At 35.6% G+C, this 72089-nt stretch overlaps 2 protein-coding genes across 2 annotated transcripts; both read left to right on the top strand.

The window, feature by feature from the left end:
• The first annotated feature begins 34107 nt into the window (after window positions 1–34107).
• LOC106087081 (uncharacterized) lies at window positions 34108–39916 on the top strand. Its single transcript, XM_013251988.2, has 2 exons — window positions 34108–34689; window positions 38633–39916. The coding sequence occupies exons 1-2, from the start codon at window positions 34648–34650 to the stop codon at window positions 39695–39697; spliced, it is 1107 nt and encodes a 368-aa protein (XP_013107442.2). The 5' UTR covers window positions 34108–34647; the 3' UTR covers window positions 39698–39916.
• Window positions 39917–62167: 22251 nt separating this feature from the next.
• LOC106087077 (hairy/enhancer-of-split related with YRPW motif protein) lies at window positions 62168–67310 on the top strand. The gene is made up of 3 exons (XM_013251984.2): window positions 62168–62349; window positions 64037–64251; window positions 65679–67310. The coding sequence occupies exons 1-3, from the start codon at window positions 62168–62170 to the stop codon at window positions 66659–66661; spliced, it is 1380 nt and encodes a 459-aa protein (XP_013107438.2). The 3' UTR covers window positions 66662–67310.
• Window positions 67311–72089: the final 4779 nt, after the last annotated feature.

The following is a 72089-nucleotide window of genomic DNA, read 5'->3' as shown; positions in this document are numbered from 1 at the left end:
TTTAAAAAGCCCAACAACTTGTGAATGTTCACATCTGCTAAGTCGGAAAAGATCTCAAAGAAATGAGAACCTAAAGTGGACCTCCTTCTTACTGACAGGGCGGGACACATTCTCAGCAGTTGTTCTATGGTTGTTCCATATCGGATAAAAGATATATATGGGAGCTAAATCTAAATTTCAATCGATTTTGTTCAAAATCAATAGGACCAAAAAAGTAAGTTACGAAAATCGAACAACAAATGCGTCCTGTAATTTGATCATAAGAATACATGGACAGACAGACGGGCGGACGGACGGTCATAACTAAATCGAATCAGAAAGCTAACACCTTCTTAACAAATGCACAAACAAATGCACAAAGCTTTAATACCCTGTACCACAGTGATGGTGTAGGGTATAAAAATGGTATAGCAGCTATGTAAAACCTTCCCAAAGGAGGCCCCTTATCATTGAACTTAAACTTTAATCGTACTGCAGTCATTGATATGAGAGAAGTATCCACTGTTCCTTAATGTAATGTTCATGGAAAATTTAGTTTTTAGTATATATCAACCTCCCGATTTAAGTTCTTGGGCTCATAGAACATACATTTATTAATTATTTACTTGCTGACTCGACATCCGTACCTAGTATGATCTCGTACGGTGTACATTTGGAGGTAGCAGCCATTTATACCGATCTCCCGATATAAGTTCTTGGACGATTTCGCTGAAATTTGAGACAAAGAGCTTTGTGAATCCTCTCGACATCCGTGCTCAATATGGTCCAGATCGATTTATATTTGGATATAGCTGTCATTTGTACCATTCTCCCGATATAAGGTCTTGGGGCTTTTTAAAGAAGCATATACTATGCGATTTTGCTGAAATTTATCACAGTGAGTAAAGTTAGGCCATTCGATATCCGTACTTACTGGTTAGTGTGGTTAATATATATACTCGAGGTGGTGGGTATCCAAAGCTTGATCCGACCGAACTAATACGTGTTTAGTTTTCTTTACTTCAATTGGCTATGACAGAACATTTGTTCAACTAGCCGAACGTAGAATAGCGTTCCAAGCGCCTCGATCTTCTGCGCTCATTTTATAATCTCTGGCACCAAGTTTCAAAGTGTCTCCCACCACTTGATCTTTCCATCAGGCTTTTGGTCGTCCCGGTTTGCGTATATTAGCGTGTTTGTTTCGGACTACTTTGCTGGAGCCATATAAGAACACGGGTAGTATCAGTCTTGTATAGTGTTATCTTCGTCTGTCGAGAGGTGGTCTTGTTTCTAAACTGCATACTTAATCATAGTAGCTTCTGTTTATTTATTATTATTCTTCGGTTTATTTCCAAACTGATGTCATTCGTTTCGGTTACAGCGGTGCCGAGGTAGATAAAGTTGCTGACTATCTCAAAGGTGTGGTTCCCAACTTTCTCCATCTTTGAACATAAAGGGGTATCGAAAGCGGCTTTGTAGTCAACAAAGAGATGGTAAAAGTTGACCTGTCCTTCTCAGGTTTTTTTTCCAAGACTTGGCGCAGTGTGAATACCTGGTCGTCAGTGGATTTACCAGGTCTAAAGTCGCATAGATAGGGCTCAATTATCTCATTGACTTTAGGTTTTAATCTTTTACATAATACGCTCTAGAGTATCTTGTATGGGATGACGAGGAGACTTATTCCTCTGTAGTTGGCATATTCCGTCTTGTCTCCTTTCTTGTGTACGGGATATAATATGGCTGGGGTTTCAATTACCGAGTATGCGTTATTCTAGCCAGATTGCGCAGATAAGCTGATGCATACGCCTTATCAGCGTGTCGCCTCCGGTCTTAAATAGTTCAGCGGGCAACCCATCGACTCCAGCTGCCTTATTGTTTTTCAGTCGGGTCACTGCAATTTGGACCTCATTCTGACTAGGTGGTGAACTTTCTATACCATCATCAGGGATTGGTTCTGCGATATCCTCTTCGCCGGCAACGTCGGACACAACTAGTTGAGTAAAATGCTATTTCCATACCCTCAGCATGCTATATGTGTCAGTTACCAGATTGTCATCTTTGTCGGTTTGATGGTTAATCCTTTGGTAGAATTTCCTGACTTCATTCTGATTCCTGTACATCTCAATTCTCTTACATTCACGTCTTTTCATTACCTTTCCTTCTGCGGAATAGACGTTTCTCCTCTCCCCTTTTCTCCCGATAACACTCCTTCATCTGGCGCATTGCTACTGATTGCAAGGTTGCTATGTATACCGCATTCTTGGCTACAGTAGCATCTCAACACTCTTGGTCAAACCATGGGTTTCTTGGGGGAGGCTTCCGGTGCCCAAGTACAGATTTCTCGCCATTTTCCATGGAGTGGGCAATAGTTTGCCACTGCGTCATTATATCATCGAAACAAGGAGTGCTTCCACCAAGCAATTGGGTCAGGCGAGTGGAGTATTCCGTTGGTGTTGTCCAACTTCCGTGCAGTGTCAGATCGTACTTTTCTCGCCATGTTCAAACAGGTGCGAACCTTTGCTGCAACAAGGTTGAATGCCTTTAATTTATGAATGAATGCCTTCCATCTATCACAACGTGATAAAATTGGTATCTCCTGTTTTGTGGCTTTGTGAATATTTTTATTTTCAAGTTTGGTGCTGCAAACTACCACGTTTTTTGCCGCGCGAAATCTGTTAGCCTCAACCCATTATCGGACGTTATGTCGTGAAGGCAAAACCTTCCCGACTGTTGGGTCAAATATGTCTTCCTTACCTATCTTCGCATAAAAACCTCCCAGAACGATTTTAATATCATGGGCGGAGCAGCTGTCATATTCTCTCTCTAGGCGCTCTTAGAAAATATCCTTGGCATGCTCATCCTTGTCTTCCCTCGGGTTATGGAAAAAAGTAAGGCAGATGATGAAGAATTTGGCTTTTATGCGGATTGTGGCTAGCCTCTTATCCACCGGAGTAAAGCTGGAGGCAAGGTGTTTCAATCTCCGACTAACCTCAAATTCACAGCCAAATTCATGCCTCGTGTTTGGCAGCTAAAGTGTAGTTCGTCACCATTTGGTATTGTTGTGACGCCATTCCCGGTCCAACGCACTTTCTGTAATGCGGTAATATCTGCCTTGTACTTATTCAATACCTCTGCCACAACGTTTATTGCACCTTCTCTATAGAGAGTGCAGACATTACAGGTGCAGATCCGCAAATCATGGTCCTTTTTTCGTTTGCGCTGGTCATCAACGTTTTTGTGATTCTCATAGTTTTCCGGGGGCGGGTTACAGGTACAGCGCCGCAACCGCATGGGTTATTTGGGATTGCACATGTATCCCTCGTTTTGGCGAGCCGCTTGCTTCAAGATCCTAAGCTCGCCTCCAGTCGCCCCTAACCTGGGAATAGATGCTGATGTTGACCATTGGTTATTTGAAGGCGGCGAAGTAGCATTGGCACTCAGTATTTAATTAAGAGCAAGTACCACCTGACCCCTCACTGAGGCTCTCTTCTCGAAATCGCTGACTGTTCGCGACCGCATTTGGAGCTACTCCGCATAAAAACTAAGTTTTCCACTATCTGCAACCTGTAGACGCGCCCGGTAGCTTTCAACTAAGCTTCCCGTGATAACGATGAACGAAACCACACAAGTCGGAGCTCAAAGTTCCAGTTTGTGTGGTGCTCATAGTTATCCCATGTCTGCAGTTTTTACTTGTTTTTTTTTTTTTTTTGAGAAAACAAAAAGCGCCTGGGAACGGTGTTATGGTCAGGTTGGCAGAAATAGCACTTGGTTCATAGGTCATTGATTAATTTCCTAGCTTTGAAACCTCCGAGTACATGGCTATTGTACAGAGTTTTGTCAGCCCAGGACAGTATTCCTGGTTTCGAGTCTTCCGAATTCAATCCGGTCTCAATACCTCAGCTTATCCGCAATGATGTGAGCTGCTTTCATTTCCTACTCATTTCCACATTGTCTTAATTCCAAAAGCAGCAATGACCTCCAGGTTCATTATATACTTATATGTCAATCGGTGCAAAAGGGCTAGGTAATATTTTTGTTTTTGAACTCCTACAAATTTGAAACTGTATACAAAATCGACTTGAAAAAATGTTTAGCTTTTACAAAATTCACACCCACCTACATCTCTGATTTGTTTAAATTCATATTACCCAGTTTTCTAATCTGCACTATCGAAACTAAATGCCTTTTGTAGTGTACAATATTGGCAAAAGAATTTGAAAGGGCTACCGTAAAAGGATAGATAGACAAAATTGCAATCAATAATTGCCAGTTCATTCTTTACACGCACCTCAACATTTCATCTTTCGGCCGCAATTCACGCTTGATGACTTATCAAATTATCTATGGCCATTGCCATGACATTGGAAAAAAATCACCACACTATGAAAATGTCAAAAATCAATTGAATGATCACTTTTCTCAATTTGAAATTGCCAAAAGCACTTTACAATTAAGTGGTAAAAATTTTCACGCAGGACTTTATTAATTTCATAGAAATCGTGAAATGTAAAAAAAAAACACTTCGAGAGAAATATAAAATAGACATGAAACCTTAAAATGGCATTAGAAAAAGAAGAAGTACTAAAAAACATTTTACAGCAACATCAACTGCATATAAAACCTTAATGGGCATGTTGTGAGTAGATTTTACGCTTTAATACAAAACATCCCCACCATACCATGTGAGCTATGAGGAGAAGTGAATTTTAAAATAAATGTGAATTGGAATGGCATTTTGAGTCTGTGGTTGATTTTTTTGGTGTTTTTTACGCCGCAGTTTGAGTGATGTGACCAATGTGCGCACAAAACAAAAATTAAACTTCAAATAAAAGGACATTCAAACACGCAATCAGACATTCGTTTTGTGGTTTATTTTTTCCTTTAACACGATTTTTCAATTGAATTTTTCAAATAGCACCACTTGTGCCCATAACATTAGTGTTAATGTCACTTTAATTGTTCATTTGATTCGCGTGAGCAGTTTTTTGCTTCTCACTTTTCATTGTAGGTGTCTAGCAGTTCAAGGATTTGGTTTTTTCTTTTCGATTGGGATGTAAATGATGTTTTGTTGTGATTGTTGGTGACAAAAGGCAGATTTCCTGTTTTTAAAAACCGGATATTTAAATTTGAATTCTTTCAAGTAGATATGCCCTTTTCTTCATCAATTCATTTATCATTTAAAGGGATATTTCCTTTTTTCAGCATTTAATGTAGATGTGGTGCAGATTTATGGTAAACGTTGAATGGCACTTTATGGTTTTTGGTGATCTTTCTAATCAAGCTAGCGTATAATGAATTTGACTTATTTCCATAAATCACTCTAATGATATAAAACTCAATATTGGGAAAAAAGTTGCTGCTAAAAAATAGCGCAGTAAAGAAAAAAAAGTGTCTTTTGAAAGAAATATAAATGTTGAAAATGATCAGTTGAAAACTTTAAATTGGCTGTATCTCCTTAACTATGCGTTCTATGGGGAAATGGGCCAAAGATCATGACTCCATCAAAAAATTCAAAAAATCCAACAAAATTCGATTAAAATCCGAGCTAAGCTATTAGTCTTAGGGCGAAAAGGACCTTAATTCATGACTCCATCAAAAAATTCGATATTTCATCAAAAATGAATCAAAAATCTAAATTTCAGTTTAAAAACTTAAAATTGGCTGAATCACCTAAACTATACGACATAGAGGGAATTGAGCCCAAACTGGTGACTTCACCAAAATATTCGAAAGTTCATCGAAACAGAATTAAAACTCTAAATTCATTGTATCCCCTAAACTACGCGTCCTAGAGGAAAATATGACTTAACTCGTAACTCCACTGAAAAATTCAAAATTTCACTGAAAATCCAATTTTCAAATGAAAATTTAAAATTGGCTGTATCATCTAAACTATGCGTCCTAGAGGGAAATAGCCCTTAATTCACGACTCCATTGAAAAATTAAAAATTTCATTGAAAATCCAATTTTCAGATGAGAATTTTAAATTGGCTGTATCTCCTAAACTATGCGTCCTAGAGGGAAATGGGCCTTAATTCGTGACTCCTTTGAAAAATTCAAAATTTCAGTAAAAATCTAATAAAAATTTAATTTTCAGTTGAAAATTTTAAATTGACTGTGTCTCCTAAACTATGCGTCCTAGAGGAAAATGGGCCTTAATTCGTGACTCCATTGAAAAATCCAAAATTTCATTAAAAATCCAATAAAAATTGAATTTTCAGTTGCAAATTTTAAATTGGCTGTATCTCCTAAACTATGCGTCCTAGAGAGAAATAGCCCTTAATTCATGACTCTATTGAAAAATTAAAAATTTCATTGAAAATCCAATTTTCAGATGAGAATTTTAAATTGGCTGTATCTCCTAAACTATGCGTCCTAGAGGGAAATGGGCCTTAATTCGTGACTCCTTTGAAAAATTCAAAATTTCAGTAAAAATCTAATAAAAATTTAATTTTCAGTTGAAAATTTTAAATTGACTGTATCTCCTAAACTATGCGTCCTAGAGGAAAATGGGCCTTAATTCGTGACTCCTTTGAAAAATTCAAAATTTCAGCAAAAATCTAATAAAAAATACCTTTTCAGTTGAAAATTTTAAATTGGCTGTATCTCCTAAACTATGCGTCCTAGAGGGAAATGGGCCTTAATTCGTGACTCCTTTGAAAAATTCAAAATTTCAGTAAAAATCTAATAAAAATATCCTTTTCAGTTGAAAATTTTAAATTGGCTGTATCTCCTAAACTATGCGTCCTAGAGGAAGATGGGCCTTAATTCGTGACTCCTTTGAAAAATTCAAAATTTTCGGTAAAAGTCCAATAAAAATTGAAGTTTCAGTTGAAAATTTTAAATTGGATGTATCTCCTAAACTATGCGCCCTAGTGAGAAATGACTCCATTGACAATTTCAAAATTTTATTGAAAATCCAATATATATTTAATTTTCACTTAAAAATTTTAAATTGGCTGTATCTCCTAAACTATACGTCCTAGAGAGAAATGGGCCTTAATTCATTACCCCATGAAAAATTCAAAATTTCAGTGAAAATCTAATAAAAATCAAATTTTCAGTTGAAAATTTTAAATTGACTGTATCTCCTTAACTATGCGACCTAGAGGGAAAAGGGCCTTAATTCGTGACTCCATTGAAAAATTGAAAATTTCAAAAATTGACTGTATCTCCTAAACTATGCGTCCTAGTGAGAAATGAGTCCATTGACAATTTCAAAATTTTATTGAAAATCCAATATATATTTAATTTTCACTTGAAAATTTTAAATTGGCTGTATCTCCTAAACTATACGTCCTAGAGAGAAATGGGCCTTAATTCGTGACCCCATGAAAAATTCAAATTCTCACTGAAAATCCATTAAAAATTTAATTTTCAGTTGAAAATTTTAAATTGGCTGTACCTCCTAAACTATGCGTCCTAGAAGGGAAATGGGCCTTAATTCGTGACTCCATTGAAAAATTCAATATTTCATTAAAAATCCAATACAAATCAAATTTTCAGTTGAAAATTTTAAATTGGCTGTATCTTCTAAACTATGCGTCTTAGAGGGAAATGGGCCTTAATTCGTGACTCCATTGAAAAATTCAAAATTCCATTGAAAATCCAATAAAAAGCGAACTTTTAGTCGAAAATTTTAAATTGGCTGTATCTCCTTAATTATGCGTCCTAGAGGGAAATGGGCCTTAATTCGTAACTCCATTGAAAAATCTAATAAAAATTGAATTCTTCGTTGAAAATTTTAAAATGGCTGTTTCTTCTAAACTATGCGTCCTAGATTGAAATGGGCCTTAATTCGTGACACCTTTGAAAAATTCAAAATTTCATTGAAAATCCAATAAAAATCGAATTTTCAGTAGAAAATTTTAAATTGTCTGTATCTCCTAAACTATGCGTCCTAGATTGAAATGGGCCTTAATTCGTGACTCCTTTGAAAAATTCAAAATTTCAGTAAAAATCTAATAAAAATTTCATTTTCAGTTGAAATTTTTAAATTGTCTGTATCTCCTAAACTATGCGTCCTAGAGGGAAATGGGCCTTAATTCGTGACTCCTTTGAAAAATTCAAAATTTCATTGAAAATCAAATAAAAATTTAATTTTCAATTGAAAATTTTAAATTGGCTGTATCTCCTTAATTATGCGTCCTAGAGGGAAATGGACCTTAATTCGTGACTCCATTGAAAAATTCAAAATTTCATTGAAAATCCAAAAAAAATCTAATTTTCAGTTAAAAATTTTAAATTGGATATATCTCCTAAACTATGCGTCCTGGAGGGATATGGGCCTTAATTCGTGACTCCATTGGAAACTTCAAAATTTCATTGAAAATCCAATAAAAATTTTATTTTCAGTTGAAAATTTTAAATTCGCTGTATCTAATAAACTATGCGTCCTAGAGGGAAATGGGCCTTAATTCGTGGCTTCATTAAAAAATTCATATTTTCATTGAAAATCCAATAAAAATCGAATTTTCAGTTGAAAATTTTAAATTGGCTGTATCTCCTAAACTATGCGTCCTAGAGGGAAATGGCCCTTAATTCGTGACTCCTTTGAAAACATTCATAATTTCATTGAAAATCCAATAAAAATCGAATATTCAGTTGAAAATTTTAAATTGGCTGTATCTCCTTAACTATGCGTCCTAGAGGGAAATGGGCCTTAATTCGTGACTCCATTGAAAAATTCAAAATTTCATTGAAAATCCAATAAAAATCTAATTTTCAGTTGAAAATTTTAAATTGGCTATATCTCCTAAACTATGCGTCCTAGAGGAAAATGGGCCTTAATTCGTGACTTCATTAAAAAATTCTTATTTTTATTGAAAATCCAATAAAAATCTAATTTTCAGTTGAAAATTTTAAATTGGCTGAATCTCCTAAACTATGCGTCCTAGATGGTAATAGGCCTTAATTCTTAACATTATTGAAAAATTCAAAATTTCATTGAAAATCCAATAAAAATCGAATTTTCAGTTGAAAATTTTAAATTGGCTGTATCTCATAAACTATGCGTCCTAGAAGAAAATGGGCCTTAATTCGTGACTCCTTTGAAAAATTCAAAATTTCAGTAAAAATCTAATAAAAATTTCCTTTTCAATTGAAAATTTTAAATTGGCTGTATCTCCTAAACTATGCGTCCTAGAGGGAAATGGGCCTTAATTCGTGAAAAATTCAAAATTTAATAAAAAATTAATTTTCAGTTGAAAATTTTAAATTGACTGTATCTCCTAAACTATGCGTCCTAAAGGGAAATGGGCCTTAATTCATCACTCCATTGAAAAATTCAAAATTTCATTGAAAATCTAATAAAAATCGAATTTTCAGTTGAAAATATTAAATTGGATGTATCTCCTAAACTATGCGTCCTAGAGGGAAATGGGCCTTAATTCGTGACTCCTTTGAAATATTCAAAATTTCATTGAAAATCCAATAAAAATCGAATTTTCAGTTGAAAATTTTAAATTGGTTGTATCTTCTAAACTATGCGTCCTAGAAGAAAATGGGCCTTAATTCGTGACTCCTTTGAAAAATTCAAAATTTCAGTAAAAATCTAATAAAAATTTCCTTTTCAATTGAAAATTTTAAATTGGCTGTATCTCCTAAACTATGCGTCCTAGAGGGAAATGGGCCTTAATTCGTGAAAAATTCAAAATTTCAGTAAAAATTTAATAAAAAATTAATTTTCAGTTGAAAATTTTAAATTGACTGTATCTCCTAAACTATGCGTCCTAAAGGGAAATGGGCCTTAATTCATCACTCCATTGAAAAATTCAAAATTTCATTGAAAATCCAATAAAAATCGAATTTTCAGTTGAAAATTTTAAATTGGCTGTATCTCCTAAACTATGCGTCCTAGAGGGAAATGGCCCTTAATTCGTGACTCCTTTGAAAACATTCATAATTTCATTGAAAATCCAATAAAAATCGAATATTCAGTTGAAAATTTTAAATTGACTGTATCTCCTAAACTATGCGTCCTAAAGGGAAATGGGCCTTAATTCATCACTCCATTGAAAAATTCAAAATTTCATTGAAAATCTAATAAAAATTGAATTCTCAGTTGAAAATATTAAATTGGATGTATCTCCTAAACTATGCGTCCTAGAGGGAAATGGGCCTTAATTCGTGACTCCTTTGAAATATTCAAAATTTCATTGAAAATCCAATAAAAATCGAATTTTCAGTTGAAAATTTTAAATTGGTTGTATCTTCTAAACTATGCGTCCTAGAGGGAAATGGGCCTTAATTCGTGACTTCATTAAAAAATTCATATTTTCATTGAAAATCCAATAAAAATCGAATTTTCAGTCGAAAATTTTAAATTGGCTGTATCTCGTTAACTATGCGTCCTAGAGGGTAATGGGCCTTAATTCTTGACATTATTGAAAAATTCAAAATTTCATTGAAAATCCAATAAAAATCGAATTTTCAGTTGAAAATTTTAAATTGGCTGTAGCTCATAAACTATGAGTCCTAGAGGGAAATGGGCCTTAATTCGTGACTCCTTTGAAAAATTAAAAATTTCAGTAAAAATCGAATAAAAATTTATTAATTATTTTTATTAATATTATTAATTCGTGAAAAATTCAAAATTTCAGTAAAAATTTAATAAAAATTCAATTTTCAGTTGAAAATGTTAAATTGGCTGTATCTCCTAAACTATGCGTCCTAGAGGGAAATGGGCCTTATTTCGTGACTATTTTGAAAAATTAAAAATTTCATTAAAAATCCAATAAAAATTTAATTTTCATTTCAAAATTTTAAATTGGCTGTATCTCCTAAGCTATGCGTCCTAGAAAGAAATAGGCCTTAATTCATGACTCCATTGAAAAATTCAAAATTTCATTGAAAATACATTAAAAATTTAATTTTCAGTTGAAAATTTTAAATTGGCTGTATCTCCTAAACTATGCGTCCTAGAGGGAAATGGGCTTTAATTCGTGACTCCATTAAAAAATGCAAAATTTCATTAAAAATCCAATAAAAATTTAATTTTCATTTCAAATTTTAAATTGGCTGTATCTCCTAAGCTATGCGTCCTAGAGAGAAAGAGGCCTTTATTCATGACTCCATTAAAAATTCAAAATTTCATTGAAAATCCATTAAAAATTGTATTTTCAGTTGAAAATTTTAAATTGGCTGTATCTCCTAAACTATGCGTCCTAGAGCGAAATGGGCCTCAATTCGTGACTCCATTGAAAAATTCAAAATTTCATTAAAAATCCAATAAAAATCTAATTTTCGGTTGAAAATTTTAAATTTGCTGTATCTCCTAAACTATGCGTCCTAGAGGGAAATGGACCTTAATTCGTGACTCCATTGAAAAATTTAAAATTTCATTGAAAATTCAATTAAATTTAATTTTCAGTTAAAAATTTTAAATTGGCTGTATCTCCTAAACTATGCGTCTTAGAGCGAAATGGGCCTTAATTCGTGACTTAATTGAAAAATTCAAAATTTCAGTGAAAATCCAATAAAAATTTAATTTTCAGTTGAAAATTTTAAATTGGCTGTATCTCCTTAACTATGCGTCCAAGAGGGAAATGGGCATTAATTCGTGACTCCATTGAAAAATTCAAAATTTCATTGAAAATCCAATAACAATTGCATTTTCAGTTGAAAATTTTTAATTGGCTGTATCTTCTTAACTATGCGTCCTAGAGGGAAATGGGCCTTAATTCGTGACACCATTGAAAAATTCAAAAGTTCATTGAAAATCCAATAAAAATCGAATTTTTAGTTGAACATTTTAAATTGGCTTCTCCTTAACTATGCGTCCTAGAGGGAAATGGGCCATAATTCGTGACTCCATTGAAAAATTCAAAATTTCATTGAAAATCTAATAAAAATCGAATTTTCAGTTGAAAATTTTAAATTGCCTGGGCCTTAATTCGTGACTCCATTGAAAAATTCAAAATTTCTGTGAATATCTAATAAAAAATGAATTTTCAGTTGAAGATATTAAATTGGCTGTATCTCCTAAACTATGCATCCTAGAGGGAAATGGGCCTTAATTCGTGACTCCTTTGAAAAATTGAAAATTTCATTGAAAATTTAATAAAAAATTCCTTTTCAGTTGAAAAATTTAAATTGGCTGTATCTCATAAACTATGCGTCATAGAGGGAAATGGGCCTTAATTCGTGACTCCTTTGAAAAATTCAAAATTTCAGTAAAAATTTAATAAAAATTTAGTTTTCAGTTGAAAATGTTAAATTGGCTGAATCTGCTAAACTATGCGTCCTAGAGGGAAATGGGCCTTAATTCGTGACTCCATTGAAAAATTCAAAATTTCAGTGAAAATCCAATAAAAATCGAATTTTCAGTTGAAAATTTTAAATTGGCTGTATCTCCTTAACGATGCGTCTTAGAGGAAAATGGGCCTTAATTCGTGACTCCATTGAAAAATTCATAATTTCATTGAAAATCCAATTAAAATCGAATATTCAGTTGAAAATTTTAAATTGGATGTATCTCCATAACTAAGCGTCCTAGAGGGAAATGGGCCTTAATTCGTGACTCCATTGAAAAATTCAAAATTTCATTGAAAATCAAATAAAAATTTAATTTTCAGTTGAAATTTTTAAATTGTCTGTATCTTTTAAACTATGCGTCCTAGAGGGAAATGGGCCTTAATTCGTGACTCCATTGGAAATTTTAAAATTTCATTGAAAATCCAATAAAAATTTAATTTTCAGTTGAAAATTTTAAATTGGCTGTATCTTATAAACTATGCGTCCTAAAGGGAAATGGGCCTTAATTCGTGACTCCATTGGAAATTTGAAAATTTCATTGAAAATCCAATAAAAATTTCATTTTCAGTTGATAATTTTAAATTGGCTGTATCTCATAAACTATGCGTCCTAGAGGGAAATGGGCCTTAATTCGTGACTCCATTGGAAATTTCAAAATTTCATTGAAAATCCAATAAAAATTTAATTTTCAGTTGAAAATTTTAAATTGGCTGTATCTCATAAACTATGCGTCCTAGAGAGAAATGGGCCTTAATTCGTGACTTCATTAAAAAATTCATATTTTCATTGAAAATCCAATAAAAATCGAATTTTCGGTTGAAAATTTTAAATTGGCTGTATCTTTTAAACTATGCGTCCTAGAGGGAAATGGGCCTTAATTCGTGACTTCATTAAAAAATTCATATTTTCATTGAAAATCCAATAAAAATCGAATTTTCAGTTGAAAATTTTAAATTGGCTGAATCGCCTAAACTATGCGTCCTAGAGGGAAATTGGCCTTAATTCGTGACTCCTTAAATATTCAAAATTTCATTGAAAATCCAATAAAAATCGAATTTTCAGTTGAAAATTTTAAATTGGCTGTATCTTCTAAACTATTCGTCCTAGAGGGAAATGGGCTTTAATTCGTGACTTCGTTAAAAAATTCATATTTTCAATGAAAATCCAATAAAAATCGAATTTTCGGTTAAAAATTTTAAATTGGCTGTATCTTTTAAACTATGCGTCCTAGAGGGAAATGGGCCTTAATTCGTGACTTCATTAAAAAATTCATATTTTCATTGAAAATCCAATAAAAATCAAATTTTCAGTTGAAAATTTTGAATTGGCTGAATCGCCTAAACTATGCGTCCTAGAGGGAAATTGGCCTTAATTCATGACTCCTTAAATATTCAAAATTTCATTGAAAATCCAATAAAAATCGAATTTTCAGTTGAAAATTTTAAATTGGCTGTATCTTCTAAACTATTCGTCCTAGAGGGAAATGGGCCTTAATTCGTGACTTCATTAAAAAACTCATAATTTCATTGAAAATCCAATAAAAATTTAAGTTTCAGTTGAAAATTTTAAATTGGCTGTATCTCTTTAACTATGCGTCCTAGAGGGAAATGGGCCTTAATTCGTGGCTCCATTGAAAAATTCAAATTATCTGTGAAAATCTAAAATATTAAAATTGCTGTATCTCCTAAACCATGCGTCCTAGAGGGAAATGGGCCTAATTCGTGACTCCATTGAAAAATTCAAAATTTTATTGAAAATCCAATAAAAATCGAATTTTCAGTTGAAAATTTTAAATTGGCTGTATCTCCTAAACTATGCGTCCTAGAGGGAAATGGGCCTTATTTCGTGACTCCTTTGAAAAATTCAAAATTTCATTAAAAATCCAATAAAAATTTAATTTTCAATTCAAAATTTTAAATTGGCTGTATCTCCTAAGCTATGCGTCCTAGAAAGAAAAAGGCCTTAATTCATGACTCCATTGAAAAATTCAAAATTTCATTAAAAATCCATTAAAAATTTAATTTTCGGTTGAAAATTTTAAATTGGCTGCATCTCCTAAACTATGCGTCCTAGAGGGAAATGGGCTTTAATTCGTGACTCCATTAAAAAATGCAAAATTTCATTAAAAATCCAATAAAAATTTAATTTTCATTTCAAATTTTAAATTGGCTGTATCTCCTAAGCTATGCGTCCTAGAGAGAAAGAGGCCTTTATTCATGACTCCATTAAAAATTCAAAATTTCATTGAAAATCCATTAAAAATTGTATTTTCAGTTGAAAATTTTAAATTGGCTGTATCTCCTAAACTATGCGTCCTAGAGCGAAATGGGCCTCAATTCGTGACTCCATTGAAAAATTCAAAATTTCATTAAAAATCCAATAAAAATCTAATTTTCGGTTGAAAATTTTAAATTTGCTGTATCTCCTAAACTATGCGTCCTAGAGGGAAATGGACCTTAATTCGTGACTCCATTGAAAAATTTAAAATTTCATTGAAAATTCAATTGAATTTAATTTTCAGTTGAAAATTTTAAATTGGCTGTATCTCCTTAACTATGCGTCCAAGAGGGAAATGGGCATTAATTCGTGACTTAATTGAAAAATTCAAAATTTCATTGAAAATTCAATAAAAATCCAATAACAATTGCATTTTCAGTTGAAAATTTTTAATTGGCTGTATCTTCTTAACTATGCGTCCTAGAGGGAAATGGGCCTTAATTCGTGACTCCTTTGAAAAATTTAAAAGTTCATTGAAAATCCAATAAAAATCGAATTTTTAGTTGAACATTTTAAAATGGCTTCTCCTTAACTATGCGTCCTAGAGGGAAATGGACCATAATTCGTGACTCCATTGAAAAATTCAAAATTTCATTGAAAATCTAATAAAAATCGAATTTTCAGTTGAAAATTTTAAATTGCCTGGGCCTTAATTCGTGACTCCATTGAAAAATTCAAAATTTCTGTGAATATCTAATAAAAAATGAATTTTCAGTTGAAGATATTAAATTGGCAGTATCTCCTAAACTATGCGTCCTAGAGGGAAATGGGCCTTAATTCGTGACTCCTTTGAAAAATTGAAAATTTCATTGAAAATTTAATAAAAAATTCCTTTTCAGTTGAAAAATTTAAATTGGCTCATAAACTATGCGTCCTAGAGGGAAATGGGCCTTAATTCGTGACTCCTTTAAAAAATTCAAAATTTCAGTAAAAATTTAATAAAAATTTAGTTTTCAGTTGAAAATTTTAAATTGGCTGAATCTGCTAAACTATGCGTCGTAGAGGGAAATGGGCCTTAATTCGTGACTCCTTTAAAAAATTCAAAATTTCAGTAAAAATTTAATAAAAATTTAGTTTTCAGTTGAAAATGTTAAATTGGCTGAATCTGCTAAACTATGCGTCTTAGAGGAAAATTGGCCTTAATTCGTGACTCCATTGAAAAATTCATAATTCCATTGAAAATCCAATTAAAATCGAATATTCAGTTGAAAATTTTAAATTGGCTGTATCTCCATAACTAAGCGTCCTAGAGGGAAATGGGCCTTAATTCGTGACTCCATTGAAAAATTCAAAATTTCATTGAAAATCAAAATTTCTGTGAATACCTAATAAAAAATGAATTTTCAGTTGAAGATATTAAATTGGCTGTATCTCCTAAACTATGCGTCCTAGAGGGAAATGGGCCTTAATTCGTCACTCCTTTGAAAAATTGAAAATTTCATTGAAAATTTAATAAAAAATTCCTTTTCAGTTGAAAAATTTAAATTGGCTGTATCTCATAAACTATGCGTCCTAGAGGGAAATGGGCCTTAATTCGTGACTCCTTTGAAAAATTCAAAATTTCAGTAAAAATTTAATAAAAATTTAGTTTTCAGTTGAAAATGTTAAATTGGCTGAATCTGCTAAACTATGCGTCCTAGAGGAAAATGGGCCTTAATTCGTGACTCCATTGAAAAATTCAAAATTTCAGTGAAAATCCAATAAAAATCGAATTTTCAGTTGAAAAATTTAAATTGGCTGTATCTCCTTAACTATGCGTCTTAGAGGAAAATGGGCCTTAATTCGTGACTCCATTGAAAAATTCATATTTTCATTGAAAATCCAATTAAAATCGAATATTCAGTTGAAAATTTTAAATTGGCTGTATCTCCGTAACTAAGCGTCCTAGAGGGAAATGGGCCTTAATTCGTGACTCCATTGAAAAATTCAAAATTTCATTGAAAATCAAATAAAAATGTAATTTTCAGTTGAAATTTTTAAATTGTCTGTATCTTTTAAACTATGCGTCCTAGAGGGAAATGGGCCTTAATTCGTGACTCCATTGGAAATTTGAAAATGTCATTGAAAATCCAATAAAAATTTCATTTTCAGTTGAAAATTTTAAATTGGCTGTATCTCATAAACTATGCGTCCTAGAGGGAAATGGGCCTTAATTCGTGACTCCATTGGAAATTTCAAAATTTCATTGAAAATCCAATAAAAATTTAATTTTCAGTTGAAAATTTTAAATTGGCTGTATCTCATAAACTATGCGTCCTAGAGGGAAATTGGCCTTAATTCGTGACTCCTTAAATATTCAAAATTTCATTGAAAATCCAATAAAAATCGAATTTTCAGTTGAAAATTTTAAATTGGCTGAATCGCCTAAACTATGCGTCCTAGAGGGAAATTGGCCTTAATTCGTGACTCCTTAGATATTCAAAATTTCATTGAAAATCCAATAAAAATCGAATTTTCAGTTGAAAATTTTAAATTGGCTGTATCTTCTAAACTATTCGTCCTAGAGGGAAATGGGCCTTAATTCGTGACTTCGTTAAAAAATTCATATTTTCATTGAAAATCCAATAAAAATCGAATTTTCGGTTGAAAATTTTAAATTGGCTGTATCTTTTAAACTATGCGTCCTAGAGGGAAATGGGCCTTAATTCGTGACTTCATTAAAAAAATCATATTTTCATTGAAAATCCAATAAAAATCAAATTTTCAGTTGAAAATTTTAAATTGGCTGAATCTCCTAAACTATGCGTCCTAGAGGGAAATTTGCCTTAATTCGTTACTCCTTAAATATTCAAAATTTCATTGAAAATCCAATAAAAATCGAATTTTCAGTTGAAAATTTTAAATTGGCTGTATCTTCTAAACTATTCGTCCTAGAGGGAAATGGGCCTTAATTCGTGACTTCATTAAAAAACTCATAATTTCATTGAAAATCCAATAAAAATTTAAGTTTCAGTTGAAAATTTTAAATTGGCTGTATCTCTTTGACTATGCGTCCTAGAGGGAAATGGGCCTTAATTCGTGACTCCATTGAAAAATTCAAATTATCTGTGAAAATCTAAAATATTAAAATTGCTGTATCTCCTAAACCATGCGTCCTAGAGGGAAATGGGCCTAATTCGTGACTCCATAGAAAAATTCAAAATTTCATTGAAAATCCAATAAAAATCGAATTTTCAGTTGAAAATTTTAAATTGCCTGTATCTCATAAACTATGCGTCCTAGAGGGAAATGGGCCTTAATTCGTGACTCCTTTGAAAAATCCAAATTTCAGTGAAAATCCAATAAAAATTTAAGTTTCAGTTGAAAAATTTAAATTGGCTGTATCTCATAAACTATGCGTCCTAGAGGAGAAAGGGGTTTAATTCGTGACTCCATTGAAAAATTCAATATTTTATTGAAAATCAAATAAAAATTTAATTTTCAGTTGAAAATTTTAAATTGGCTGTATCTCCTAAACTATGCGTCCTAGAGGGAAATTGGCCTTAATTCGAGACTCCTTTGAAAAATTCAAAATTTCATTGAAAATACAATAAAAATCGAATTTTCAGTTGAAAATTTTAAATTGGCTGTATCTCCTAAACTATGCGTCCTAGAGGGAAATGGGCCTTAATTCGTGACTCCTTTGAAAAATTCAAAATTTCAGTAAAAATCTAATAAAAATATCCTTTTCAGTTGAAAATTTTAAATTGGCTGTATCTCCTAAACTATGCGCCCTATTGGGAAACGGGCCTTAATTCGTGACTCCATTGAAAAACTCAAAATTTAATTGAAAATACAATAAAAATCGAATTTTCAGTTGAAAATTTTAAATTGGCTGTATCTCATAAACTTTGCGTACTAGAGGAAAATGGGCCTTAATTCGTGACTCCATTGAAAAATTCAAAACTTCTGTGAAAATCTAATAAAAAATAAATTTTCAGTTGAAAATATTCAATTGGCTGTATCTCCTGAACTATGCGCCCTAGAGGGAAATGGGCCTTAATTCGTGACTCCTTTGAAAAATTCAAAATTTCAGTAAAAATCTAATAAAAAATACCTTTTCAGTTGAAAATATTAAATTGGCTGTATCTCCTAAACTATGCGTCCTAGAGGGAAATGGGCCTTAATTCGTGACTCCATTGAAAAACTCAAAATTTAATTGAAAATACAATAAAAATCGAATTTTCAGTTGAAAATTTTAAATTGGCTGTATCTCATAAACTTTGCGTACTAGATGAAAATGGGCCTTAATTCGTGACTCCATTGAAAAATTCAAAACTTCTGTGAAAATCTAATAAAAAATAAATTTTCAGTTGAAAATATTCAATTGGCTGTATCTCCTGAACTATGCGCCCTAGAGGGAAATGGGCCTTAATTCGTGACTCCTTTGAAAAATTCAAAATTTCAGTAAAAATCTAATAAAAATATCCTTTTCAGTTAAAAATTTTAAATTTGCTGTATCTCCTAAACTATGCGTCCTAGAGGGAAATGGGCCTTAATTCGTGACTCCTTTGAAAAATTCAAAATTTCAGTAAAAATCTAATAAAAATATCCTTTTCAGTTGAAAATATTAAATTGGCTGTATCTCTTAAACTATGCGTCCTAGAGGAAGATGGGCCTTAATTCGTGACTCCATTGAAAAACTCAAAATTTAATTGAAAATACAATAAAAATCGAATTTTCAGTTGAAAATTTTAAATTGGCTGTATCTCATAAACTTTGCGTACTAGATGAAAATGGGCCTTAATTCGTGACTCCATTGAAAAATTCAAAACTTCTGTGAAAATCTAATAAAAAATAAATTTTCAGTTGAAAATATTCAATTGGCTGTATCTCCTGAACTATGCGCCCTAGAGGGAAATGGGCCTTAATTCGTGACTCCTTTGAAAAATTCAAAATTTCAGTAAAAATCTAATAAAAAATCTAATAAAAATATCCTTTTCAGTTGAAAATATTAAATTGGCTGTATCTCCTAAACTATGCGTCCTAGAGGAAGATGGGCCTTAATTCGTGACTCCTTTGAAAAATTCAAAATTTCAGTGAAAATCCAATAAAAATTGAAGTTTCAGTTGAAAATTTTAAATTGGATGTATCTCCTAAACTATGCGCCCTATTGGGAAACGGGCCTTAATTCGTGACTCCATTGAAAAACTCAACATTTAATTGAAAATACAATAAAAATCGAATTTTCAGTTGAAAATTTTAAATTGGATGTATCTCATAAACTTTGCGTACTAGAGGAAAATGGGTCTTAATTCGTGACTCCATTGAAAAATTCAAAACTTCTGTGAAAATCTAATAAAAATTAAATTTTCAGTTGAAAAATCTAATAAAAATTAAATTTTCAGTTGAAAATATTCAATTGGCTGTATCTCATAAACTTTGCGTACTAGATGAAAATGGGCCTTAATTCGTGACTCCATTGAAAAATTCAAAACTTCTGTGAAAATCTAATAAAAAATAAATTTTCAGTTGAAAATATTCAATTGGCTGTATCTCCTGAACTATGCGCCCTAGAGGGAAATGGGCCTTAATTCGTGACTCCTTTGAAAAATTCAAAATTTCAGTAAAAATCTAATAAAAAATACCTTTTCAGTTGAAAATTTTAAATTGGCTGTATCTCCTAAACTATGCGTCCTAGAGGGAAATGGGCCTTAATTCGTGACTCCTTTGAAAAATTCAAAATTTCAGTAAAAATCTAATAAAAATATCCTTTTCAGTTAAAAATTTTAAATTTGCTGTATCTCCTAAACTATGCGTCCTAGAGGGAAATGGGCCTTAATTCGTGACTCCTTTGAAAAATTCAAAATTTCAGTAAAAATCTAATAAAAATATCCTTTTCAGTTGAAAATATTAAATTGGCTGTATCTCCTAAACTATGCGTCCTAGAGGAAGATGGGCCTTAATTCGTGACTCCATTGAAAAACTCAAAATTTAATTGAAAATACAATAAAAATCGAATTTTCAGTTGAAAATTTTAAATTGGCTGTATCTCATAAACTTTGCGTACTAGATGAAAATGGGCCTTAATTCGTGACTCCATTGAAAAATTCAAAACTTCTGTGAAAATCTAATAAAAAATAAATTTTCAGTTGAAAATATTCAATTGGCTGTATCTCCTGAACTATGCGCCCTAGAGGGAAATGGGCCTTAATTCGTGACTCCTTTGAAAAATTCAAAATTTCAGTAAAAATCTAATAAAAAATCTAATAAAAATATCCTTTTCAGTTGAAAATATTAAATTGGCTGTATCTCCTAAACTATGCGTCCTAGAGGAAGATGGGCCTTAATTCGTGACTCCTTTGAAAAATTCAAAATTTCAGTGAAAATCCAATAAAAATTGAAGTTTCAGTTGAAAATTTTAAATTGGATGTATCTCCTAAACTATGCGCCCTATTGGGAAACGGGCCTTAATTCGTGACTCCATTGAAAAACTCAACATTTAATTGAAAATACAATAAAAATCGAATTTTCAGTTGAAAATTTTAAATTGGATGTATCTCATAAACTTTGCGTACTAGAGGAAAATGGGCCTTAATTCGTGACTCCATTGAAAAATTCAAAACTTCTGTGAAAATCTAATAAAAATTAAATTTTCAGTTGAAAAATCTAATAAAAATTAAATTTTCAGTTGAAAATATTCAATTGGCTGTATCTCCTGAACTATGCGTCCTAGAGGGAAATGGGCCTTAATTCGTGACTCCTTTGAAAAATTCAAAATTTCAGTAAAAATTTCATTTTCAGTTGAAAATGTTAAATTGGCTGTATCTCCTAAACTATACATCCTAGAGGGAAATGGCCTTAATTCGTGACTCCATTGAAAAATTCAAAACTTCAGTGAAAATCCAATAAAAATTCAATTTTCAGTTGAAAATTTTAAATTGTCTGTATCTTCTAAACTATGCGTCCTAGAGGGAAATTGGCCTTAATTCGTAACTCCACTGAAAAATTCAATATTTCATTGAAAATCCAATAAAAATCGAATTTTCAGTTGAAAATTTTAAATTGGCTGTATCTCCTAAACTATGCGACCTAGAGGGAAATGGGCCTTAATTCGTGACTCCTTTGAAAAATTCAAAATTTCAGTAAAAATCTAATAACAATTTCCTTTTCAGTTGAAAATTTTAAATTGACTGTATCTCCTAAACTATGCGTCCTAGAGGGAAATGGGCCCTAATTCGTGACTCCATTGAAAAATTAAAAATTTCAGTAAAAATCTAATAAAAATTTAATTTTCAGTTGAAAATTTTAAATTGACTGATCTCCTAAACTATGCGTCCTAGAGGAAAATGGGCCTCAATTCGTGACTCCTTTGAAAAATTCAAAATTTCAGTGAAAATCCAATAAAAATTGAAGTTTCAGTTGAAAATTTTAAATTGGATGTATCTCATAAACTATGCGTCCTAATGGGAAACGGGCCTTAATTTGTGACTCCATTGAAAAATTCAATATTTCATTGAAAATCCAATAAAAATCGAATTTTCAGTTGAAAATTTTAAATTGGCTGTATCTCCTTAACTATGCGTCCTAGAGGAAAATGGGCCTTAATTCGTGACTCCATTGAGAAATTTAAAAGTTCTGTGAAAATCTAATACAAATTGAATTTTCAGTTGAAAATATTATATTGGCTGTATCTCCTTAACTAGAGGAAAATTGGCCTTAATTCGTGACTCCTTTGAAAAATTCAAAATTTCATTGAAAATCCAATAAAAATCGAATTTTTAGTTGAAAATTTTAAATTGGCCGTATCTCCTAAACTATGCATCCTATAGGGAAATGGGCCTTAATTTGTGACTCCTTTGAAAAATTCAAAATTTCAGTAGAAATTTAATTTTCAGTTGAAAATGTTAAATTGGCTGTATCTCCTAAACTATGCATCCTGGAGGGAAATGGGCCTTAATTCGTGACTCCATTGTAAAATTAAAAATTTCAGTGAAAATGCAATAAAAATTTAAGTTTCAGTTGAAAATTTTAAATAGGCTGTATCTCCTAAACTATGCGCCCTAGAGGGAAATGGGCCTTAATTCGTGACTCCTTTGAAAAATTCAAAATTTCAGTAAAAATCTAATAAAAATATCCTTTTCAGTTGAAAATTTTAAATTGGCTGTATCTCCTAAACTATGCGTCCTAGAGGGAAATGGGCCTTAATTCGTGACTCCTTTGAAAAATTCAAAATTTCAGTAAAAATCTAATAAAAATATCCTTTTCAGTTGAAAATATTAAATTGGCTGTACCTCCTAAACTATGCGTCCTAGAGGGAAATGGGCCTTAATTCGTGACTCCTTTGAAAAATTCAAAATTTCAGTAAAAATCTAATAAAAATATCCTTTTCAGTTGAAAATATTAAATTGGCTGTATCTCCTAAACTATGCGTCCTAGAGGAAAATGGGCCTTAATTCGTGACTCCTTTGAAAAATTCAAAATTTCAGTAAAAATCTAATAAAAATTTATTTTTCAGTTGAAAATTTTAAATTGACTGTATCTCCTAAACTATGCGTCCTAGAGGGAAATGGGCCTTAATTCGTGACTCCATTGAAAAATTCGAAATTTTATTGAAAACCCATAAAAATCGAATTTTCAGTTGAAAATTTTAAATTGGCTGCATCTCCTTAACTATGCGTCTTAAAGGGAAATGGGCCTTAGTTCGTGACTCCATTGAAAAATTCAAAATTTCTGTGAAAATCTATTAAAAATTTCCTTTTCAGTTGAAAATATTAAATTGGCTGTATCTCCTAAACTATGCGTCCTAGAGGGAAATTGGCCTTAATTCGTGACTCCTTTGAAGAATTCAAAATTTCATTGAAAATCCAATAAAAATCGAATTTTCAGTTGAAAATTTTAAATTGGCTGTATCTCATAAACTATGCGTCCTAGAGGGAAATGGGCCTTAATTCGTGACTCCTTTAAAAAACTCAAAATTTCAGTAAAAATTTAATAAAAATTTCATTTTCAGTTGAAAATGTTAAATTGGCTGTATCTCCTAAACTATGCATCCCAGAGGGAAATGGGCCTTAATACGTGACTCCATTGTAAAATTAAAAATTTCAGTGAAAATTCAATAAAAATTTAAGTTTCAGTTGAAAATTTTAAATTGGCTGTATCTCATAAACTATGCGTCCTAGAGGGAAATGAGCCTTAATTCGTGACTCCATTGAAAAATTCAAAATTTCATTGAAAATCCAATAAAAATCCAATAACAATTGCATTTTCAGTTGAAAATTTTTAATTGGCTGTATCTCCTTAACTATGCGTCCTAGAGGGAAATGGGCCTTAATTCGTGACACCATTGAAAAATTCAAAAGTTCATTGAAAATCCAATAAAAATCGAATTTTCAGTTAAAAATTTTAAATTGGCTGTATCTCCTAAACTATGCGTCCTAGAGGGAAATGGGCCTTAATTCGTGACTCCTTTGAAAAATTCAAAATTTCAGTAAAAATCTAAAAAAAATTTCCTTTTCAGTTGAAAATTTTAAATTGGCTGTATCTCCTAAACTATGCGTCCTAGAGGGAAATGGGCCTTAATTCGTGACTCCATTGAAAAATTCAATATTTCATTGAAAATCCAATAAAAATTTAAATTTCAGTTGAAAATTTTAAATTGACTGTATCTCCTAAACTATGCGTCCTAGAGGGAAATGGGCCTTAATTCGTGACTCCTTTGAAAAATTCAAAATTTCATTGAAAATCCAATAAAAATCGAATTTTCAGTTGAAAATTTTAAATTGGCTGTATCTCTTTAACTATGCGTCTTAGAGGGAAATTGGCCTTAATTCGTGACTCCATTGAAAAATTTAAAATTTCTGTGAAAATCAAATAAAAATTTAATTTCCAATTGAAAATATTAAATTGGCTGTATCTCCTAAACTATGCGTCCTAGAGGGAAATTGGCCTTAATTCCTGACTCCTTTGAAGAATTCAAAATTTCATTGGAAATCCAATAAAAATCGAATTTACAGTGGAAAATTTTAAATTGGCTGTATCTCATAAACTATACGTCCTAGAGAGAAATGGGCCTCAATTCGTGACTCCTTTAAAAAACTCAAAATTTCAGTAAAAATTTAATGAAAATTTTAAATTGGCTGTATCTCATAAACTATGCGTCCTAGAAGAAAATGGGCCTTAATTCGTGACTCCTTTGAAAAATTCAAAATTTCAGTAAAAATCTAATAAAAATTTCCTTTTCAATTGAAAATTTTAAATTGGCTGTATCTCCTAAACTATGCGTCCTAGAGGGAAATGGGCCTTAATTCGTGAAAAATTCAAAATTTCAGTAAAAATTTAATAAAAAATTAATTTTCAGTTGAAAATTTTAAATTGACTGTATCTCCTAAACTATGCGTCCTAAAGGGAAATGGGCCTTAATTCATCACTCCATTGAAAAATTCAAAATTTCATTGAAAATCTAATAAAAATCGAATTTTCAGTTGAAAATATTAAATTGGATGTATCTCCTAAACTATGCGTCCTAGAGGGAAATGGGCCTTAATTCGTGACTCCTTTGAAATATTCAAAATTTCATTGAAAATCCAATAAAAATCGAATTTTCAGTTAAAAATTTTAAATTGGCTGTATCTCCTAAACTATGCGTCCTAGAGGGTAATGGGCCTTAATTCGTGACTCCTTTGAAAAATTCAAAATTTCACTGAAAATCTAATAAAAATTTCCTTTTCACTTGAAAATGTTAAATTAGCTGTATCTCCTAAACTATGCGTCCTAGAGGGAAATGGGCCTTAATTCGTGACTCCTTTGAATAATTAAAAATTTCAGTAAAAATCTGATAAAAATTGAATTTTTAGTTGAAAATTTTAAATTGGCTGTATCTCATAAACTATGCGTCCTAAAGGGAAATTGGCCTTAATTCGTGACTCCATTGAAAAATTCGAAATTTCATTGAAAATCCAATAAAAATCGAATTTTCAGATGAAAATTTTAAATTGGCTGTATCTCGTTAACTATGCGTCTTAGAGGAAAATGGGCCTTAATTTGTGACTCCTTTGAAAATTCCAAAATTTCTGTGAAAATCTAATAAAAATTGAATTTTTTGAATTTGAAAATATTAAATTGGCTGTATCTCCTAAACTATGCGTCCTAGAGGGAAATGGGCCTTAATTCGTGACTCCATTGAAAAGTTCAAAATGTCATTGAAAATCCAATAAAAATTTAATTTTCAGTTGAAAATTTTAAATTGGCTGTATCTCCTAAACTATGCGTCCTAGAGGGAAATGGGCCTTAATTCGTGACTCCATTGAAAAGTTTAAAATGTCATTGAAAATCCAATAAAAATTTAATTTTCAGTTGAAAATTTTAAATTGGTTGTATCTCCTAAACTATCCGTCCTAGAGGGATGTGGGCGTTAATTCGTGACTCCATCGGAAAATTCATTGAAAATCTAATAGAAATCTTCAGTAGAAAATTTTAGATTGGCTGTATCTCCTAAACTATGCGTCCAAAAATCCAATAAACATTTAGTTTTCAGTTGAAAATTTTAAATTGGCTGTATCTCCTAAACTATGCGTCCTAGAGGGAAATGGGCCTTAATTCGTGACTCCATTGAAAAGTTTAAAATGTCATTGAAAATCCAATAAAAATTTAATTTTCAGTTGAAAATTTTAAATTGGTTGTATCTCCCAAACTATCCGTCCTAGAGGGATGTGGGCGTTAATTCGTGACTCCATCGGAAAATTCATTGAAAATCTAATAGAAATCTTCAGTAGAAAATTTTAGATTGGCTGTATCTCCTAAACTATGCGTCCAAAAATCCAATAAACATTTAGTTTTCAGTTGAAAATTTTAAATTGGCTGTATCTCCTAAACTATGCGTCCTAGAGGGAAATGGGCCTTAATTCGTGACTCCATCGAAAAATTCATTGAAAATCCAATAGAAATCGATAAATTCAAAATTGCATTGAAATTTCCTTTTCAGTTGAAAATTTTAAATTGGCTGTATCTCCTAAACTAATTCGTGACTCCATTGAAAAATTCAAAATTTCATTGAAAATCCAATAAAAATTGAATTTTCAGTTGAAAATTTTAAATTGGCTGCATCGCCGCACACTGTATCAAGAATAACACAGTATCCGTAGCCGCCTCCCTTACCTCATGGCAGTGGTCGCAGCAATTTGTCTAGCGAAAATGTCCTGAGGCACTAGATGTAGCATTAAATTCAGTGTCGTCCTCAGTGCATAAACAAGCTATCCTTTGGATCCGGTCGAGTGTTGAACAAAAGGAGGACTTATGAAGCGCCGTTCACCGGACCACAACACCATATACCATTATAGGTCTGACAACTGCAGTATATACCCAGTGCATGGCGCGCGGTCTAATCCCCCAACTTCTGCTAATGGTTCTCTTGCAGGTGTATAGGGCAAGAGTTACCTTTCATACCCTTTCCAAAATGTTAGATTTGAAGTTAAATTTCCTGTCCAGTAAAAAACCAAGGTATTTTACGCTTTCTGCAAATGGAACATTCTCTCCACCCAAGGAGACAGGTTCCACTGTAGGTAACTTATACCTCCGGTTCAAAACAATTACTTCTGCCTTGCACTGATTTACGCCTAGACCACTTTCGGTAGCCCACTTCGCTGTTGCACGTAGAGCTTCCTGAAGTATATCTCTTAGAGTGCTGGGAATCTTCCCCTAACGAAATGAAAATGACCTTCGTGTCGCTCCATTCCACAGATATATATGACTTGCTGATACAAGCAGAGTATATCTCCCTAAGCCAAGGAATCAGTCCATCAGCATTCTTGTGGTAAGGTTTTCCTGCTTTTAGAATGAAAATGACATTCGTGTCCCTGCATCGCACAGGTATATATGACTTGCTGATACAAGCAGAGTGTATCTCACTAAGCCAAGGAACCAGTCCATCAGACATAGCTTGTAATTCAACCGGCAATACATCATCAGGGCTTGGCGACTTAAAGGAGTCGAAACTTCTTATCGCCCAAAGGATTTTCGGCTCAGGGAAATAGGCCTTTATCGTGGGAAATAGGCCTTTATCGTGGCTTTCTCAAATTCTTGAAGAAAGTTTTGTCAAATATTGCCGCTTTAGAAATTAATTAATCATTAAAAAAAAATAAAGAAAATATATTCTGTTTAATACCTTTAAATTTAGAGCCCCTCTGTTTGAAGTCACCAAATCTTTGGTACTTGAATAAATTTGTTATCTGTGTGTTTTTGTGGTCTAAAAAGAAAAATATATTGAAAACAAGAAATCCATAACTAATGACGTTATTTGAAAATTAAATTTGTCCACCACAGAATTACACAATACAAACAAATAAAGTCGAACAATAAAAATTAATTGCTTAAATGTACTTGAAATTAAATAGACATAAAGCAGGACAATCAACAAGGATCTTTCTTCAGCTCCCTACAATAAAATCCTTGGTCATTATGACGAACATTAGGATAAGATTAATCTTTGAACTTCTTGGCGCTAGGCCGTTAAACGCTTTTTATTCAACCCTCTGCCTCCTTCTCTTCCCTTCGCACATAATAGAATTTCTATACGCTCTCTTTTTCTCTCTTTTGCTCTCCTTTCGATAATTATTGCGTTACCATGAAATATTAACCCATAACACTGAAATATTTATTAGGCAACGCTGAATGACCTATGACACCAGTAACAGTAAATAATACACTTGCAGACATATGTGCCCAAGTAGCCTGTGGCCCTTATGGGCTCTGAAGACCAGCTAAGACAAACACAATAGAATTTCTTATCTCATCTTGTCCATGAATCAAGTGCTGTGCTGTGGGGGCCTTGTCTTGGCATATCCTTTAAATTGAATGAAATTTCCTGCTTGGGCATGATGTCAATCGAAAAAAAAGGAAATTCTTATGAAAGAGGAAACACAAGAAGAGGAAGGAAAACTGTATGAAAATGACTAAATTCTCAATGCGCGTGTGCTGCACCATGAATTTTAATTCTCTATGAAGCATTTGCTTAACAAAAGCTAAATGTACGCGTCAATGTGTTGTTCTCTCAATGGGAGAGAGTATACGTTTTTTGATACCGTAGAAAGAGTATTTTAGCACGTGGAATGAATGAAATTGGTGCAGAGTGGATACGAAAATGAAAAAATTGCTAGGAAAAGCAAATTTTGAGTAAATTTGCTACGGAAGGCAAATAAAATTTACCAAGAATAGCAAAGTTTGAGGAAAAGTGGAGGTTAGCATAGCCGCCTATGAATTTTGTACGGCTGGGTTCGAATCCTGGCGAAAACATCAGAAAAAGTTTTCAGCGATGGTTATCCGCTCCTAATGCTGGCGACATTTGTGAATTAGGTGCTGGCGAAATTTGTGAGTTACTATGCCTCGTTGAAGTTTTTTATTAATTGCAAAATTCAAGATTTTTTCCAAAACACCGACGTTTTGAGGAAATTTACTAAAAATCTTATTCCTTTGGTATTAAATTTAATTTTTATGTTTTTAAATAGCGCAGAGGTTAGCATGTCCGCCTATGACGCTGATCGCCTGGGTTCGAATCCTGGCGAGACCATCAGAAAAAATTTTCGGCGATTGTATTTCCCTCCTAATGCGGGCAACATTTTTGAGGTACTATACCATGTAAAACTTTTCTCCAAAAAAGTGTCGCACTGCGTTCGGACTCGGCTATAAAAAGGAGGCCCCTTATCATTGAGCTTAAGCTTGAATCGGACTGTACTCATTGATATGTGAGAAGTTTGCTCCTGTTCCTTAGCGGAATGTTCATGGGCAAAATTTGTATTTGTAAATATTTTCAAATTTATCAATATTTCTGTTTTGTAGAACACTGTATGGCCATCAATGTCGTATGGAAGCAAACAACAGAAGCATTTTTCCTCGTATTATGAATCATTTTACAATGAAAAGAACGCACACACATACCTTCCCACGTTTTACATATTCATTGTACAATACATGAATATATATTAACAGTGTTACCATTCTCATGTATATCTGCCAAATGAGAGAGAAAAGGAACTTAACTCGGGCGAAACAAATTTTGAATAACAATTCTGCCAAAGTTTCCCAGCCATAAGCTCTTATTAAGAGAAAAATCAGTCGTTTCTGTGTACCCGATGGAACTCTTCATCGGCTAGAGACGGACGCCTCAGTGTACATGTTCGTCCCTTTTTCGCTATGGGGGAGGTATATCCCGGGTCACTTTCTCCCCATGCTTCTGGTGCGTGCCGGGATTGAAGACAAGCCCGGAACCTGGTTCTGTTCGGTTTGCCAGAACTGCCTTCATTATCGGCCGGTGTTGGTGAGGTGTAACCGGTGCATGAAGTAGGTGCATTTTCGATCTTGCTCTGCAAGAGTATAGGCACACAGAATATGTTGCAAAAGGTTGTGGGTCACAATCGTCGTTGTCGTCATCTTCGACTACCTCGTCGTCGGACTATGTGACACCTCAGACTTTCCCGTGCATATTGCATGCCCAGGGCCTCAAACTGTATGGTTGTTACAATTGAATTGCAATGGTCTGGCAGGCAAGATCAACGAAATATTAAATTTTATGAGTCGGAAGAACATATTTGTTGAACATTGGTGTATGATTTTGCAACGTCTTTTTTCTATCAGTGTACAGAGTGGATGAGGGGGATGAGCCTTCGTAATATTTCGTGCAGTATAGATCATTTCGCCTGGCGCTTGTGAGCTTTACATGTAATGTATGGGGATAGCAGTCAGGTATAGTACTACCATGATAATGCAATGCGTACATACCGCCGGTTGGCTGTTGTGTATCGGTTAATTGCCAAGTTTAGTGGCCTACTATCTGTTCGTTTCATGGTATTCTCCCCTAGGTAACGACCAACGCGGCATAGCAACAGCAGAGCAGATTGAAGGTTTCACGTTCTGGTTAGTGAATGGGGATGCCTTCACTAGGATTAAGAAAAGATGCAGCAGCCCGCCAGACATTTCCATTGCATCCCTTGATCTCCTGAGTGATGTATCTTGGCAAGGCGTCATTTCTTTGGGCTTAGATCACCTTCCCATAATTCTCATCATTGACCGAACACCCGACTTCATAACGTTTAGTGCCGGACGTTTATCAGAGAGTAGATCAATCGCCGCTTCAGTAAACTGAGATCCCCCTCAAATGTGCTAATTGCTGAGAGGAAATTCCGAGATATCATTAACGCAGCAGCCGCTCGCTTTATACCAGCCGGTCGAATATAAGATCTTCAAGCCGATGGAACGTGTCACATTCAGGAGCGTACTGAGAAGGCTCACAGATGTTGGACACTATGTAGACTGGCAGTAGGATCGAAATGGACCCTGAATCAGAGGATAATCTACTGGCTCTACAGGAGCGTGATTAGATCAATATTTGCTTATGCCTCAGTAGTTACGTGGACAACGATGGAGAAAAAGTGCAACGCAAGGTCAATACAACAGGTTAACAGAACATGTTGTCTTGGCATAAGCGTAGCGATGAGAACCACACCCGCCTGGGCACTGAAGACAACTCTCGATATCCGACCCAAAGACATACATATTTAGTGTGAGCCAGACACTTCAGCTATGAGACTTAAGGCGATGGGAAAATGGATAGAGGAAAGGAGCAGGTGATACTATAGCGATATAATCGAGGCGACGATAAGAAACCTGGAAGGAATAGAGAAATTTCCGATCGGATTCCTGAGATGACACTTGAGGTCGAATGCAAGGCACTCTGCCAAAGGTACAGTCTTGTATTGACGGAACTCTGGTAGTGCCATCTGGAAGTTCATGCTACACAGATGGGTCAAAGCCAGATGACAGAGTGGGCCAGGGGGTCAACATTAAAAGCTCCAGGGAACTGAGATCTGACTTCGGCTAACTGACCATAATACGGTCCTGCAGGCGGAGATCGGGCGAAATGTGTGAGGTGGTGTGGTATTAAAATCGAGTTTAAACATCCTTACGGCCAGTAAACTGGCCATCGGTGCAATAACAACCAGGATGGTAAGGGCACGAGCAGTCTTAGAGTGTAAGGAGATTAATGCCTTCTTTGAGGATGTCATGCATGGATTGGTTGCTGGGCCATAGCGGTGTAATGGGCGAATGAAAGAGCAGACGATTTGGCATTGAAGAACAGAGGACTGCCTTCAATAAACTTGGTTATGTTAGGTAAGAGTGGCAGTCCTTTACAGACTCACTTAGACAATTTTAAGTTCATTATGATACCACAGTAGCGACAGACCAAGGCTTTTGGCGGGAATCGAATCCACAACCCCTGCATTGGTAATCCAAGCACAATACCAACTCGGTTACCGGGGCGCCCCGTGGTATGGAGAACAATTAGGGATTTTGTAAGTAGAACGGAATTCCATTGAATAGAAATGAGCCAAGATACCGGCAGAATACATTCGGGCATTCCGCAACTCGTTTTGCCATATCAGTAAAAAAATGAATTTCGATATTTAAATAACTTTCACACCAAATGTCATTTTAATCAATAGAAAATATTTGTACACAAAACCAGTAAGGATAGGCAAAAGTCGGGCTGACCCGACCTTATTATACACTACACCTACCCTACAACTATAAATTCTGGCAATAGATATATGTATTTTATAGCTATATCGAAATCAGAACCGACTTTTTTCGAACAAATCAATTGAAAATTGTTGTTTCTACGGCCACATAAGTCCAAATCCGGCGATAAATATATATATAGGAGTTATATCCACATCTGAACCGATATTGATAAAATCTAGCAGGCAGGTTAAGGTCAGTAACAAAACAATCTGTGCCAAATTTTATGCAAATCGGTTGAAAATTGTAGTAACTATGGTCATTTAAGTGCAAATCGGGCGATATATATATATATATATATATATATAAAGGAGCTATATCTAAATCTGAACCGATTTTAATGAAATCTTGCAGATATGTTAAGATCGGTAACAAAACCATCCACGCCAAATTTTGTGTAAATCGGTTGAAATTGTAGTTACGACAGCCATTAAAGTGCAAATCGGGCGATACATATATATGGGGGCTACATCTAAATCTCAACCGATTTTTATGAAATCTAGCAGATATATTAACATCAGTAATAAAACAATCCGTGCCAAATTTTGTGCAAATCGCTTGAAAATTGTAGTAACTATGGTCATTTAAGTCCAAATCGGGCGATACATATATATGGAAGCTATATCTAAATATTAACCGATTTTGATGAAATCTTCCAGATATGTTAAGATCAGTAACAAAACAATCCGTTCTAAATTTTGTGCAGATCGGTTGAAAATTGTAGTTACGACAGCCATTAATGTGCAAATCGGGCGATACATATGTATGGGAGCCATATCTAAATCTGAACCGATTTCGATCAAATCTTGCAGAAATGTTAAAATCGGTAACAAAACCATCCACGCCAAATTTTGTGCAGACCGCTTGAAAATTGTAGTTACTATGGTCATTTAAGTGCAAATCGGGCGATACATATATATGGAAGCTATATCTAAATATGAACCGAATTTTATGAAATTTCGCATATATGTTAAGATCGGTAAGAAAATCACCCACGCCAAATTTTGTGCAGACCGCTTGAAAATTGTAGTTACTATGTCATTTAAGTGCAAATCGGGCGATACATATATATATGGGAGCTATATCTAAATCTCAACCGATTTTTATAAAATCTTGCAGATGTATTAAGATCAGGAATAAAACAATCCGTGCCAAATTTTGTGCAGATCGGTTGAAAATTGTAGTTACTAAGGCCATTAAAGTGTAAATCGGGCGATACATATATGGAAGCTATATCTAAATCTGAATCGATTTTGATGAAATCTTGCAGATATGTTAAGAGCGGTAACAAAGCCATCCACGCCAAATTTTGTGCACATCGGTTGAAAAATTTAGTTACAACGGTCATTAAAGTGTAAATCGGGCGATACATATATATGGGAGCTATATCTAAATCTGGGCTGATTTTTACCAAAATCATTAGCGTTCGTCCTTGAGCTAAAAAAGAGACATGTGCAAAATTTCGTGACGATTAAATACGGACAGACGGACGTGGCTAAATCGAATCAGAGAGTGATTCTGAGTCAATCGGTATACTTATCAATGGGTCTAGCTCTTCTCCTCTATAGCGTTGCAAACAAATGCACAAACTTATTGTACCCTGTACCACAGTGGTGGTGTAGGGTATAAAAATGTGGTTGTGTCAGGTGGCCTGTACAGCGATCTTACCATATGAGACTCAAATAAATGATGCTTGAAAATAAAGTACGAAACGGACAATCAAATAGGGTAAAAATTTGTCATCAAAGTTTAAGGTCAAGCTTAGAAGTGGACATCTACCCAAAGAAAAATTTCCACCCCAAAGCCCTCTAGAAGACATTAGACCATTGAGAACAGCATGAAACTCAACTCAAATATATTTTGAGAAATATGCTGTTATCCAAAAAACATATAATAATTTGGTCTAGCAACTATTTCCAATATCCAAAAAAATGCTTAAATGCTTGGAAACTCTAAGAACAACCACGTACATGCCACATTCGAGGACTACATTGTGGCTTGTGGCAGTTATTGTTATAATACACATCGTGTATGAATGTACATATATTGTTGGAATTTTATGTGTGTTGGCACTTGGGCCATAGGAAGCTAAAGTCTACTACTCCTCATTCCTCGTATTCAATCTAAAATGTCCGAAAACCTAACCAAAGGCATTAGCAGCAGCAGCAGTAGCTTAGGGAGCCATCGAAGCAAAAGCTAACAGACTTTTGTCCCATTTTTTGTATTAAGGCTGAATGGGTGTTAAGCTGTTAAACGTTTAGCTGGGGCAAGGAAGGCTGCGACAGCGTTGGAGGCGAAGGCAACGGCCAACAGCACGGAGAGCGTGACCCCCACTCAGTAGGCCACTACATTTGCCATGGTAATGCAGTCATTTTTTTGGGGTTCACGGTGTCAGACGGCAAGACAAGAGCCAACACTCACTCGGTCGGTCGGTCGAATGGCTGGTGGTCCGTTGGCATTTTTTTTACACTCAGTGAAATGTTAAAAATAGTTAAAGGAAGAACTCTTTTATACACACATACACGCGTGTTTTAACCGTAACAGACAGCACAGAACATAGACCCAAATTAGTGGCCAATTCCATAAATATTCGGCTGGTAATGGCTTTGAGAATTTTAAATAAAATTTCAAAAATACTACGACACGAAAATGTCTCATCTATTAAAACGTACCAAGAAGTCATGCATTAAGGTAAGTGTCCTCTACACAAGCTCCACAACAACACCAACAACAACGCCAACTTTCGTGGCAAATGGCAAAAATGGACGTTTTAAAAAAACAAAAAAGGCTGTCTAGACCTTTTGTGTTGTGTTTTGTTTTAGAAAATATGAAACAAAAATCAATAAAATTGATTGTGAGATAGGTTTCTATAAAATAATTATCCTTGAAGGTGGCAGTGTGTGTGTGTACGGCCAGTAAAATATAACGGTTATTTAATGGCCACTATGCAGGCCAAGGTATAAATTGGAGTATACTTCAGTGAACAAAACCAAATTCCTAAATAAGGAGCAGTACAGCAGTTTGTGTGTCATTGTTGGTATGCCCATAGGGGCAAACAACGTGTTTTGGCTATTAAAATATTTAGCAAAATGTATCAAAAGTCTTTTTAAAACATTAAATGAATAGCAGAAACAAATTCTTGAAAAAGTTCATAGTTGAGTAAAAACTAACTCAAACACTTTTGCACGTAATTTATTTTATGAGCGTCTGTGGCATTTACGAGCCCACGTGTTTATTATTGGGGCTTATTGCCGCTGAATTAATTTTTTGGCTTTAAGAAAAGTGAACATCTATCCAAAACTTACTCGAAAATATAAAATGAGTAAAAGCGAGTTCGGCTGGCTGAATCTTGTATACCCACCATAGATCGCGTGTGCAAAGTTCTGTGAATGACTTTATATTCGATATGGACCGTACTTGTCATGACTATTACAACCCACAGAAAAATATCACCTTCAACATTTCAGACAAATCAAGTAATAATTGCGCCTTCCAGAGACTTAGGAAGTCAAATTGAAAGACCGGTGTATACGGCTGTTATATCAGTTTATGAAACGATTTAAACCATACTTGGCACAGTTGTTGTAAGTCCTAGCATAACGTATGGAAGCTAAATCAGTCCGATTTTCACCATGCTTGGCGCAGTTGTTGGAAGTCATAACAAAACGCAACGTGCAAAAGGCTACACAAATCGGATACGAATTGCGCCCCCTAGAAACTCAAGAAGGGAAATCGGGGGATCGGTTATATGGAAGCTATATCAGGTTATGGACTGATTTAGACCATACTTGGCACAGTTGTTGGAAATCATACCAAAATGACGCGTGCAAATCTAAATCGGATAAGAATTGCGCACTCTAATCTGCAAGAAGTCTAATCTGCCGATCGGATTATATAGCAGATTTATCATTTTATAGGCTGATTTGACATAGTTGTTCGAAATCATGACAAAACGCAGCATTCAAAATTTCAGCGAAATTGAATAAAAATTGCGTCCTCTAGAAGCTCAAGAAGACAAATCGGGAGATCGGTTTATATGGACGTACATGGCTAGATCGACTTAAAATGTCTTGACGACTTAAGATGTCATGAGAGGTGATGAATTTCCAAACATCGTGTTCTATGACGAGAAAATTTGCCAATTGAGCAATTCGCAAATTCCTAAAACTATCGTGTTTACTTAACCGAACTCACGTACTAGAATTTGAGCCTATGAACGGCCACCTGAAGTAATTTTCCATCTTAACGAAGGTGAACCGCCGATGGCTGTTGTTGAATCGTTTTTATCCATAAACGATTCATCGATGTTTTCGCATAAACGATTCATCGACCGTCATTATCTATCGGCAATATTAATGTTGAGCAAGCAGGCGCTTTTGATGATCTTAAATGAGGATACAATGTGATGTCTGTTGGTCAAAACATATATTCGAAGTTTCCAAAGAAGGTTTCAAGTGCTTGAGCTTTCTTAAGCAGTGCAAAAAATATTTCACTTCCTCTGATCTTCTCAATATTTATACAACCTACTTCAGTCCTAAGATCGAATATAACTCCCATTTATGGGCGGGAGTCCTCCTTGGTGCTACTTGACCGAGTTCAGAGGAGAGCGAAGGTTTTCATCGGCGATGGTAGGGTATCCAACTCTATTGTTTCCCGTAAGCACTGTCGGAATAGAGGCAGCTTGGCGCTGTTTTATCGATACAAACTGAATAAACACTACTTCCTCTTTCCCCTACATCCCCCAGCACATACCCTGCATGTTGGTTAAATAAGAAAAAGAGAGCTAAGTCTTTAGAATAAGGCTCGAAGGGCAACGAATGATAGATGGGTTATGAGCATTCCAAATTATGTCACCTAATCTAGACTTGAAAAGGTCTATCAGTCTAAAAAAGTGTTGGTAACACTCCAAATCATGTGGCCTAACCTAGACTTGGAGAGGTCTACCGCTTTGCTGAATCTACTGAATTGTTCAACGGTAGGTACTAGAAGGCATCTTCCTTCTCCTGTTCCTGTGCTATCGCAAAGGACAAAATCGTTTAAGTGAATCTAATGGCAGACTGCCACTTAAATCTGAACTAATCCAACCTAACCTACCATGCACTGTGTGACATTATTCCGGCCCGTGAGGTGCTGATCGCTATCCCGTGCCGGGGCTTACTCTTTTGTCTAGCTCTGCACTGCAGAATGAATATGAGGGCTACACTTATGGTGTTTCGTTGTTCGTTGGAGTGTTTCCTGAGAAACGTTATCCAGGAGTAGTGTTTTCGCATCAGATATCGTCTATACAATTGCCGGAGTTTACTCTGTTGTCTGGCTCTGCACTGCAGAATGAATATAGGGGCTACTTCTGGTGTGCCGTTGTTCGTTGGAGTATTCCCTGAGAAACGTTATCCAGGAGTAGTGTTTTCGCATCAGATATAGTCTATACACTTGCGATTTTTGAATGTGCCCTACGTACCCAGAGTGGGCCATGTATTGTCCTAGCCAAAGGAGCTCGTTAAGTCGGATAACGGTTTTTACCGATCATCTGAACCATATTTGAGTCGGATATTGGGAGGCTTTAATCAACTCACTGTTTTGAGTTTCAGCGAAACCGGGTTATAAATGCAGCTTTTATGGGCTCAATACTCTAAATGGGCAGATCGGTCTATATGGCAGCTATATCTGAATATAGACCGATCTGAACCATATTTGAGTCGAATATAGGGAGGCTTTAATCAACTCACTATTTAAAATTTCAGCGAAACCGTATAATAATTGCGGCTTTTATGGGCTTAAGACCCAAATCAGCAGATTGGTCTATATGACAGCTATGTCTTGTGTTTCTATTTTCATCGAAATAGGATGTTAATGCGTTTATTACGGGCATAACACCCTAAACCAGCATATCGGTCTATATGGCAGCTATATGTAAATATGGTACGATATGGGCCATATTCTGTTTGAATATCGGGGGCCCTTGTACAACATCCTGTTTCAAATTTCAACGAAATCGGACAAAAATGCGGTTTTAAGGGCTTAAACCCCTACATCGCCAGATCGGTCTATATGACAGCTATATCCAAATATAGTCCGATTTGGCCCATTAATAAACTTAACCTGCGTATAGAAGAAATACGAGTCTGTGCAAAATGTCAACTCAATATTTAAATTTTTAAAGACTGTAGCATGATTACAGCAGACCGGCACACGGACATTGTTAAATCATCTAAGAATTTTACGATGATCAGAAATATAAATACTTTGTAGGATCGGAAATAGATATTACGATGTGTTGTCGGAATGACTAAATGAATACACCCCCTATCCTATGGTAGTGGGTATAAAAAACATTATACTAAAGGATGGTCCAGCGGTTGCTTTTTTATATATGTCCTATTTGACCTTTGACATCTTCGTAAACGATTTGCTGTTTAGGAAAATGTGTTAAATAATTGGTTGGACAAAATGGGCTACTGCAAGAACTGTCCAGGTGTTCCAATTGTTCCAATTGAAAGGTGATCCATAATTACCGAAATTGAGATTCACTGCAATAAAAGCAAAATTAATAACACAAAATTTTCTTTGGCCAATCTTTAAAACAGCTATCCTTATCCCTATGCTGATCTTCATTCTCTTTCTTTTTCATTTGCAGTTAATGCGCAAATTATCAAACAAACAAATTTTCCTAAAACGCTTGGAAGAAGAGGAGATTCCAAACGATGTGGACATATCATTAGAGGCAAGAGAGAAGGATGTCAATCAAAATGTGCAAATTACACCAAAAAAGAGATCATCGTGTTATAAAAATCCCAAAAAGGATGACCATGAAGAGGATATCTCCAAGGAGAATGTAAAAAAGAAATTAGCCATACATTTTGAAGAATTGAATGGCGAGAAGCCCGTCCTACAAAGTTTAACCTCTAAACTATTCCTTACCGCCGATGGTTATGAATTTCGAAGATTGCAACAATTACGCAGTGATACCGCCTCTGAAGTTGTACCCTATGATCCTCAATTTAGTCGCAACACCATAGAAGAGGAGAAGGAATCGGAGGAGGAGGGAGAGGAGACCAAATGCAAAAGGCCCACCTCTTTCATAAACGATGAGTATCTAAATGATGATGAGAGTCCCAAAATTGAGGTTGTTTTCGAAAAAGTCAAGTACAAAGAAGATGTGCGATATCTAAGACACACACCGTCCACCTGTAGCCTAGACAATTACATAACAAACGATGAAGATGATGCCGACGATAAGGAGAATATTTTGAATACCACCAACAACACCATTACAAATACCTACTGCGGCAATGGCAGTATCAACCCAAACTGTCCACAAACAGAGAGAAATGAAAGCGATTTTATCCACACCAGAGGCCTTGAAATACACAACAAACTCTATATCCATGATGTAGATGAGGATTATCGGGAGCAGGATCAACCACAATTCCATAATCAACAACAATCAAATCATTTGCTTCCACCACTCAATGTTAGTTTAGGTTGTATCACCGATGGCAACTACCATCAGCTTTATATTGGCGAGGAGAGAGATTATTTTTACAAATTGACACCGGTGGTTAAATGGGACATCAATGGCAATTCCCTGGAGGATGATGATGATTTTCCCACTTTCGATCTCAATGCCAATGACTCGCCTGCAAAATCAAGTTTACGTTCAAGCTCCACAACACTTGAGACCTGGTTAGATGTGGAATGATGTGATAAGCAGAATGCCATGGTGGAGAAAGAGCAGGATGAGAACGAGGAGGAGAAGGATCATCTAAGATGTTATGATGATTGTCGCATACATTTTATATAAAGTGCCCTTAAAAAGTTATCATTATGCCTAACTAATCATATAGATATGTACATTTATATTCTGCACAAGATTCCTACTAAACGCCCTGTTTGGAATAAAAACTACTTAATTATGCAATATTACAATTATTACCCAAGGAAAAAAATGGTACAAGGATTTTTTTAATTGGAAGCAATCACAATGATCAGGTAAAAACGACTTAATTTGAGACAAAATTAATGTCAATGCCCAAATCAGATGAGGATACCAAAAATACTCACTATTCAAAATTTTTATCAAATCGTATAATAACAAGTATTTTTAGGGTATAATACAACACACTGTAATAAAATTCTGCGAAATCGGTTGAAAATGCGTCTTCTATGGGCTCGATAGGACGTAGGGGTCCCTAATGGACACAGTTGAGGTTGTGGAAGCAGGCCAACGGAATAACCCTCGTAGCAGACCCATTATCCTATAGGCAACGCTGGACGTCAAGAACGCCTTTAACAGCCTCAGGTGGACGTATTGTGGGCCATGAAAATGGACTTTAAAGTGCCGGAGTATCTGATGAGGATCATGAAAAGTTATCTGAGAGATCTGGTGCCCTCTACACATCCACCGAAGGTATGGGGAGGCGCTGCACAAGGTTCTATACTTGGGCCCAACTTCTGGAACGATAGCTATGACGGCATACTGAAGATGAAGATGCCAGTAAACACATTTATGGTCGGATAAGCAGACGACATTGCCGCTGTTATCACAGCAAGGAATGTGGACGAGACGCAACGAAGATTACAGCAGGTTACGATCAAGACTAGATCTTGGTTGGAATCCCACGGGCTACAGCTGGCAATGCAAAAGACTGAGCGCAGGAGTAGCTCAGTCGAGGAAACACATCTCCACAGAGGTAGATATGCGGAACGAGGACGTCGTCTTAGCTACCAGAGGGCAAGTGAAATACCTGAGGGTACGACTCGACACCAAACTGACGTTTACAGCCCAGACGCAGTACGCGGCGAAGATAACGGCCCAATTAGGGTGATTAATGACGAACATTGGAGGACTTCTACCACGCAGGCGCAAGCTAATGATGGAAGCTTGCAATAGTATTATTTTATACGGAAGCGAGATTTGGGGCAAAGCCCTATAAACCAGATGCAGGACTAAGGCGCTGCTTACGGTACAGAGGACGGCCACTCTAAGAGTTACGTTATCTTAGCGAACAGAGGCTGACCCCGCAGTTCTCTTCATTGCCGGCCTACATTCCTAGAACGGATGCAAAATATTTGAAGCCAAACTAACTGACCCCAACAGGAGTCCATATTGGAAGATATTCGACAAGACACGATAAGACACATTTGGCAGTCAAGATGGAATATTGACACGCGAGGCAAATGGACCTTTCAGCTCATCTCCGATATACGACAATAAATCGATAGAAAGAAAGGTGACGTAAACATTTATTTGACGCAAGTAATATCAGGAAGCGGATACTTCCGCAAGTACCCACACAGAATGGGATAATGCAGCTAACCTTTCTGTATCTACGAAAAAGAAGAGGTGGTGGATGATGTAGACCACATAGTCGTCCGTTGTCAACGCTGGCGCAACACGATTGGTGAAATAAGAGCGGAAAACCTAGCAACGAAGATGTGCAGCAAAGAGGATAGCTGAAGAACTGTGACAACTGTTTTCGAAGAGATACTCAGGTCAAAGAAAAGAGACCTTAACGCTACATCAATGCTATATGGAGAGGACACCTGGACTTAGGAACACTTAGATGTATGACGTTAGTGCTACAAGAGGGATCCACCTAGAAGTAATAAGAGAGCGATGCAGAAGTGGTTTACATATCCCGAGAGATAAGGTGGGATTTTAGCCGGTAGAGATTGAGCCCGGCATTCGGCAAGAGGCGGCATTATGCTCAAAAAGAATAGGCTCAAGATCTTAAATCGGGAAATCAGCAGCTATATTCAAATATGATCCGACCTCGGCATGGGTATCAAAAAATCATTTTTTCATGGGCTCAAGGCCCTAAAGTTTCAGCGAAATCGGGCAATAACTGCGTCTGTTAGGGGCTTAAGAGCTTAAAACCCTAAATAGGCAGATTGGTATGTATGTCAGAATTGCAACTCAATATGTCAATTGGTAAAGGCTCTAGCGTGATAACAACTGGCAGACGGAATGACAAACACACACGGAAATCATTAAATCGTCTTGTAATTTTACAACGATGTTTGACTATATTTTGTGCCATAAACAAATATCCATCTTTTGTATTCCTCACAAATTCTTGCAATTTTATCGTAAACAAAGTCTCAAAGTTTTTCATAAAAAAATATTACCTATTAAAAATTTTCTGTCATTTACATCGGTAGTGTGGTGGATCAGGTTTAAGAAAGGTTTGCGTGTGTTTTCGTTGAGAGGGTCTTGGGCCAAAGTCTAAACGGTAGCCCTGTGAAATCGGAGATATACCTGTTCACAAGCACAAGAAAAATAGGTCTATACTAGAACCTTTCGTTCGCAGACAGAACGATTAAAATCGAAACGACTTATGTACCCGAATGTGATCTGGACGAAAAACTGAACTGAAAGTACCACATTGAGAGACTTGAGGAGAATGCTCATAGATGTTGGTCACTATACAGTAGAGCCATGGGCTAAATGTAGTAGCAGAATTCCAAAGTGGTCATCTGGGCCAATGAAAGTGTGATCAAACCGATTTTGACATACACATCGGTAGTATGGTATACTGCAATGGAGATGAAGGTTTTCAAAAATTCTCGTAGGAGGGGGACTTGGACTTGAGCCGGGGTCTAATCGTTGAGACGGCGCAGATATGCCTGTTCATTAGGAACATTAATATCTGTCAAAAGGAGGACCTTTCATACCTAGACAAAACAACTGGGAATGATTACAAACAGGAAATTAAATTGGAAATATCATATACAGGAAGGTACGAATAAAGTTCCTAGATATTGTTCACTATGCAAAAGTGCCATAGGATTGAAAATGTTACTGAATCCCAAGATGGTTCACGGGATTCTGTATGTTGACCTGGTATTATGTTGGAGAGGAAGCACAACATTAGAACATTACAAATGGTACAAGGGACATATTGTCTTGGCTTGAGTAGAGCTATGAGTACTACGAGCGCACGTATTAGAATTTGAACCTACGAACGGCCACCACAAGCAATTTTCCATTTGCAGTGAGTTGTAACGGGAGTGTGGTCATATCGAGTAAAAGTGAATGGATTCTAAAATTTAGATTAATTTCACACATTTTTGTCATTAAATCAATACAAATATATTCACCTTATAGACCGATCAGGATAATATTTGGCAAGAATGTCGGGAATATTAACACAAGTTAGTGTGCCAAATTTTAGCGTAATTTAGTTTTTATGGGCTTAAATCGGTCGATTTGGGGGAGTTATTAAGATATAGTTGGATCTACACCATACTAGGCACGGATGTAGAGGGCACTGTGCAAAATATCAATGAAAACAGGCAATAAATTCGGCTTTTATGGGCCTAGTATCTTAAATCGGTCGATCGGTCTTTATAGGAGCTGTATCCAGATATAGTCCGATATATCCCCTTTTCGAATTTAGCCAAGTTCGGCCGGGCTGAATCTTATGTACCATCCACCATGTATCACATTGGTACAGTTCTTTGTCTCTCTTTATAGGCCAAAAAAAGGATAATGAAAAAAATTGCTGTGCTATTGGAGCTTTAGCCGATATTAAACCGATCCGTATCATATTTGCTTTGGATGTTGGAGACCGTATTAGAAATTATTCTGCTAAATTTCAGCTAAATCGGAAGTAGGGGAAGTAAAATCGGTAAAACGATTTATATGGGAGCTATATCATGTAATGAACTGATTTAGGCCATACTTGGCATATTTGCTGCAACATACCTCATGCAAAATTTCACCCAAATCGGATAATAATAGCGCCCTCTAGAGACTCAAGAAGTCAAAATCCGAGATCGGTTTATATGGGAGCAATATCAGGCTAAGCGAGCGATTTTAGTCAAATCGGAAAAGAATTGCGCCCTTTGGAGGCTCAAGAAGTCAAAATCCAAGATCGGTTTAATATGGCAGCTATATCAAAACATGGACCGATATGGTTCCTTGCCAATCCCAACAGACCTACACTAAGTATTTGTGCAAAATTTCAAGCGGCTAACTTCATTCACTCGAAAGTTAGCGACTGACGGACGGACAGATGGACGGACATGGATCAATCGACTTAGGGAGACAAGGCGATGAAGAATATAAATACATTGTTGGGTCTAAGATCAATATTTCGATGTGTTACCAACGGGATGAAGAAGTTAGTATAGAAAGGAAATAATAAAGGCGTGAGTGTGAGCGAATTGTGGTGTACATGAGTCTGAATGAAGTCTAAAAATGTTACCAAGGAGTCTAACATAAAACCGTTAGCTAGCACGTTCTTCTGCAAAGACAAAGAAGGGAATCTGATAATTGATGCAGACAATGTGTTTGGGAAATTGACAGAATATTTCTCCCATCTGCTAGTGTCCCATAATGGCGGCGAGGAGGAACCATCGAAGAACCATCCCCTTACGATGGTCAATCACCCGACTGAAGAACAACAAGGCAGCTGGAGCCAATGGGTTGCCTGCTGAACTATTTAAGACCGGAGGCGACACGCTGATAAGGCGTTTGCATAAACTCATCTCCGCGATACGACTAGAAGAACGTATACCCGATGGTTGGAACCTCAGCATACTATGTTCAGTACACAACAAAGAAGTCAAGACGGAATGTGCCAATTACAGAGGAATAAGTCTCCCCATTGCAAATCTCTGAAGTCAACGAGATAATTGGGTCCAGTTTTATACCTGGCAAATCCATCATGGACCACATATTCACATTGCTCCAAATCATGGAAAAAAACACTAGGAGGATAGATCAATACTTACTTTCTCTTTGTAGCCTACAAATCCGCTATCGATAGCGCTATAATTATTTCAGGTATTTCAAGCCATTTCTGAATTTGGTACACCTTCGAAATTAATAAGATTCTGCGGTATGATGCTTTTTGAGTAAGAATAGGAAGGAATCTCGTAGTACCAATCAATACCAAATGAGATTTTAGACAAGGATACAGCTTATTGTGTTATCCCTTTAATATCCTATTGGAGAAGATTATACAAGATGCAGATGAATCTATTCTAATCACGGCTAATGGTACAAATGTTCTGTCATAGCCTAATAAAGTAAAACAAAGACCTTAATCGGCACTTGATTATAAGATGGAACCACGCCGTACCTTTAAACAAATGCTGATCAGTGACAACTATAACTTCACCGTTTTTATATTGGTGCCACAACAGATAAATATATTAAATAAATTTTTAAAAAAGTTTATTATTTTTTGTGCTCATTTTAACTCATTTTAAGAAATTATATCAAAAGTCGTTTCCCAAAGGGGTTGTTGCTGCTAATCAATTCCATTTCTTCCCTTGTCTTCGTTCTAAGACTTATTCAACGCCCCGAACCCCATTAAGTTGTACCATTTCTTATGTTACTAATTAGAAATTCACATAAAAACTACACATAGAGTAACATTTTCCAAGTATGTACGTATTATTGAAAATGCTCGTAAAACATTTTCAAAAATAATAATAATTATTTCCTTTGAAAAAGAAACAAGCAAAACAAAAATCATCAAAAGAAGAAAAAATGGTGGCCAACATATACCCCCTCAAAAAATGACGAAATAGAAGAGAACAACAAAAGCACTCGTAACTAAAATCTATTGATATGGACACGTGGATGGGACAGACTGAAATGATGACTTGGGGGGATGGATGTCGTCGTTGCAGTAAGGAAATTATAAACAATATTTTTGTTACTCTGTTTAGCTACACATGTATCCATTAATATTATATGTATCTTCGTATAAACATAAGAAGCATGCATAAGTTACAGTGGCTCAGAGGGGAAAATTGGAAAGTGCTAGTAAAACCAACAATTAAACCTTTAACTGGCTACGTGGTGGTAAATTTACACCCTTTACCCATTTTTGGTTGACAACTCCCGCCTTTGTCAATTTTGCGATCCAGTTCTCTCATTTTATTGTGTTGGTTAGACCGATGAGTTTTGGTTGTTGTAAGGGCAATATGTGCGGAGTGATACTTGTGCTGGTGTAAAATTCACCACACATCGACTTTCATGACATTTTTTCTTTGAAACATTTTTAGCACCACCTTGCCATTAGGTAAACACTTCACGTTTCAAAGAGTAAATTCAAGTTATATCAGATAATGGACCGATTTGGAATATTACCGAAAGTCAGAGCTCGGTGCGGCAAATGATAGCAAGTGTAAGGTATGTGGAGAAAAAGAGGATGAGCCATTAGAAATTATCTTATATCATTGTCCGGCTTTCGCGGCTAAAAGACACCGGCACTTAGGTGGGGACACAATACCAGACATAAATCAACTAAGGGGCGTGGTATGGAAAACAATTAGGGATTTTGTAAGCAGAACGGAATTACTGACTTAAATTTTCTTATTCGAGATTACTTTTTAGTTTTTAGAGCGCACAACAAGCCGATTACTGGCTTAGGTGTATGTCTATTGTGGCATGGGGCGGATTAAAATCCGCACCCTCTTTTCAACCTAGCCTAACCTAAGTTATCGTACAAAATTGTAACGCCATCTGTAGGCTCAGCATGGATGTTGGCAGTAATGACAAAATACCGCGTGCAAAATTTAAGCCAAATCGCACATATGTTAAAAATCATAATCGAAGTCGAAAATTCTAGCCAAAAAGGTTAAAAAGTGGGCCTTCTAGGGGCTCAACAAGTCAAATTGTGAGATATGTTTATGTAAGGTTAAAAACCAATTTAGACCGTTATAAGCATGGGCGTTGGAAGACATTAGAAAACCAAAATTGCAAATTTTGTCCGTGAACATTCCACTAAGGAACAGGGGCAAACTTCTCACATATCAATGAGTGCAGTCCGATTCAAGTTTTAAGCTCAATGATAAGGGGCCTCCTTTTTATATCCGAGACCGAACGGCGTGCCACACTGCTACGCCTCTTTGGAGAGAAGTTTTACATGGCATAGTACCTCACTAATGTTGCCAGCATTAGTAGGGGAAAACCACTGCTGAAAATTTTTTTTAAGGTCTCGCCAGGGTTCGAACCCATGCGTTTTGCGTCATGCTAACCTCTGCGCTACGGTGACCATTAGAAAACACCCTATACTAAATTTCAGCCAACTCAGCGCCCTCCAGAAGTTCAAGAAGTCGAATCGGGATATCGGTTTTTATAGGAGCTACATACATTGAGAAATGAACAGGCAGAAAAAAAACTGGAAAAAGAAATTTTATTTTACAGAAAATTACATCGAAATTTTATTTTTATAGAAAATTTAGTCGATATTTTATTTTTATAGAAAATTTAGTCGATATTTTATTTTTATTGAACTAGCTGAACCGGGCCCGCTCCGCCGCGCCCTCTTTTCCTCTATATGGAACAAAATATCCTTGAAATAACTATTTTTGACAATTAAAGAGCTTTTAGTGAAATACCATGCTATGAAAAGAGTATATGTATATCGCTTGACTAACAGTATAACAATATAAATGCGTTTATCTAAATCCCATATGACCTTTATAGGTCTATGAAATCGCTCTGAGGGTTTAGGGTCATTAACGTTTTGGTGTTAGATATACTCCATTCTTAAAAGTTTTTATTTCAGCGCGATATTGTCATGAGGTCCACCAAAAACTTAGCCCTGAAAATATATTAACATCGTGCTCTTCTCTCAAATATCATTTATTTCATACATTCCCATTGGCCTCAAAATTGGATATCAAATTCGTTCTCCAATCTCAAATACTTTTTATTTAAACCTCTTACTGCAAAAGTCAACAAATATGTCCAGTTTTGGGTATAGGCCCTAAAAACTACTAATATCGAGATCCACTCCCTTTAAGACCCAAATTGTCATGGTAAGCAAATACGTTCTATTTGGGGTTGTTATGGGGGTGGGACGTCTCCATATTTCCTTAGTCGGCAAACATGACCGGTTTGGGGGTGTTTTGGGGGATGGGTCGGGCATTACGTAACTAGGCCTTTAAAATATATATCAGATTCATGTTCTACTCTAAAATACCTCTTATTACAACCCCATATTGGAATGGTCAACAAATTCGTCCCATAGATACTTTTTCTCGAATATTGTTATCAAATTCGTGCTTTACTCCCAAAGACTTTTTATTTGAACCCCATATTTCTATGGTCGTAAATTTGTCCCCTTTGGGGGGTGTTTTTGGGAGGGATGGCTGCCCAAAGACTTAGCCCCACATTTGAATATCAGATTCGTATTCTATACTCAAATACCTTTGATTTAAGCCCCATATTGCCATGGTCAGTGAATAAGTTCTGTTTGGGGGGTGTTTTGGGGAAGGGGTGGACCTCCAGAAACTTGGTTCCACATTTGGATATCAGATTCGTATTCTACTCGCAAATACCTTTCATGGTCGGTAAATATGTCCGGTTTGGGGGTTGGGGTGGTCCCCTTAACTTTTGACCGGTTTGGGGGTGTTTTGGGGGATGGGTCGGGCATTACGTAACTAGGCCTTTGAAATATATATCAGATTCATGTTCTACTCTAAAATACCTCTTATTACAACCCCATATTGGAATGGTCAACAAATTCGTCCCATAGATACTTTTTCTCGAATATTGTTATCAAATTCGTGCTTTACTCCCAAAGACTTTTTATTTGAACCCCATATTTCTATGGTCGTAAATTTGTCCCCTTTGGGGGGTGTTTTTGGGAGGGATGGCTGCCCAAAGACTTAGCCCCACATTTGAATATCAGATTCGTATTCTATACTCAAATACCTTTGATTTAAGCCCCATATTGCCATGGTCAGTGAATAAGTTCTGTTTGGGGGGTGTTTTGGGGAAGGGGTGGACCTCCAGAAACTTGGTTCCACATTTGGATATCAGATTCGTATTCTACTCGCAAATACCTTTCATGGTCGGTAAATATGTCCGGTTTGGGGGTTGGGGTGGTCCCCTTAACTTTTGGTCCGACAATTGGATATCAGATACGTTTTCTTATCCTGAGTACGTTTCATTTGAATCCCATATTGTCGTGATAGGTCTAAATATATATTTTTAGGTTTTTGGGGTGAGGCTGGTCCCCATCCGAAATTTGGATACCAAATGTTTACTTTTAAGTTACTATAAGAGAGCATACAAAATTTAGCTTAAATCGCACCACCCATCATAGAGCTCTGGCGTTTCTGAAAATTAGGGTAACGGGGAGGGTCCGCTCCCCCTTCAAATATCAACAAATGTAGTACCCAATTTCACCACGGGATCATTATGCACCATCAATGAAAATTTCATGAGAATCGGTTCAGCCGTTTTTTGAGTCTATAAGGAACACACAAACAAACTGACAAACAAACACAAAATACCTTTTATTTGAGCCCCATATTACCATGGTCGGTAAATATGTCAGTTTTGGGTTGGGGCCCCCAAACTTTTGGCCATATAATTGGACATCATATTTGTTTACTACTCTCAAATATCTATCATTTGAATCCCATATTGTCGTGGTAGGTCGTAATAGCTTTTCGGCGAGATACTCCAAACTTGGATACTCAATATTTGTTTTTAGGTTACTGGAAGGGTGCAAACAAAAATTCGCTTAAATCGGTTCATTCATCTTCGAGATGTGGTTGTTTTAACAGTTAGAGTAAGGGGGAGGATCCGGCCCCCTTCAGATATCAAAAAATTAGGTATCCTATTTTCACGACAGTACCATTCTACACAATCTGTAACAGTTATGTCACGTATTGCTCGAATCAGTTCAAAACTTGATATAGCTCCCATATAAACAGATCTCCCGATTATACTTCTTGGGCCTCTGGAGGGCTCAATTCGTATCCGATGTGACTACAATTTAGCACAATGGCATCTCCTATGACGTCCAACATACGTGCAAAGTTTGGCCTGAATCGGTTTAGAAACTGATATAGCTCCCATGTAAACCTCCCGATTGAACTTTTTGAGCCCTTGAGGGCGCGGTTCTTGTTTGATTTGGCTAAAATTTTGCGCAACGGTTCATAACTTGATATTGCTCCCATATAAACCGATCTCTCGATTTTACTTTTTGCGCGCCTATAGACCTCCATTCTCATCCGATTAAGATGACATTTTGCTCAATAACTTCTCTTATGGCTTCCAATATGCGAGCAAAGTATGGTCTAAATCAATCTGAAACCTGACATAACTCCCATATAAATCGATCTCCCGATTGCACTTCTTTAGCCCCTAGAGGGCGCAGTTCTTGTTTGATTTAAACACAATTATCCGATTTGGCTGACATTTTGCACAACGGTTTTTGCTATTACCTTCAACGTAGGTGACAAATGTGGTCTGAATAGGTTCATAACCTGATATTGCTACCATATAAACCGATGTCTCGATTCTACTTCTTGAGTCCCTATAGGATGCAATTCTTGTCCGATTGGGACAAAATTTTTCTCAATAACTTCTCCTATGGCCCCCAATATACGTGCGATCTATGGTCTAAATCGGCCTAAAACCTGAAATAGCTCCCATATAAACCGATCTCCCGATTGCACTTCTTTAGCCTCTAGAGGGCGCAGAACTTGTCTGATTTGTCGACTTCTATGACATTCAACATACTTCAAAAATATGTCTGCATTGGAACATAACCTGATAAAGATCCCATATAAAATGATCTCCCGATTTTACTTCTTGGCTGAAATTTCGCACAATGACTTCTTTTATGGGCTTCAACATCCAACCCAAGCCTGGACCAAATCGTTCCATAACCTTGATGAACGTTCCATAACCTTAACGAATTTATATTCTCTTTACTAATTTCTGTTTATTTCTTTTATTGAAAAGCTTCCACCTTTGATCACTTTGGGTCACTGTACTACATGCTTGTAAATTGTTTATGGTACTTGTATTTCTCATATTTGTCTTTTGTAAGCTTTACATTTATTCATTCATTCATTCAAGGCTATCATCCAATCCTGGCCTGTCCACACACATACTCAAAAAATATACTCTAAGGAGTACATAGTATTGTAGTAGTAGTATTCGTTGTCCTCGTCATCATCAACATCGTCATTGTACGGCCGTACACATCAAAAGGTTCTCCATTTCCAATTTTGGTTGCATTAAAAGTTCGCTTAGCTTTGTTGGCGTAGCACGTGTCAAACATGCGTGAGAAATGTCTTCGTAGTGCATTTCCCACGTCCTGCCTAGGCCGTGGAGAGAGAGACTAACACACACACAACACAAATTTATCCTTTTCACTGTTTACCATTACCGCTAACGTTATGCTTCTCGTTGTTGTTGCTGTTGTTCTATGATTTTTATTTGATTTCCTTGGTTGTTGTTTTAGGTGGGTGGTTGGTTGGTTGGCTGGGAACTAAAATCGCTTAAATCGCCTTTGCTGTGCAGTGCATCATCTCTTCTGGTCGCTGGCAAATACAAACAAGGGTGAGTTTTGATGTTTTGGTTGCTTTTGGCTCGTTCATTGCTTTTTTGGCTCACACGGGAATCTTTGAGTTTTTAGATTTTGTTGACATGGTTGTCGTTGAGTCTTAATTGTGTTCAATGAGAGTAGCTATGATTCACTTATTGTTGTTAGCATTGTTGCTACAGTTTTTTTGTTGTGTAACTTATCAAGAGGCCAAGACGAGATTGTTTTATGATTAATTGTGGACTTTTGGTAATGCAGAAAACAAAAATAATCCGAATAAATTGATCTGATAGAAACTAAATTAGGTTTCTTTTTTATTGAATGCTTGGGAGGTGGACGAACAGGCATTAAAAACTTAAAACAGGTAAATGAAGGTTAAATTCGATGTTGTTAAAGTTTGAACCGATTTCAATAACATCAGCGGTAATATGTGACCTTACAGGAAGTTTTATGGATAAGGAAAGGCTTCAGAACATCTACAAAAGGTGCTACGTTGTACAATAGCCGACATGATTTGTGGTTAAACAGAGACTTAATCGCCTTGTTTCCATATTTACTTGGCAAATGAGAGGCTAGCAACAATTCGCATAAAAGCTATATGCTGATCTGTACCCATGCCTCGACGGACGTAAAGACCAACAACTTATTATACGAGCGTCTAGAAAAAAGATAAAAACTCTGCCCCACACATGACATTGAAATCGGACTAAGGACTTGTAATACCAAGAAAGGAAGGAAAAATATCCTTGACGTTTCTCCAGGGAACGTCTGATAATGAAGTAAGGCTAATAGACTTCGTCCGTGAACAAAATGTGCAGTGTTAGATTTCAACATCGTGATATTCACAAGGTCACCTAACTATTTTCCAATCAAGAAGGGAGAAACCAAATTGATTACGTTATGAAAGATGAAAGGCATTCGAGAGATCTAAGATGCGAAACATCAAAAGTTTCATCAGCATACAGGAGAATTATTAATTCCAGTTTTCCTAAAAACGATACATCGATTTTTTTTCTTAACTTTTCTTCACTTTTTAACTTTTTCTTACCATTCTTCTCTTTTTCTTCATTTTGTACACATCTAGTTATTCCATATTTTCCAAGTACTGATATTTTTAGACATATTTTGGTACCGTACCTTAGCCGAGTCGGTAACGTGCTTGGATTACCAGTCGTGGGTTCGATTCCCGCCAGAAGCCTTGGTCTGTCGCTACTGTGGTATCACAATGTACTTAAAATTGCCTAAGTGAGTCTGTAAAGGACTGCCACTGTTACCTAACTTAACCTAACCTATCATGGTTTCCACTCGTAGCATATACGAACATTTTTTCAATTAAAAATTTAATCGAAAATAAAATAAGGCATGCTTAGTTCGGGCGGGCCGAATCTTTGGAACCCACTACCATGGATTCTGCTTAAAATCGGAAAAAATTGGGGCTTGTAAGGCCTTAAGAAGTCAAATCGGGAAATCGGTTTACATGGGAGCTATATCAGGCTATAGACCGATTTGAACCGTACTAAACACAGCTATTGAAAGTCACAACAGAACACTACATGCAAAATTTCAGCCAAATCGGACAAAAATTGCGGCATCCAGGGGCTCAAGAAGTCAAATCGGGAGATAGGTTTTGTATGGGAGCTATATCTAAATCTGAACCGATATGGTCCATTTGCAATCCCCAACGATCCTACATCAATAGTAAGTATCTGTGCAAAATTTCAAGCCGCAAGCTTTACTCCTTCGAAAGTTAGCGTGCTTTCGTGCTGCAGCAGTCCCTTGGAGTCACCCTGCCATGGCTTGAGCGGTTCTTCCGAGCGAGCCTGGCATGGTCCTACATGCCGAGGGCATGGAGGGAAGTCAAGGTGGTCTTTATGCCCAAGGCGGAAAGAATAAACCACGACGACGGATAATAGGCATATTAGTCTGTCATCGTTTTTGCTGAAAACACTGGAAAGACTGATTGAGCTGAAGCTGAGAGGGGGACTGATGCCGGAAAACTTCAGTGGGACACAACACACATTCCTCATAGGCAGGTCGGTGGAAACGGCCTTCACGAGGTGAAACAGGAGGTCGAGACATCTCTCCGACAGAAGGAGTAAACTCTGGCAGCCTTCTTGTATATTGAGGGGGCCTTCAATTATGTGAAGATAGGGGCGATAGTCGCCACACTGGACTGCACGGGGATTCATCCCTTAATCTCCCAGTGGACTAATAATTTGCTTTATGGCAGGATTATTAATGCGAACTAATGTGTGGTCAGAAGGCGGGCTATGGAACCCCGTGATTAATGAAATTCTGATGGATCTCGATGGGGACGACACGAGGATTATCGTTTATGCGGACTACATCATGCTGCTGGTCCAAACCAAGTTTCTGTCGACGATAAGCAAGACCATGGAATGGTCACTGAGGGAGTTGTCGCGGTGGGCTACCAGAAATGGGTTGAGGTCCAGCCCTGGGAAGACGGAGCTGGTGCTCTTCACGCGTATATATAAGATACCCGAGTTCAGACTCCCGTCCTTGGACGGGGTAACCCTGCGGCTGTCGAAGGAGGCGAAGTACCTAGGCATAGTCCTCGATTCGAAACTATCCTGGAAGAGAAACACGGAGGAAAGAAGCCGTAAGGAACTGTGCGCTTTCTACTCCTGCAGGAGGATTTTCGTTAGGAAGTAAGGGTAACTTCCAAGATGATTTATTGGATGTAAACGGCCATCGTGAGACCAGAGGTCCAGAGACTGACCTGCGTCGGGATCACAGGGGCACTGACATCCGCACCGAAGGCAGGCCTGGATTTGCAGCCCATTGGGGCCTATATTTGGAACTGCGCCGCCAGGGTCCCGCTTAGGCTGAGGGAGCTCGGCATGCTGAAGGAGGATGGTTGCGGCCACAGTCCGATTCTGGGTGTTATGGATGCGGAGTAGACTGAGGAGAATCTCCGACTACATGGCGCCAGCGCCGACTAGAGTGAGGGCATTCGCGATTCGATTTCCTGAGAGGGACGACTGGTATACTTGAGAAGGATGGCTCCAAGATGGAGTCAGGGACTGGATTGGGGGTCTACTCTGATGCACTCGATATCAGTATGTCTCAATAGAATTAAGCATTAAACCGATAGCTTTCAGACATGCACATCCCAATACAAAGACAAAGAATAAAATCTGGTGACAGACACAGATAAGGAAACGGAAAGAACATTTTTCACAGCTATTTGAATGTAATAGTAGAGGTGATAAGCAGGGGTTTCCTTATCCCCGCAACTACCGAGAAGTCCTGATGACGAGGGCAAGGCAATCCAATAGTTTATCAGCTGAACTACTAATGGCCGCTGGAGATTCTTCAGGTCGCTGGAAGAACGCATACCCGATAACTTGAAAGTACCCATACACAAAAAAGGAGTGAAGCAGTATGTATCGTTTTATACGACTTTGGACCTGGAAAACATATCAGCTATTCATACTGTGCTAAATACTGGGAAAATACGGGATGACGCTGGCTGACACACGCTCCTAACTTAAAATATATATGAACCTTTTCGATGAATTCAATTCCCACGAAGTTTAAGACAGGAAGACAGGTTATCGCATGATTCTCCTACTGGAGAAGTATACGAAATACAAGTGTGATAGAGACGAGAAGGAGAAAAAGGACTTAAGCCATAACAGTGAACTTTGTAACACGTACCAAGAGCAAAATCACCTCTCAGCTAAGAAAATAATCATGTTCTACGAGACACTGAGAACCTCTGTGGCGCAGAGACTTACGGCTATGACGCTGGACGCCTGATTTCAAATCTTGGCGAGAACATCAGAAACATTTTTCAATGTTGTTTATCCCTTCCTTATCCTGGCGACTCGGCTTTAAAAAGAAGGACCCTTATAAAATGGTCACCACTGATTCGGTGGCAAACCTCTAAGCGATGGCTTATATTTTGAATGATCATGGGAATTTGGACACGGGAACTTCTCGCATATTAATGAGTGGTGTCCGATTTAATTTTTTGGTGTAGAACGGAACCTTTTTTTACAGACTAGTCTTTAAGTAAAAAAAACTGCCTATATTTAATAAAGAGATGTTGCTGAAACAACAAACAATGTGCGCTCTCATATCAGACCAGTTTGTTAGCTACGTAAAAACTTTTTTTTCTGTTTAACATTAATATGAATTCAATATTTTAGCTTATTATGCAGTTAAAACAGCAGATTTTGTTAGTTAAAATAGCAGACCGAAATGTTTGCTAAAACAGCAGTCATGTCAGCGTTCCCATTTTCAGCACACAAAAACAGCTGTTTTTAGCAAACTATTTTAACTATGTTGAATAACAAATTTCGTCGAGTGTAATCTCACATTTTATATCATCATATCCTATTTTTGAGATATTAGGATATTACCAGTTTCACTGGCATACCAAATAAAAGGTGCACCATAAGCAAAAAAAGGCTTTTGATATTCGACACTTGAAAAATTTGCAGGAATGAATCAGCAAAGGAAATATTAACACATTTTCAGACGGCTAATATTAGATAGCATTTAGTGAACTGCATTCTTTAAGAGATAAATCAAATAATTCATCTCATAACAATTTTTAGCCAGTTTTTATGTTATATTTATATTCTATGACTGCGATCACTTACCTTACCAAAAAATCGAAGTTCATCATGTTCATGTTCATGGGTGTTTTTTGTTGTGTGTATGTCTCGATGTCTTACTATATTAGATATTTCTTTAGCTAATAAATTCTGTAATGAGAAAAATAAAATGCAAAGTACCATTAGTAAACAGATATGTATTAAATAAATAAATAAGTAAATATGTCTAACAGCGTATTGTATATATAATAAAAAAGACAGCTTTTTAAACACAAATCGAATGTGCAGCGTTATTGTTGCGACCAAGGAATCAATTTGTACCTTTTTTGTAATGTCCCATTGTAAACCATTTTCAACAATACGCTTGTGTGACCCTGTATGAAAATCTTGTTCTTTATGCATGAATAGAGCCATAGTAATAAATTTTATTTCTAAAGAAATTTTGTCACAGCCAAGGTTTTATCTCCGTTTCTAAAAGATTAGTACTCACTAATTAGTGAGCAGTGCAATGCGAGACGCATGCCTTCTGAGTCAAACGTTGGGTCATATGAATAAGTGGCGGAAGCATGTAAACGTTTCATAGACCGAAGATGAATACATAACTGGTTTAGAAACCGCGATCTCTATGGCATGCTCTACGCATTTTGCAACTCCACATTTTGCCTTAACTTTATTATAGTGTTTTTATTGTAGACTCCACCATAGGATGGCGGTATACAAATTTCGTCATTCCCTTTGTAACACCTCGAAATATTCGTCTAAGACTAAATAAAGTATACATGTTCTTGACCGTCGTGGCATTTTAAGTTAATTAGCCATGTTCGTCCGTCTGTCTGTCGGAAGCCCGCTAACTTTCGAAGGAGTAAAGCTAGGCGCTTGAAATTTTGCACAAATACTTCTTATTAGTGTAGGTAATAAGGGATTGTAAATGGGTTATATCGTCTAAACCGATCTTGGAATTTGACTTCTTGAGCCACCAGAGGGCGCAATTCTTTTCCGATTTGGCTGAACTTTTGCATGAGGTGTTTTTTTATGACTTTCAATAACTGTGCTATGTATGGTTGAAAATTGTCCCATAACCTGATATTGCTGAAATATAAGCCGATCTGGGATTTTGACTTCTTGGGCCTTTAGAGGCCCCAATTATTACTATGCGATTGATGTTTATAGCCACCACCAAAGAATTGGCATTTTGCCATTTTATATGCAACACATCACTCTATATATTTTCAACTCTACAAAGCAGTATACATACTAGATCGCCGTTATATTCACAGACAAGCGACACATGTCCGTCTATCCGTTTGTTGGAATCATTCTACAGCCTTAAGTTTAAAGATGGCCTATATATTGATATAGCACTGATCTTCCGATAAGAAGTCTTGACTTGACTTCGTGTTTTTGTCCCGATTACAACGAACAACTGTACCGAGTGTGGATGCGGCGATGTCTTGATTTAATGGGATGAGGCCATAAATACGCTTTACTACCCACTTTCGACGTTCTAGTGAGTTACATGGACCCCGTAACATCTGAGTATGGACCAGATCTGACTATATTTGTAAACAGCTGCCATGTTACCCTGTTTTCCGATTAAAGAAACGCAAAAACCGCATTTCTTACTCCCAACACTCATACCAGTTACAATCAATTTCAATGTGCGTACCGGTTTGACCAGATGAAGTCTTTCATCCGCAAGGGTTGCCGCTTCAGTTACATGACACTGCTGCAACAACAATCAATTTCAGAACCATTTCAGAGAAGCAGTGAGACCCCTTGAAACAGTAATGGGTCTCACGCATTCATGGTTTTATCCTGCACGCTTAATAAAAAAAAAAACCAACCAAAAACTGAGGTCAGCCTACCAACCTACCAAGAGAATAAAAACCAATTTTGGAAGGAACGGCAAACCTGGTTCTGATGGTCCGTTGAGTTTAACCGACAACAAAATCGAAGCACAGCCAGGAACGAATCTGAGGAAAGGAAGCGAGCGCGGAAGGCGAGATGCATAGCAACAAGTCAGCGATCGTTAGAAAATTAGCTATCGACGGCGAAGGCCTGCCGCTCCCTAGACCAGAGCATGGTAGCAACTGACTTGAGAGTGAAAAAAACTTTGGAACTTCCTTCCCTAGATGCGCCCCATCTCGACGCCCTCCACGCCCAACTCACCGCTCAGAAATTTTTTCAAATAAGTAAGTTTCTCTGGCACACCCTGTATGATAAGCGACATAGGATCATTGCAATATATCCGCTGGTTCTGCAAAGGATAAGTCATGGGTCCTTAGCTTTGGAACATAAAGTAAGACAAGGTGTTGATACTTCCCAAGGGCGTGAAACTTAGTAAATTCACTTAGACACTTTTCCAAAGACAATTGAAATAACAGAGAAATTTTTGTGCTCTCAAAATTTTACAGCAAATGTCAACGAATTATTTTATTTTTCATTAAATAAAGAAAGACATACGCATTGGAAGCTGAGACTGCCGAAAACCTTCACGGGAAAGAAATAATGGATATTTAGAAATTTCAAACGACACAAACTGCATGCCATTAAGAGCGGAATTCGGCTTATGGCATGTTCTTAGATATTTCTCATTTATCTATATTCACAAGGGCCACCAATCAGTCTATGAGCGAAGTTCAAATTCTTTACCTACAGCGGTCAAAAAAAGTATTCATCATTAGCAAAATTGATAATAAATTCACTTATTTTGGGTAATTGAAGAAAATTTAAAGTAAACAAATAATGCAGTTTTATGCAATAGTTTATTTTTCGTAATATGTTTTAAAATAAATTCAAAAAATAAATTTAATTAGCGCAAAAAATGCAATTTTATATAATAACACCAAAAACAGAACAAAAAAAGTATTCATCATTGATGTGCTATCATCAAAGTCAAATTCAAATATTATTTGGGAATCCCCCTTTTCTGTTTTATTTAGTAAAGGAGGCTTTGCCCTTGACAGCAAATATTTAATTTCATTGAAAATATAGTTTTTGTCAAAATGGGTCGTAAGCAAAACGAGGTTTCTGATGAGGTAAAAGTTTTGATAATAAAACACCACAGGAATGGTTTAACTCAAAAAACTATCAGTGAAATATTAAATAGACCACGATCTACTATACAATCCATCATCAGAAAGTGGACAGAAACGAAAACTGTTGACAATAAACCAAGATCTGGTCGACCAAAAGCACTTTCAGTTGGAGATGTGCGTTGGCTAGTGCGGCAAGTTCAGAAAACTCCGAAGACAAATGCGACCATTCTTCGTAAAAACACTATGGAATATTTAGGGAAGGAAGTTACTACACAAACAATTCGAAATACACTCAAAAGGCATAGTTACAGAGGAAGAACTGCACGTAAGAAGCCCTTTATAAATAAAATAAACCGAGTGAAAAGGCTAAACTTCGCAAAAATGTATGTAAAACAGCCCGAATCATTTTGGAAAACAGTCATTTTTGCAGACGAGAGCAAGTTTAATCTTTTTGGGTGCGATGGAAAGGTCATAGTGCACAGAAAACCAAATACAGAGCTTGAAGAACGAAACACAGTTGCTACTGTAAAACATGGTGGAGGTGATTTAATGGTTTGGGGGTGTATGGCGGCTTCAGAAGCGGGAAATCTTGAAATTATTAATGGAGTAATGGATCATAAGTATTACATTGACATTTTAAAGAGGAATTTAAAAGATAGTGCTGTAAAACTTGGGCTTGGTAATAACTTTCAATATTATCAAGATAATGACCCCAAACATTCTGCTTTAAATACCAAGATGTGGATGCTGTATAACTGCCCAAAGTCATTAAAACTCCTCCTCAAAGTCCCGACTTGAACCCAATTGAACATCTTTGGGAACATCTCGAACGCAAATTGAGAACGCGCAATTTTTCGAGCAAGAGTCAAATGCAACAGGTGATAATGGAGGAATGGACTAATATAGACCAAAATATAACCGCTAAATTAGTCCAATCGATGTCAAACCGTTTAAAAGAAGTTATAAGACGCGGTGGTCGAATAACAAAGTATTAATTTTTTTAAATTATGTTATTTATTTTTTTGTTTTTTTGCAATGATGAATACTTTTTTTGTTTAATTTTTTGTGTTCAGCTGTAAAATGGCCCTTTTTGTTCCAATAAATACTATTTTTTCTTTAAAAACAATGAAATTGTGTACATATATATCACACAAGCACTACTGCATCATTAGTTTAATATGTTTTTATTCCAATTGTCTTTTGTAGACTTATTAAAAAAAAAACATTGAATGATGAATACTTTTTTTGACCGCTGTATATATAATTTATCTATGCATTTCCTCACAGGAAAATAGCTGTACAAACATTTTCTTAGAAAAAGTAGATTACATTTTCGCTAACTAGCCTAAGCGAAGTCATTCGTTCCAAAAGCTCCATTAAGTGAAACGACCAAAATATGTTATCTCTGACTACAAAAAGTGAGTATTCGCATTCTGTTAATGTTTTTATCTTTCAAAGATAAGACAGTGTTTAACAGCTTTAGAAGGATTTAAGAAAGCTAACCTGACAAATATTTAACAAATCTTAAAATTTATCAGAGATTTTTGTTCGATGGATTCCACCTAGAACCACATCTAATCGAATCATCATCACATCTTATGTAATGTAGCCAAAAATATGGTGAATTCTCTTTACTAACCTTAGCTAACGATTTACTATTACACTGCCAAGAAGTCTAATACAAATCACTGCAATATTGGCGTACGCCACGGTTGACCTTGACCTTCTGTTAAGAAATATTCATAAATCCCCATTCCAAAAAAATCCATATCAATTAAAAATCAATCACAGCTCTTTCACACCCACAACGCTTGCTTTGTTCCAGATAATCGACATTAAGCCTTAGCCCTAAAATAAGTTCACCTGTTCTCCAACTTGACCTAAATTCCTGGGGCGCCACAGGCGGTATGGCACACGGCCATTGGAACTGCTGCTGTCATTGAAAACCCGCATTTAACGGCCAATGACCTAGAGAAGATGGAAATCATTTTCATAAACTCATACATCCCAAGGTTCCAACAATGACAAAATGCACTTGTTGGGGGCACACACGACCAGCATAAGTTTGCAACGCGTGCTCCATATTCATTGGAACGACAACGACAACGCCAACGGCGGCGACAAGAATCTTTAACAAATTTACACAACAAACGCAAGTGGCGACGGTGAGGGGCGACGACAACTCAATGGCGGCTGCAATGAGAACAACATCCAAAAGCCGACAATTGTTGACAAACATTATTGTCAAGTGGCGACCAACGCAGTAAGCTTTGGTTAATCGACAACAGGCCCACAACATTCTATCGATTGCACAGCCTAAAACAATGCTTATTTTTGTGGCCAAGTTAGAGAGGACTAAGTCTAGCCTAGGGAGATACATAGTCAACTCTCTACAGATGCAACAAGCTTTAAGTGAGTGCAGCATCACGCATACGTCTTTTATCAATAGCTTGGTCAGGTGGATGGCACAAGGCCCAAATGTAAACACACGCAACTATGAACAATAGACGAAAGAAAACGAACGTAGCTAGACGAAACGAAAGCAAACGAAGGCCTACTATTATGCACTTGTGTGGGTAGTAATTGCTCGTTTAAGGCCGCGATACAAACGACCACGATGAGAATGATGATGCATTGATGTCCGCCCTGGCCATCATCAACTTGTAACGGTAAAGGTAGAACACCGTTAAACTTGTTGTTGTCCATGCTCGAACACTGACATTTCCCTTTCCTGCTCTGCTCCCAATATTCGCTCTCTTTCTCTCACATATGATCGAAGATATTTTTTAACCCTTATCGGAGAGTTGCCTCACAATACCCATTGTACTGCAGGGCAAGGCAAAGCGGGTGGTTTATGTTTTCCTTTGAAGGAATCAGGGTGGTTTTGTTGCGTTCTGATTTTATTGGTGAAAATCCTTGCAACTTGCCTGGAGTTTGAGTTGTGGCACATGCTGGTCGCGCGCTTCAAAATCAGTCGAACGTCGTTCATACACACGATAAGTCACGTGCTCTAAACTAGCTCCGGCCGAAACGGAAAAATAAAGTGAAGAAAACTATTTTTAAAAAATAAGAGAAAGAGAGCGCCCGAGCAAAAAACCAAAATTGTTTAATAAATAAAAAAAGACAACAAAATCACAAGTGCTAAAAATTTTTCCAAATTAAATTAACAAAAAGAGAATTTTTATAAATAAAAAGCGAATTTTTTTAAATATAAATATTTTAAATATCAACAATGGATCACAACCTTAATATGCATCATCAAAATGCCTCATTGCATTGGAGCTATGGCGCCGCCGCAGTACCAACTACGCCGCAAAACCATTGGGTACCACCCCCACAAACACAATCGCTGAAGCGCGCCATATCAGAAAGTGATTGCGAAGATTTATATTCAGAGGAATCATCCAAGGAACAGTACGTATTTTAAGCTCATTTATACAACAGACAGCAACAATTGGAAATATATAAACAATTAGAAAGAGAATATGTAAAGGAGATAGTTATAAAATTAATAAAATAAAATATATATAAAAAAATAAAATATGTGTAAAAATTATAAATGAATATAAAAAATAACACACAAAAATCTACAATAACAATATTATAAAGTTGGAAGAGAAATAAAAAAAATAAAAACATTGAAATATCAGAAAATAAAATTTACATCAGTTAAATAATAAAATAATGCTAATAAATATAAAATAAAATAATTTTACATAAAAATTTTATATATTTATAATTGTATATATATTTTAATATTTAATGAAACAATTCTAAAAATTTCAATTTGGAAATATTTATTGAAATAAATGCTATAATTGAAATTAAAAATATTAAATAAAATGACTAAAAATATTAAAATATGTATACATATATAAAAAATTATAATTAAAGCTTACAAAAAAGTAAATTAAGTTAAAATTAGTAAAAAATCATATAATTAAAAACACGACTATATAAATGCATTAAATAAAATTAAATATATAAAAAATAAACAAATATAAAAAATAAAATAAAAAATGATACCAAAAAATATAAAAATAATAATAAAAAATTAAAAATAATATAAATAAATATATGATTGAAAAATTTAATAACTAAAAAGGAAATATGACAAAAAGTAATTAAAATAAAAAACAAATAAATAAAAATATGGGATTTGCATTAAATAAATTAAAAAAAAATATTAAAAAAGAAGAATTAAAATTAATGACAAAAAATCCATTACTTAAATAAAACAATAGAAAATACAAATACCATCAAACAAAACATATAAAATAACAAAATAAAATAAAGTACAATAAAATAAACAAGAAAAGAATAAAATACAATAAAATAAAACAAAAAAAAAATAAAATAAAGCAAAATAAAAAAACGTTAAATAAAATAAAGCATAATAAATTAATGTAAAATAATATAAAATAAAATAAAATAAAACAATAATATAATATAAAATAAATTATTTAAAAACATAATATTAAATAAAATTAAATAAAATAAAATAAAATAAAATAAAATAAAACAAAATAAAACAAAATAAAATAAAATAAAGTACAATAAAATAAAACAAAGAAAAATAAAATAAAATTAAATAAAAAAAATAAAATTAAATAAAAAAATAAAATGAAATAAAATGAAGTGAAATAAAATAAAGTAAAACAAAATTAAATAATATAATATAAAATAAATTATTTAAAAGCATAATATTAAATAAAATGAAATAAAATAACCAAAATAAAATAAAATAAAGTAAAATAAAATAAAATAAAATAAAAAAAAATAATAAAATAAAATAAATAAAATAAAATAACAAATAAAATAAAAAGTTAATAAAGTGCAATTCATTTATTAAATTCTAATTTAATAACTTTTTATGTTATTTGTTATTTTATTATTATTTTATTTTATTTCATTTTATTTTTATTAAAATTTTAATTTAACTTTATTTATTTTATAAAATATTTTTTAATTTAATTGTTGTTTATTTTATTTAATTTAATCTCATTTTTTTATTTAAAAATCCTTTCCAATTAAGTAAAAAACTTTCTTTTCTCCTTTGACGAAAACCAAATTTTTAATCCCTTTTTTTTATTTCTTTTAGAATTTCTCCCAGTGACGGCAGTAGTTGTCAATTGATGAGCCGCAAAAAACGACGTGGTGTTATTGAAAAGAAACGCAGAGATCGCATCAATTCCTCTCTTAGCGAATTAAAGCGTTTGGTTCCCTCGGCCTATGAGAAACAAGGCTCCTCAAAATTGGAAAAAGCTGAAATTTTACAATTGACTGTTGAACATTTGAAAAATCTACAAGCAAAAGGTAATTATTATAAAAAGGAATCTACAAAAATCAGAGGTTAAAGAAACTTGTAAGGCAAAAGCAAATACAAAAGAGAATGACGGTTCATGATGTGCTTAGGCTTAGTTGGACACATCTTAGCTGTATTAAGCATAACTTTTGGAGGAAGTAGCTGCTATTCAAGCAAGTAGGGCAAAAATTAAAGATTGTAGGACTTGGAGAAGTCAACTCGTAATAGAGATATAGGAAGGCCATAAAAATGTAATGACTTAAGTGTAGGCAATAAGTGTATTCCACATACCAAAACTCAGCCAAATCGGGCAACAATAAAGGCTTGTAGGGGCTTGAAAATTCTAACTATGATCTGATATGGAGCATTTACTGTTACAACCTACATCAAATAAGATATATTCGTGCAAAATGTTGTTCTTAAGTTCTTGTGCATTTGACAGACAGACGGGCGGACGAAGTTTATAAAAATTATTTTGGTCTTTCACATAAAACAATCCAAGAAAACGAGTCTGTGTACCGAAATAAGCCAGTTTAACGAAAGGAGTTGCCAAGGATCGCTAACCCCATATGCAAGTATGTGGCTACAACAGAAACAACTTTTCTTGTTTGCGATAAGAAGGAGACTCTTTATGCCTTTCGTCTATTTTCATTTTGTTTTCGGTTTAAACTGGTACAGCTGGCAACCCATCGGTTCCCGCTGTAACCCACCAAGTTTGTCATAAAAACAAATTAGCTTTGATTTAATTTCTCTTTCCCAACCGTATCAGTTAACATCCTAAACTCATTTCTTTCTCCTTACCCAATCAGAAAATATTCCCACAACTGAAACCCACCACCCACTATTATAGCGAAAACAAAGTTAAATGACAAAAAGAAAAATATTCCCACACTTTTTAACCGCTAAATTGACACTGGTTAGGTTAATATGTTTTTCCATTGCTATTGTTCAATATTGTTGTTGTTTTCTGTTGTTGAAGACTTCACTTGATTATCTCACGGTTTTAGTAGGCCATACCACCACCCTTCAAAAAGTTACATTCCCAACATTATTGCACTTGGCGATATTGTTGACGTTTCAGTTTCACAATGAACAGTGAGAAAATGGTCATAAAAAGATTCACAACTCACACGGTAATTGACTGTTACCACCCCTATTCCCTTATTGCCATTACTTTGAAATTTCCTATCAGATTTTGTATTTCTTCTTCCTTTTCCCAATTAAGCATAATAAGGGTGAATTGTTGGTTGGATTGGTGTTTAGTTTTTGAGTGCCCGCTATGGGACACAGGACTTTGGCAGCAATTTTCGTGGGAAGGTTTTCCTTTAATCTCATCATTTATTTATTTACATACTCATCACCATGTCCCATGGAGAGTAGCTTGTTTGTTAGCTAGCGGGTTATTAACTTTCATTTCAACCCTATGTTTTTCTTCTAGGTACCGATGCTTTGGGCTATGATCCTCAAAGATTTGCCATGGACTATCACATTATTGGCTTTCGTGAATGTGCGGCCGAGGTGGCCAGATATTTGGTGACCATTGAGGGCATGGATATTCAGGATCCTTTGCGTTTGCGTCTCATGTCGCATTTGCAATATTTTGTGCAACAACGCGAATTGTCGGTGAAAAATTGTGCCACCACACCGGGAGCTGCGGCCTGGTCAGTACATCCAACGGCAGCCTCATCCTCGGTGGCTGCCGCAGCAGCAGCAGCTTATCAGCCCAACTGTGGAGTGGCCCCCTATCAAGCTTATGCCTCCACCAGTGCAGCATCAACACACTCAGCCAGTCATAGCAATTCGTCGTATGTGCCCAACTTGCCCTCAGCTCTGCATCAATATCCCAGCTTAAGCTCATCACCAAATGCCAGTCAACAACAAATGCATGCCCAGCAGCAGCAACAACACAGTGTACGCTCAACCTCGGTGGGGTCGGCTCAAGATGCTCATGGCCTTATCAATCATAATGCGAGTCAAGTATCCTCGCCTCAACAACCTCAAGCTCAGCAGCAACAGTCTCAACAAAGTCAACAAACTCAAAGTCAACAGAATGTGGTAGCCCATCCCCAAATAACACCAACCTCACATGAGACACATCTGCAGCAGCAACAACAACAAGGTCAACAAACTCAAGCTCAACCCCAACAACAACAACAACAACAACATCATCATTATGCCCATGATCCAAATGCTCACCAGGATCATCAGGGTGCCACCTACATTGAATTAACGAATGCCCATGGTCATGCAGGACATCGTCAAGTGCCATCAGCAGTGCCGGCCTCAGCTTTAGGTTATACGACTATGCCTCCACAATATCCTGTTAGTGTGGCCCAAGAATACAATCATCAAACGGGAGTTTATGTAACGGCTAATGGTTCCAAACCCTATAGACCATGGGGTGCAGAAATGGCATACTAGGATGAGGATTCTGGTGATTAATTGGACTAGAATATGACAAAAACCTCCCCAAAGATATACCGAGTATATGAAGGAGAGGATTTTTATCTTCAGAAAGGAAGCACGGAGAGAATCTTAAAAATTTCTCTCAAATAGAAAATTCACACCAAAGGACCATACCAAAAATGTTTATAAAAGCTTTATCTTGTATTTTGTAAAAAAAAAATCAGCTGATCATATCAGAAAAGCTCATTGGCAATTCAAGAAAAAATTTAGTTTTACAAAAAATTAAAAAAAAAAAAAACAATTAAAAACGTGCTAAGTTCGGCCGTGCTGAATCTTATATACCCTCCACCATGAATCATATTTGTCAAGTACTTTACGCGGTATCTCTAGCCAAACAAAGGATAATGGATAAAAATTGCCATGCTATTGGAGCTATGTCAGATTATGGACCGATTCGGGTCATATCGATGTGGAGACCATAGTAGAAGACATTGTGCAAAATTTCAGCCAAATCAGAAAAGAATTGCGCTCTTAGGGGCCCAAAAAGTAATCTGTTTATATGGGAGCTATATCAGGTTATGGACCCATTCAGACCATATTCGGAACGTATGTTAAAGGTCATAGGGAAGTAGTTGTGCAAAGATTTACCAAATCGAATAAAAACTGAATTGGACCATACTTAGCACAATTGTTGGAAGTCATAACAAAACATTTCATACAAATTGTCAGCCAAATTGGATAATAATTGCACCCTCTGGAGGCTCAAGAAGTCAAAAGCTAAGATCGGCTTATATAACAGCTGTATCAAAACATGGACCAATATGACCCATTTACAATCCCTACCGATCCAGGAAGTATTTGATCAAAATGTCAAGCCCCAAGCTTTATTCCTTTGGAAGTTAGCGTGCTTTCGACGGACGCACATGGCTAAATCGACTTAGAATGATGAGACGATCAAGAATATATAAACTTTGTAGGGTCTCAGATCAATATTTCGATGACGAAATTAGTACATCCCCATTCTATGGTGGAGGGTATAAAAACTTAATTATTTGGACTTAAATCACCAGCACCAAAAAACTTCGCTTTGTATTAGTGTTTGTATACAAAAATTGTCTTTCAATCTCTGAAAAATCTTTCAATCTCTGAAAAATCAAGTTATCATTACCAAAAAAAAAAAAAACAATTTTTAAAGGTCAGTTGTCAATTTTACGAAAAAAAACCTTTAAAAAAATTATTTGGAATTACATTCACAATGTGTGATACTTAAAAATGTACAAATATAAAGCCAGAATTTTTGTAAATTATATTTATATACTTTTGTAAACTCAACTTTGTATTATATTTATAAATAGATAATATAAGTTATAGCTAAAAGTGATTTAAGTATGAAAAGAATTTTGAAAATTTTTAATACCCCTGAAAAAATCTAAGTCATTAGTTGTTTAAGAAAAGAGAGATATTTATTTTTGTACGATTTTAAAATTAAGGTGATATTATAAATATTTGATATACATATATTTTGATAAAATTGTAGTAATTTTTTTAATAAAACAAGAAAATAATGAAAAAAAACCAAATGCGTTATATTGAGGAAATTCCAGTAAATGCGTAACTTTTTTTACCCTACACTATAACTGTGGTACAGGGTATGATAACTCTGTGCATTTGTTTGCAACGCTAAGAAGGAGACGAGTTACCGACCCATTGCTAAGTATACGAGGGTTGCCTTTTTTTATATCTCGGGATTGAACAACCCTTATGTTGCAATCTGCCAACTGACAGCTCTATCGTAAAGCTAGACATTTTTGAGGTTATACGTACTCAGAACTTTTTGACATACGAGCGCTATTTGTGTTGTTTACAGTAACTTAAAAGATTCATCTCGCTCAAAAAAATGGAACGTTTTCGTGCTAATTTTTTTACAATATTCAACGTGGATTAAATCAACAACAGTGCATCGATGAACTTAATTCAATTTTTGGCGATGAAGCTCCATCAAGGACCAGTGTTTATCGATGGTATGGTGAATTCAACCGAGGTCGTAGTTCACTTCAAGACGAATTTCGTGAAGGTCGTCCAAAATCATTTGTTTTTCCATAAACCATAGATGCTGTGCGCCAACTGATATTTCAAGATCGCCATGTGACCTATCGTGAGATTGAGACAACCTTAGGCAATAATGGGACCAGCATACATTCAATATTGCATGAACATTTAACTGTCAAAAAAAATTTGTTCGCGTTGGATCCCACACAATTTTTCAATCGCTCAAAAAAAGTTCGTGTCGATTGGTCGAAAGAAATGCTCCAAAAATACAAAGCAACTGCATTTTTGAGCACTCAAAACATAGATTTGATGAGTTATTCGCCGTATAGTCCTGACTTGGCACTGAATAACTTCTTTTTATTGCCGTACGTTAAATAAGAGGTCAACTTGTTTCGACGACTGAAGAAACGGTTGATGCGTTAAAAAAAAATCAGAATGGCAAACGTGCCTCGATAATTGGTTCCAACGCATGCAAAAGTGTTTAAAAAAATTTTAACATTTTGTCAAAGAATTAAACATCAAACCGATAATTTTAATACAGATCAACCTCCTTGTAGACATGATGATGGCAAATTGTTGAAAGACATACAAAAAGTGTAGTTTGGATATGGAAATAAAGTTTTCCCCCATCAACCAATCCCAGGCGACGATATTGGCCAGAACGCTAGCCAGAATGGGGTCAGAGAAGCGGTATTGGTTGAAAAATTATAAAACTGTAGCAGCTAATGATTTGCCAGTAGAGCTATTTCTGACTATAACAAATGCAAATATGCCCATCGACATTCCATTAAGGAACATGGACAAACTTCTCACATATCAACGAATGCTGTACAATTCAAGTTTAAGCTCAATGATAAGGGGCGTTCTTTGTATAGCCGAGTCCGAGAGATATGCCGAAGTGTGCCAACTCTTTGAGGAGAAGTTGTTATATGGCATAGTACCTCGCAAATGTCCCCAGCATTAGGAGGAGATAAACACCGCTGAACATTTTTTTCTGATATTCTCGCCAGGATTCGAACTCAGGTGTTCAGCGTCATAGGTGGATAAGCTAAACTTTAGTTTTAATCTCAATGCAATAAACCAGATTCGATTATTGGAACATATTAGTTGATTATAAGACAGCTTTCGTTCAAAGTTATTTTACGCCCAATCTGGGTTTGATCTCCATTGAAGACTAAAAAGGTTATAACGCATCTTAAAAAACATTTAAGCATCAATTGAAATAGCAAAAACCAAATGATTACTTAATAAGTGCCAAAAAAAAGATTTAAGAAAAGGATATGGGCTTTTGTTTTTATTCCCTCCACCATAGGATGGGGGTATACTAATTTTGACAGTAACATCCCCAAACATGCATCTATATATATTCCTGATCGTCATGACATTTTAAATTGATCTAGCCATGGCCGCCCGTCTGTCTGTCGAAAGCACGCTAACTTTCGAAGAAGTAAAGCGCGGCACTTGAAATTTTTCACAAATTCTTCATATTAGTGTAGGTCGGTTAGGATTGTAAATAGGCCAAATCGGTCCATGTTTTGGTATATAGTATAATATAGCTGCCATATTAACCGATCTCCCAATTTGAGTATTTTTACTAATTTTTCCTGAAATTTTGGAGGTGGTATTTCTTTATGAATTCTAACAGTCATGACAAGTACGGTCCATATAGATCAATAAAACGATGACGCTCATATATATATATATTGAAAAGTCATTCAAAGAACTATAAGAAATAAGATTTGGCTCGACCGCACTTAGCACCCTTTTACTGGTTCTAAGTCATATTCTGCCAGAAAAAGTTATACACTGAAAAAAAGTTGGCCCAATATTTAAGATTTTTCCTTTTTCGTAGGATTTTAGCAATGAAAACGAGCCAAAGACCCAAAACTTTAAAATAAAGATGATATCTTCAAATTTTGTTTCTTATTTACTAACGGACATGACAATCCGTTTCAAATGTTGATCGCTGATTGATTCTTATTTTACTTCATAGATGTTCAATTATTATTTTTTGAAAATTTCTTTTTTTAAACTCAGATACATATAAAGACGCTCCTATATGTAAGGCTTTTTTGTGTCTTTAACTATGGTTCACAGTTTTCCTGTCCCAAGGTCAATTTCTTAACTTTCAATGATATGTTGACCTTCATTTTTGTCTTTAATAACAAGACGCAAAGTTAAGCATTACATAATCTAACATTTAAAATAAATGTGAAGGAAAATGTTTTTCACTAAAGGGAATGTTTACTTAGAAAGTTGGAAAATTTATCATCTTTAAATTAAGTTTGCTAATCTTTGGCTCCAATCTTTAAAATAAGGACAAACATTTTTTTAGGGTACGAAATACAGATGTAATAGAAATTGCGCACTTTACAACACAAGCTAGTAATCTACACTCATAGAAAAAAGTTTGCTGAAATTAGCAAACACTGTCTGCTGAATATTAGTAGTTAATTTTGCTGCTATTGTAACAGTAGTTCTGCTATTACAGCAGTAGTACAGCAATTTCAGCTGAAAAGTTTTTTGTGTGCTGAAAATGACTGCTGCATAATTTTGAAGGGGATGTTAGAAGAAAAAATAGAACACATATGTAAATGTGTATCTCAGTGGATGTTTATAATCACCACTGAATGTATAATTTCCATAACATTTTTTCCTTTACAAATACAAAAGGCCATGCCAGTAATGTGCTCGGCCACATTCGAAATGGATACCAGGATCAGGTAGCTTCATTACAATAATATTCCACAAATCATAAACATCTCTTCCAACAAAATTTCTAAAAAAAATCTAAAAAATGTCTAAAGTAATCAAAACAAGTAACCGGCAACCATAAAAAGTTGTATACAAATTCTTTTTCAGCAGACTTGTGTACTCAAAACAGGAGATTTGTTAGTTGTTATAGCAGTAAGAAATGATTGCTGATACAGCAGCCCTATGTTTGCTGAAACAACAGCAATATCTGCTTTCCCATTTTCAGCAGAGAAGAACTGCTGTTTTAGCAAACATTTTTGCTGTTTTGACTAACAAATTTTGTTGAGTTTATGCTCATGACAAAGACATTTTGGATCGATCATAGTAAGGCCGTAACTGCAGTGTATTAAAGTCTAGATAGCATATTCCTACTTCAGGATGGCGGTAAATAAACATAAAGCCAAGTGATTTAGGTCAACGCTTCAGACGCCAGCTGATTCCCAAGCGGACACTGATGTATAGCAAGCAAACACTAAAAGCCGAAGAAATCACTGAATGGTTAAAATTATAACTCTGCATTGCTTAGCGACTTGATCCATAATGATAACACCATCAACAAAATAAACAACATCAGACCAAAAGGAGAATTATGTTGACCAATCAATGCTTCTAATATACTTATTTATTTTTTTTATGGTCT

This window comes from Stomoxys calcitrans, chromosome 5 (genome assembly GCF_963082655.1).
Source record: "Stomoxys calcitrans chromosome 5, idStoCalc2.1, whole genome shotgun sequence".
Taxonomy (NCBI): Eukaryota; Metazoa; Arthropoda; class Insecta; order Diptera; family Muscidae; genus Stomoxys; species Stomoxys calcitrans.
The sequence above is the reverse complement of the archived record's forward strand: the minus strand, read 5'-3'. Positions and strand labels throughout refer to the sequence as shown.

What these genes read in the sequence shown, in the direction of transcription:
- LOC106087081 (XM_013251988.2), top strand. Translation starts at nt 34,648, where the DNA reads ATGTCTCATCTATTAAAACGTACCAAGAAGTCATGCATTAAG. An exon ending in CCAAGAAGTCATGCATTAAG is followed by an intron (nt 34,690 to 38,632) that starts GTAAGTGTCCTC and finishes TTTCATTTGCAG; the next exon opens with TTAATGCGCAAATTATCAAA.
- LOC106087077 (XM_013251984.2), top strand. Translation starts at nt 62,168, where the DNA reads ATGGATCACAACCTTAATATGCATCATCAAAATGCCTCATTGCATTGG. An exon ending in GAGGAATCATCCAAGGAACA is followed by an intron (nt 62,350 to 64,036) that starts GTACGTATTTTA and finishes TATTTCTTTTAG; the next exon opens with AATTTCTCCCAGTGACGGCA. An exon ending in GAAAAATCTACAAGCAAAAG is followed by an intron (nt 64,252 to 65,678) that starts GTAATTATTATA and finishes TTTTTCTTCTAG; the next exon opens with GTACCGATGCTTTGGGCTAT.